Below are 72,089 nucleotides of genomic sequence, written 5' to 3'. Positions count from 1 at the left end.
CCAAGAAGAAAGAAGTAGGTTTTCTCTCTCTTCACAGGAAGAAGAATCAGCACAGAGACAGACTGAAGATGTCCAACAACCATCACAGACAGACCACGAAGCTGACTCCGGAGAAGACTCCTGCAAAAGGGGACAAAACTTCACAGATGAAGAAACTGACACACTCATTAACCAGGTAATTCATTACTCTGCCCATTTATTTGGTCCACAGGCAAGAAATTCTCAATCAAGATTCCAGAACACGACGTGGGATGAAATTGCACACACAATGCAAGGGGATTTTCAAGTGCACCAAAGAGAGCTGCAAGAAAAGGTTGCGTTACTGCAGAAGATCCATCAATCGGAAGATACAGAGTGCACAGAAGCTGTACAATTATTGGGAAAAGAAGATGGAAGCGTACTTCTTGCTCGTCCAAGAAGAAAGGAACCAGTGCAGAAGGTATGGCATAGTGTGTGTATGTGTAAATATGTATGTATATTACACCCAGCAATACAAACTATTTTAAGTGTCTCTAAAAACCATCAATATGGCATCATGCAGTGCCGTAAGGTGCAGCATTGTGCTGTATTGTCCTAGTGGTTTCAGTCCTATGTCCAGTTGGTGTTGTATGATTTTTTTTGATCATGGAACCAAAAGTATGACATCATGCATTATGGTGTAATACTGTAAGCTGTCTCTCTGGCAGTTTGGGTCCTGTTATCAGCTATTATTTAATATGCAAATAGTTTCTAATTTTGGGTGTAATCTATTATCAGCATCGCTAATTCCGTTGGTATAGCGGCATACTGTGTGATGCTTTGGCGTACGGCACCTACGACTTGGCATTATGCAGTTTTGTGCTTTACTGATGTTGTTGGTCCCAGGTCCTGTTGCGTTTCCGTTGATCTCCTAATGGATAACACCCAGCAATACAAACTATTTTCAGTGTCCCTAAAACCATCAATATGGCATCATGCAGTGCCGTAAGGTGCAGCATTGTGCTGTATTATCCTAGTGGTTTCAGTCATATGTCCAGCTAGGTTCTGCTTAATATCCAAAGGGTTGTATGATTATTTTGATCATGGAACCAAAAGTATGACATCATGTATTATGGTGTTATACTTTAAGCTGCCTCCTTGGTGGTTTCATTCCTATGTCCAGCTCGGTTTTTCTTAATATCCAAAGGGTTGTATGATTTTTTTGATCATGGAACCAAAAGTATGATATCATGCATTATGGTGTTGTTCTTTAAGCTGCCTCCTTTGTGGTTTCAGTCCTATTTCCAGCTCGGTTTTTCAGAATATCCAAAGGGTTGTATGATTATTTTGAACATGGAACCCAAAGTATGACATCATGTATTATGGTGTTGTTCTTTAAAGCTGCCTCCTCTGTGGTTTCAGTCCTATGTCCAGCTAGGTTTTGCTTAATATCCAAAGGGTTGTATGATTTTTTTGATCCTGGTACCAAAAGTATGACATCGTGCATTATGGTGTTATTCTTTAAGCTGCCTCCTTTGTGGTTTCAGTCCTATGTCCAGCTCAGTTTTTCTCAATATCCAAGGGTTGTATGATTATTTTGATCATAAAACCAAAAGTATGCCATCATGCATTATGGTGTAATACTGTAAGCTGTCTCTCTGGCAGTTTGGGTCCTTTTATCAGCTTTTATTTAATATGCAAATAGTTTCTAATTTTGGGTGTAATCGATTATCAGCATCGCTAATTCCGTTGGTATTGCGGCGTAATGTGTGATGCTTTGGCGTACGGCACCTACGACTTGGCATTATGCAGTTATGTGCTTTACTGATGATGTTGGTCCCAGATCCTGTTGCGTTTCCGTTGATCTCCTAATGGATAACACCCAGCAATACAATCTATTTTAAGTGTCCCTAAAAACCATCAATATGGCATCATGCAGTGCCGTAAGGTGGTGCAGCATTGTGCTGTATTGTCCTAGGGTTGTATGATTATTTTGATCATGGAACCAAAAGTATGACATCATGCATTATGGTGTTTTGCTTTAAGCTGCCTCCTTGGTGGTTTCAGTCCTATGTCCAGCTCGGATTTTCTTAATATCCAAAGGGTTGTATGATTTTTTTGATGATGGAACCAAAAGTATGACATCATGCATTATGGTGTTGGTCTTTAAAGCTGCCTCCTCGGTGGTTTCAGTCCTCGGTCCTGCTAGGTTTTGCTTAATATCCAGAGGGTTGTATGATTTTTTTTGATTATGGAACCAAAAGTATGACATCAAGCATTATGGTGTTATTCTTTAAGCTGCCTCCTCTGTGGTTTCAGTCCTATGTCCAGCTAGGTTTTGCTTAATATGGAAAGGGTTGTATGATTTTTTTTTTGATCATGGAACCAAAAGTATGACATCATGCATTATGGTGTAATTCTGTAAGCTGCCTCCTTGGTGGTTTCAGTCCTATGTCCAGGTAGGTTTTTCAGAATATCCAAAGGGTTGTATGATTTTTTTGATCATGGAACCAAAAGTATGACATCATGCATTATGGTGTTCTTCTTTATTGCTGCCTCCTCGGTGGTTTCAGTCCTATGTCTAGCTAGGTTTTGCTTAATATCCAAAGGGTTGTATGATTATTTTGATCATGGAACCAAAAGTATGACATCATGTATTATGGTGTTATGCTTTAAGCTGCCTCCTTGGTGGTTTCAGTCCTATGTCCAGCTTGGTTTTTCAGAATATCCAAAGGGTTGTATGATTTTTTTGATCATGGAACCAAAAGTATGACATCATGTATTATGGTGTTATTCTTTAAGCTGCCTCCTTGGTGGTTTCAGTCCTTTGTCTAGCTCGGTTTTTCAGAATATCCAAAGGGTTGTATGATTGTTTTGATCATGGAACCAAAAGTATGACATCATGCATTATGGTGTTCTTATTTATTGCTGCCTCCTCGGTTGTTTCAGTCCTATGTCTAGTTAGGTTTTGCTTAATATGCAAAGGGTTGTATGATTTTTTTTGATCATGGAACCAAAAGTATGACATCATGCATTATGGTGTTATTCTTTAAGCTGCCTCCTCGGTGGTTTTAGTCCTATGTCTAGCTAGGTTTTGCTTAATATCCAAAGGGTTGTATGATTATTTTGATCATGGAACCAAAAGTATGACATCATGTATTATGGTGTTATGCTTTAAGCTGCCTCCTTGGTGGTTTCAGTCCTATGTCCAGCTTGGTTTTTCAGAATATCCAAAGGGTTGTATGATTTTTTTGATCATGGAACCAAAAGTATGACATCATGTATTATGGTGTTATTCTTTAAGCTGCCTCCTTGGTGGTTTCAGTCCTATGTCCAGCTCAGTTTTTCTCAATATCCAAGGGTTGTATGATTATTTTGATCATAAAACCAAAAGTATGCCATCGTGCATTATGGTGTAATACTGTAAGCTGTCTCTCTGGCAGTTTGGGTCGTGTTATCAGCTATTATTTAATATGCAAATAGTTTCTAATTTTGGGTGTAATCTATTATCAGCATCGCTAATTCCGTTGGTATGGCGGCGTAATGTGTGATGCTTTGGCGTACGGCACCTACGACTTGGCATTATGCAGTTATGTGCTTTACTGATGATGTTGGTCCCAGATCATGTTGCGTTTCCGTTGATCTCCTAATGGATAACACCCAGCAATACAAACTATTTTAAGTGTCCCTAAAAAACATCAATATGGCATCATGCAGTGCCGTAAGGTGCAGCATTGTGCTGTATTGTCCTAGGGTTGTATGATTATTTTGATCATGGAACCAAAAGTATGACATCATGCATTATGGTGTTATTCTTTAAGCTGTCTCCTCGGTGGTTTCAGTCCTACGTCCAGCTAGGTTTTGCTTTATATCCAAAGGGTTGTATGATTTTTTTGATCATGGAACCAAAAGTATGACATCATGTATTATGGTGTTATGCTTTAAGCTGCCTCCTTGGTGGTTTCAGTCCTATGTCCAGCTCGTTTTTTCAGAATATCCAAAGGGTTGTATAATTTTTTTTTGATCATGGAACCAAAAGTATGATATCATGCATTATGGTGTTATTCTTTAAGCTGCCTCATCGGTGGTTTCAGTCCTATGTCCAGCTAAGTTTTGCTTTATATCCAAAGGGTTGTATGATTTTTTTTGATCAAGGAAACAAAAGTAGGTCATCATGTATTATGGTGTTATGCTTTAAGCTGCCTCCTTGGTGGTTTCAGTCCTTTGTCTAGCTCGGTTTTTCAGAATATCCAAAGGGTTGTATGATTGTTTTGATCATGGAACCAAAAGTATGACATCATGCATTATGGTGTTATTCTTTAAGCTGCCTCCTCGGTTGTTTCAGTCCTATGTCTAGTTAGGTTTTGCTTAATATGCAAAGGGTTGTATGATTTTTTTTGATCATGGAACCAAAAGTATGACATCATGCATTATGGTGTTATTCTTTAAGCTGCCTCCTCTGTGGTTTCAGTCCTATGTCCAGCTAGGTTTTGCTTTATATCCAAAGGGTTGTATGATTTTTTCGATCATGGAACCAAAAGTATGACATCATGCATTATGGTGTTATTCTTTAAGCTGCCTCCTTTGTGGTTTCAGTCCTATGTCCAGCTCCGTTTTTCTCAATATCCAAGGGTTGTATGATTATTTTGATCATAAAACCAAAAGTATGCCATCATGCATTATGGTGTAATACTGTAAGCTGTCTCTCTGGCAGTTTGGGTCCTGTTATGAGCTATTTTTTAATAGTTTCTAATTTTGGGTGTAATCTATTATCAGCATCGCTAATTCCGTTGGTATGGCGGCGTAATGTGTGATGCTTTGGCGTACGGCACCTACGACTTGGCATTATGCAGTTATGTCCTTTACTGATGATTTTGGTCCCAGATCATGTTGCGTTTCCGTTGATCTCCTAATGGATAACACCCAGCAATACAAACTATTTTAAGTGTCCCTAAAAAACATCAATATGGCATCATGCAGTGCCGTAAGGTGCAGCATTGTGCTGTATTGTCCTAGGGTTGTATGATTATTTTGATCATGGAACCAAAAGTATGACATCATGCATTATGGTGTTATGCTTTAAGCTGCCTCCTTGGTGGTTTCAGTCCTATGTCCAGCTCGGTTTTTCTTAATATCCAAAGGGTTGTATGATTTTTTTGATCATGGAACCAAAAGTATGACATCATGCATTATGGTGCTGTTCTTTAAAGCTGCCTCCTCTGTGGTTTCAGTCCTCTGTCCAGCTAGGTTTTGCTTAATATCCAAAGGGTTGTATAATTTTTGTGATCATGGTACCAAAAGTATGACATCATGCATTATGGTGTTATTCTTTAAGCTGCCTCCTCGGTGGTTTCAGTCCTATGTCCAGCTAGGTTTTGCTTTATATCCAAAGGGTTGTATGATTTTTTTGATCATAGAACCAAAAGTAGGACATCATGCATTATGGTGTTGTTCTTTAAAGCTGCCTCCTCTGTGGTTTCAGTCCTCTGTCCAGCTAGGTTTTGCTTAATATCCAAAGGGTTGTATGATTTTTTTGATGATGGAACCAAAAGTATGACATCATGCATTATGGTGTTGGTCTTTAAAGCTGCCTCCTCGGTGGTTTCAGTCCTCGGTCCAGCTAGGTTTTGCTTAATATGGAAAGGGTTGTATGATTTTTTTTGATCATGGAACCAAAAGTATGACATCATGTATTATGGTGTTATGCTTTAAGCTGTCTCTCTGGCAGTTTGGGTCCTGTTATGAGCTATTTTTTAATAGTTTCTAATTTTGGGTGTAATCTATTATCAGTATCGCTAATTCCGTTGGTATAGCGGCGTACTGTGTGATGCTTTGGCGTACGGCACCTACGACTTGGCATTATGCATTTGTGTGCTTTACTGATGATGTTGGTCCCAGATCATGTTGCGTTTCCGTTGATCTCCTAATGGATAACACCCAGCAATACAAACTATTTTAAGTGTCCCTATAAACCATCAATATGGCATCATGCAGTGCCGTAAGGTGCAGCATTGTGCTGTATTGTCCTAGGGTTGTATGATTATTTTGATCATGGAACCAAAAGTATGACATCAAGCATTATGGTGTTATTCTTTAAGCTGCCTCCTCGGTGGTTTCAGTCCTATGTCCAGCTCGGTTTTTCAGAATATCCAAAGGGTTGTATGATTTTTTTGATCATGGAACCAAAAGTATGACATCATGCATTATGGTGTTCTTCTTTATTGCTGCCTCCTCGGTGGTTTCAGTCCTATGTCTAGCTAGGTTTTGCTTAATATCCAAAGGGTTGTATGATTTTTTTTGATCATGGAACCAAAAGTATGACATCATGTATTATGGTGTTATGCTTTAAGCTGCCTCCTTGGTGGTTTCAGTCCTATGTCCAGCTCGGTTTTTCAGAATATCCAAAGGGTTGTATGATTTTTTTATTGACCATGGAACCAAAAGTATGACATCATGCATTATGGTGTTGTTCTTTAAAGCTGCCTCCTCGGTGGTTTCAGTCCTATGTCCAGCTTGGTTTTTCTTAATATCCAAGGGTTGTATGATTATTTTGATGATGGAACCAAAAGTATGACATTATGCATTATGGTGTTGTTCTTTAAAGCTGCTTCCTCGGTGGTTTCAGTCCTCTGTCCAGCTACGTTTTGCTTAATATCCAAAGGGTTGTATGATTTTTATTGATCATGGAACCAAAAGTATGACATCATGCATTATGGTGTTGTTCTTTAAAGCAGCCTCCTCGGTGGTTTCAGTCCTATGTCCAGCTAGGTTTTGCTTAATATGGAAAGGGTTGTATGATTTTTTTTGATCATGGAACCAAAAGTATGACATCATGCATTATGGTGTAATACTGTAAGCTGCCTCTCTGGCAGTTTGGGTCCTGTTATGAGCTATTTTTTAATAGTTTCTAATTTTGGGTGTAATCTATTATCAGTATCGCTTATTCCGTTGGTATAGCGGCGTACTGTGTGATGCTTTGGCGTACGGCACCTACGACTTGGCATTATGCAGTTTTGTGCTTTACTGATGATGTTGGTCCCAGGTCCTTTTGCGTTTCCGATGATCTCCTAATGGATAACACCCAGCAATACAAACTATTTTCAGTGTCCCTAAAACCATCAATATGGAATCATGCAGTGCCGTAAGGTGCAGCTTTGTGCTATGTTGTCCTAGTGGTTTCAGTCCTATGTCCAGCTACGTTTTGCTTAATATCCAAAGAGCTGTATGATTTTTTTGATGATGGAACCAAAAGTATGACATCATGCATTATGGTGTTTTTCTTTAAAGCTGCCTCTTCGGTGATTTCAGTCCTCTGTCCAGCTAGGTTTTGCTTAATATCCAAAGGGCTGTATGATTAAAAGTATGCCATCATGCATTATGGTGTAATACTGTAAGCTGTCTCTCTGGCAGTTTGGGTCATGTTATCAGCTATTATTTAATATGCAAATAGTTTCTAATTTTGGGTGTAATCTATTATCAGCATCCTTAATTCCGTTGGTATGGTGGCGTAATGTGTGATGCTTTGGCGTACGGCACCTACGACTTGGCATTATGCATTTGTGTGCTTTACTGATGATGTTGGTCCCAGATCATGTTGCGTTTCCGTTGATCTCCTAATGGATAACACCCAGCAATACAAACTATTTTAAGTGTCCCTATAAACCATCAATATGGCATCATGCAGTGCCGTAAGGTGCAGCATTGTGCTGTATTGTCCTAGGGTTGTATGATTATTTTGATCATGGAACCAAAAGTATGACATCATGCATTATGGTGTTATGCTTTAAGCTGCCTCCTTGGTGGTTTCAGTCCTATGTTCATCTCGGTTTTTCAGAATATCCAAAGGGTTGTATGATTTTTTTGATCATGGAACGAAAAGTATGACATCATGCATTATGGTGTTCTTCTTTATTGCTGCCTCCTCGGTGGTTTCAGTCCTATGTCTAGCTAGGCTTTGCTTAATATCCAAAGGGTTGTATGATTTTTTTTTTATCATGGAACCGAAAGTATGACATCATGTATTATGGTGTTATGCTTTAAGCTGCCTCCTCGGTGGTTTCAGTCCTATGTCCAGCTTGGTTTTTCTTAATTTCCAAGGGTTGTATGATTATTTTGATGATGGAACCAAAAGTATGACATCATGCATTATGGTGTTGTTCTTTAAAGCTGCCTCCTCGGTGGTTTCTGTCCTCTGTCCAGCTAGGTTTTGCTTAATATCCAAAGGGTTGTATGATTTTTTTGTTCATGGAACCAAAAGTATGACATCATGTATAATGGTGTTATGCTTTAAGCTGCCTCCTTGGTGGTTTCAGTCCTATGTCCAGCTCGGTTTTTCAGAATATCCTAAGGGTTGTATGATTTTTTTTTTTGATCATGGAACCAAAAGTATGACATCATGCATTATGGTGTTCTTCTTTAAAGCTGCCTCCTTGGTGGTTTCAGTACTTTGCCAGCTAGGTTTTGCTTAATAATATCCAAAGGGTTGTATGATTATTTTGATCATGGAACCAAAAGTATGACATCATGTATTAAAGTGTTATGCTTTAAGCTGCCTCCTTGGTGGTTTCAGTCCTATGTCCAGCTAGGTTTTGCTTAATATCCAAAGGGTTGTATGATTTTTTTGATCATAAAACCAAAAGAATGACATCATGTATTATGGTGTTATGCTTTAAGCTGCCTCCTTGGTGGTTTCAGTCCTATGTCCAGCTCGTTTTTTCAGAATATCCAAAGGGTTGTATCATTTTTTTTTTATCATGGAACCAAAAGTATGACATCATGCATTATGGTGTTCTTCTTTAAAGCTGCCTCCTCGGTGGTTTCAGTCCTATGTCTAGCTAGGTTTTGGTTAATATCCAAAGGGTTGTATGATTTTTTTTGATCATGGAACCAAAAGTATGACATCATGCATTATGGTGTTATTCTTTAAGCTGCCTCCTCGGTGGTTTCAGTCCTACGTCCAGCTAGGTTTTGCTTTATATCCAAAGGGTTGTATGATTTTTTTGATCATGGAACCAAAAGTATGACATCATGTATTATGGTGTTATGCTTTAAGCTGCCTCCTTGGTGGTTTCAGTCCTATGTCCAGCTCGTTTTTTCAGAATATCCAAAGGGTTGTATAATTTTTTTTTGATCATGGAACCAAAAGTATGATATCATGCATTATGGTGTTATTCTTTAAGCTGCCTCATCGGTGGTTTCAGTCCTATGTCCAGCTAAGTTTTGCTTTATATCCAAAGGGTTGTATGATTTTTTTTGATCAAGGAAACAAAAGTAGGTCATCATGTATTATGGTGTTATGCTTTAAGCTGCCTCCTTGGTGGTTTCAGTCCTTTGTCTAGCTCGGTTTTTCAGAATATTCAAAGGGTTGTATGATTGTTTTGATCATGGAACCAAAAGTATGACATCATGCATTATGGTGTTCTTATTTATTGCTGCCTCCTCGGTTGTTTCAGTCCTATGTCTAGTTAGGTTTTGCTTAATATGCAAAGGGTTGTATGATTTTTTTTGATCATGGAACCAAAAGTATGACATCATGCATTATGGTGTTATTCTTTAAGCTGCCTCCTCTGTGGTTTCAGTCCTATGTCCAGCTAGGTTTTGCTTTATATCCAAAGGGTTGTATGATTTTTTCGATCATGGAACCAAAAGTATGACATCATGCATTATGGTGTTATTCTTTAAGCTGCCTCCTTTGTGGTTTCAGTCCTATGTCCAGCTCCGTTTTTCTCAATATCCAAGGGTTGTATGATTATTTTGATCATAAAACCAAAAGTATGCCATCATGCATTATGGTGTAATACTGTAAGCTGTCTCTCTGGCAGTTTGGGTCCTGTTATGAGCTATTTTTTAATAGTTTCTAATTTTGGGTGTAATCTATTATCAGCATCGCTAATTCCGTTGGTATGGCGGCGTAATGTGTGATGCTTTGGCGTACGGCACCTACGACTTGGCATTATGCAGTTATGTCCTTTACTGATGATTTTGGTCCCAGATCATGTTGCGTTTCCGTTGATCTCCTAATGGATAACACCCAGCAATACAAACTATTTTAAGTGTCCCTAAAAAACATCAATATGGCATCATGCAGTGCCGTAAGGTGCAGCATTGTGCTGTATTGTCCTAGGGTTGTATGATTATTTTGATCATGGAACCAAAAGTATGACATCATGCATTATGGTGTTATGCTTTAAGCTGCCTCCTTGGTGGTTTCAGTCCTATGTCCAGCTCGGTTTTTCTTAATATCCAAAGGGTTGTATGATTTTTTTGATCATGGAACCAAAAGTATGACATCATGCATTATGGTGCTGTTCTTTAAAGCTGCCTCCTCTGTGGTTTCAGTCCTCTGTCCAGCTAGGTTTTGCTTAATATCCAAAGGGTTGTATAATTTTTGTGATCATGGTACCAAAAGTATGACATCATGCATTATGGTGTTATTCTTTAAGCTGCCTCCTCGGTGGTTTCAGTCCTATGTCCAGCTAGGTTTTGCTTTATATCCAAAGGGTTGTATGATTTTTTTGATCATAGAACCAAAAGTAGGACATCATGCATTATGGTGTTGTTCTTTAAAGCTGCCTCCTCTGTGGTTTCAGTCCTCTGTCCAGCTAGGTTTTGCTTAATATCCAAAGGGTTGTATGATTTTTTTGATGATGGAACCAAAAGTATGACATCATGCATTATGGTGTTGGTCTTTAAAGCTGCCTCCTCGGTGGTTTCAGTCCTCGGTCCAGCTAGGTTTTGCTTAATATGGAAAGGGTTGTATGATTTTTTTTGATCATGGAACCAAAAGTATGACATCATGTATTATGGTGTTATGCTTTAAGCTGTCTCTCTGGCAGTTTGGGTCCTGTTATGAGCTATTTTTTAATAGTTTCTAATTTTGGGTGTAATCTATTATCAGTATCGCTAATTCCGTTGGTATAGCGGCGTACTGTGTGATGCTTTGGCGTACGGCACCTACGACTTGGCATTATGCATTTGTGTGCTTTACTGATGATGTTGGTCCCAGATCATGTTGCGTTTCCGTTGATCTCCTAATGGATAACACCCAGCAATACAAACTATTTTAAGTGTCCCTATAAACCATCAATATGGCATCATGCAGTGCCGTAAGGTGCAGCATTGTGCTGTATTGTCCTAGGGTTGTATGATTATTTTGATCATGGAACCAAAAGTATGACATCAAGCATTATGGTGTTATTCTTTAAGCTGCCTCCTCGGTGGTTTCAGTCCTATGTCCAGCTCGGTTTTTCAGAATATCCAAAGGGTTGTATGATTTTTTTGATCATGGAACCAAAAGTATGACATCATGCATTATGGTGTTCTTCTTTATTGCTGCCTCCTCGGTGGTTTCAGTCCTATGTCTAGCTAGGTTTTGCTTAATATCCAAAGGGTTGTATGATTTTTTTTGATCATGGAACCAAAAGTATGACATCATGTATTATGGTGTTATGCTTTAAGCTGCCTCCTTGGTGGTTTCAGTCCTATGTCCAGCTCGGTTTTTCAGAATATCCAAAGGGTTGTATGATTTTTTTATTGACCATGGAACCAAAAGTATGACATCATGCATTATGGTGTTGTTCTTTAAAGCTGCCTCCTCGGTGGTTTCAGTCCTATGTCCAGCTTGGTTTTTCTTAATATCCAAGGGTTGTATGATTATTTTGATGATGGAACCAAAAGTATGACATTATGCATTATGGTGTTGTTCTTTAAAGCTGCTTCCTCGGTGGTTTCAGTCCTCTGTCCAGCTACGTTTTGCTTAATATCCAAAGGGTTGTATGATTTTTATTGATCATGGAACCAAAAGTATGACATCATGCATTATGGTGTTGTTCTTTAAAGCAGCCTCCTCGGTGGTTTCAGTCCTATGTCCAGCTAGGTTTTGCTTAATATGGAAAGGGTTGTATGATTTTTTTTGATCATGGAACCAAAAGTATGACATCATGCATTATGGTGTAATACTGTAAGCTGCCTCTCTGGCAGTTTGGGTCCTGTTATGAGCTATTTTTTAATAGTTTCTAATTTTGGGTGTAATCTATTATCAGTATCGCTTATTCCGTTGGTATAGCGGCGTACTGTGTGATGCTTTGGCGTACGGCACCTACGACTTGGCATTATGCAGTTTTGTGCTTTACTGATGATGTTGGTCCCAGGTCCTTTTGCGTTTCCGATGATCTCCTAATGGATAACACCCAGCAATACAAACTATTTTCAGTGTCCCTAAAACCATCAATATGGAATCATGCAGTGCCGTAAGGTGCAGCTTTGTGCTATGTTGTCCTAGTGGTTTCAGTCCTATGTCCAGCTACGTTTTGCTTAATATCCAAAGAGCTGTATGATTTTTTTGATGATGGAACCAAAAGTATGACATCATGCATTATGGTGTTTTTCTTTAAAGCTGCCTCTTCGGTGATTTCAGTCCTCTGTCCAGCTAGGTTTTGCTTAATATCCAAAGGGCTGTATGATTATATTGATCATAAAACCAAAAGTATGCCATCATGCATTATGGTGTAATACTGTAAGCTGTCTCTCTGGCAGTTTGGGTCCTGTTATCAGCTATTATTTAATATGCAAATAGTTTCTAATTTTGGGTGTAATCTATTATCAGCATCGCTAGTACCGTTGGTATAGTGGCATACTGTGTGATGCTTTAACGTACGGCACCTACGACTTGACATTATGCAGTTTTGTGCTTTACTGATGATGTTGGTCCCAGATCCTGTTGCGTTTCCATTGATCTCCTAATGGATAACACCCAGCAACACAAACTATTTTGAGTGTCCCTAAAAACCATCAATATGGCATCATGCAGTGCCGTAAGGTGCAGCATTGTGCTGTATTGTCCTAGTGGTTTCAGTCCTATGTCCAGCTCGGTTTTTCATAATATCCAAAGGGTTGTATGATTTTTTTGATCATGCAACCAAAAGTATGACATTATGCATTATGGTATTATTCTTTAAGCTGCCTCCTTGGCGGTTTCAGTCCTATGTCTAGCTAGGTTTTGCTTAAAATCCAAAGGGTTGTATGATAATTTTGATCATGGAACCAAAAGTATAACATGTATTATGTATTAGGTATTATGTGTTATGCATGCTTTAAGCATCCTCATTGGTGGTTTCAGTCCCATGTCCAGCTCGCTTTTTCAGAATATCCAAAGGGCTGTATGATTTTTTTGATCATGGAACCAAAAGTATGACATCATGTATTATGGTGTTATTCTTGAAGCTGCCTCCTTGGTGGTTTCAGTCCTATGTCCAGCTAGGTTTTGCTTAATATCCAAATGGTTGTATGATTATTTTGAACATGGAATCAAAAGTATGACATGTATTATGGTGTTATGCTTTAAGCTGCCTTCTTGGTGGTTTCAGCCCTATGTCCAGCTCGGTGTTTCAGAATATCCAAAGGGTTGTATGATTTATTTGATCATGGAACCAAAAGTATTTCATCATGCATTATGGTGTTATGCTTTAAGCTGCCTCCTTGGTGGTTTCAGTCCTATGTCCAGCTAGGATTTGCTTAATATCCAAGGGTTGTATGGTTATTTTGATCATAAAACCAAAAGTATGACATCATGCATTATGGTGTTATTCTTTAAGCTGCCTCCTCGGTGGTTTCAGTCCTATGTCCAGCTAGGTTTTGCTTAATATCCAAAGGGTTGTATGAATTTTTTGGTCATGGAACCAAAAGTATGACATCATGCATTATGGTGTTATTCTTTAAGCTGCCTCCTCTGTGTTTTCAGTCCTCTGTCCAGCTAAATTTTTCTTAATATCCAAGGGTTGTATGATTTCTTTGATCATAAAACCAAAAGTATGACATCGTGTATTATTGTATAATACTGTAAACTGTTTCTCTGGCAGTTTGGGTCCTGTTATCAGCTATTATTTAATATGCAAATAGTTTCTAATTTTGGCTGTAATCTATTATCAGCATCGCTAATTCCGTTGGTATAGCGGCGTACTGTGTGATGCTTTGGCGTACGGCACCTACGACTTGGCATTATGCAGTTTTGTACTTTACTGATGATGTTGGTCCCAGGTCCTGTTGCGTTTCCGTCGATCTCCTAATGGATAACACCCAGCAATACAAACTATTTTCAGTGTCCCTAAAAACCATCAATATGGCATCATGCAGTGCCGTAAGGTAGATTGTCCTAGCGGTTTCAGTCTTATGTCCAGCTACATTTTGCTTAATATCCAAAGGGTTGTATGATTATTTTGATCATGGAACCATAAGTATGACATCATGCATTATGGTGTTATGCTTTAAGCTGCCTCCTTGGCGGTTTCAGTCCTATGTTCAGCTAGGTTTTGCTTAATATCCAAAGGGTTGTATGATTTTTTTGGTCATGGAACCAAAAGTATGACATCATGCATTATGGTATTATTCTTTAAGCTGCCTCCTTGGTGGTTTCAGTCCTATGTCCAGCTAGGTTTTGCTTAATATCCAAAGGGTTGTATGATTATTTTGTTCATGGAACCAAAAGTATGACATCATGCATTATTGTGATATTCTTTAAGCTGCCTCCTCAGTGGTTTCAGTCCTATGTCCAGCTAGGTTTTGCTTAATATCCAAGGGTTGTATGGTTATTTTGATCATAAAACCAAAAGTATGACATCATGCATTATGGTGTTATTCTTTAAGCTGCCTCCTCGCTGGTTTCAGACCTATGTCCAGCTAAATTTTGCTTAATATCCAAAGGGTTGTATGATTTTTTTGGTCATGGAACCAAAAGTATGACATCATGCATTATGGTATTATTCTTTAAGCTGCCTCCTTGGTGGTTTCAGTCCTATGTCCAGCTAGGTTTTGCTTAATATCCAAAGAGTTGTATGATTTTTTTGATGATGGAACCAAAAGTTTGACATCAAGCATTATGGTGTTATTCTTTAAGCTACCTCCTCGGTGGTTTCAGTCCTATGTCCATCTTGGTTTTTCTTAATATCCAAGGGTTGTATGATTATTTTGATGATGGAACCAAAAGTATGACATCATGCATTATGGTGTTGCTCTTTAAAGCTGCCTCCTCGGTGGTTTCAGTCCTCTGTCCAGCTTGGTTTTGCTTAATATCCAAAGGGTTGTATGATTTTTTTGATCATGGAACCAAAAGTATGACATCATGTATAATGGTGTTATGCTTTAAGCTGCCTCCTTGGTGGTTTCAGTCCTATGTCCAGCTCGGTCTTTCAGAATATCCTAAGGGTTGTATCATTTTTTTTTTTATCATGGAACCAAAAGTATGACATCATGCATTATGGTGTTCTTCTTTAAAGCTGCCTCCTTGGTGGTTTCAGTACTTTGCCAGCTAGGTTTTGCTTAATAATATCCAAAGGGTTGTATGATTCAAAAGTATGACATCATGTATTAAAGTGTTATGCTTTAAGCTGCCTCCTTGGTGGTTTCAGTCCTATGTCTAGCTAGGTTTTGCTTAATATCCAAAGGGTTGTATGATTTTTTTGATCATAAAACCAAAAGTATGACATCATGTATTATGGTGTTATGCTTTAAGCTGCCTCCTTGGTGGTTTCAGTCCTATGTCCAGCTCATTTTTTCAGAATATCCAAAGGGTTGTATCATTTTTTTTTTGATCATAGAACCAAAAGTATGACATCATGCATTATGGTGTTCTTCTTTAAAGCTGCCTCCTCGGTGGTTTTAGTCCTATGTCCAGCTAGGTTTTGCTTAATATCCAAAGGGTTGGTATGATTTTTTTTGATCATGGAACCAAAAGTATGATATCATGAATTATGGTGTTATTCTTTAAGCTGCCTCATCGGTGGTTTCAGCCCTATGTCCTGCTCGGTTTTGCTTTATATCCAAAGGGTTGTATGATTTTTTTTGATCATGGAACCAAAAGTAGGTCATCATGTATTATGGTGTTATGCTTTAAGCTGCCTCCTTGGTGGTTTCAGTCCTATGTCCAGCTCGGTTTTTCAGAATATCCAAAGGGTTGTATGATTTTGTTTGATCATGGAACCAAAAGTATGACATCATGCATTTTGGTTTTCTTCTTTAAAGCTGCCTCCTCGGTGGTTTCAATCCTATTTCCAGCTAGGTTTTGCTTAATATCCAAAGGGTTGTATGATTTTTTTTGATCATGGAACCAAAAGTATGACATCATGCATTATGGTGTTATTCTTTAAGCTGCCTCCTTGGTGGTTTCAGTCCTATGTTCAGCTCGGTGTTTCTTAATATCCAAGGGTTGTGTGATTATTTTGACCATAAAACCAAAAGTATGACATTATGCATTATGGTGTAATACTGTAAGCTGTCTTTCTGGCAGTTTGGGTCCTGTTATCAGCTATTATTTAATATGCAAATAGTTTCTAATTTTGGGTGTAATCTATTATCAGCATCGCTAGTACCGTTGGTATAGTGGCATACTGTGTGATGCTTTAACGTACGGCACCTACGACTTGACATTATGCAGTTTTGTGCTTTACTGATGATGTTGGTCCCAGATCCTGTTGCGTTTCCATTGATCTCCTAATGGATAACACCCAGCAACACAAACTATTTTGAGTGTCCCTAAAAACCATCAATATGGCATCATGCAGTGCCGTAAGGTGCAGCATTGTGCTGTATTGTCCTAGTGGTTTCAGTCCTATGTCCAGCTCGGTTTTTCATAATATCCAAAGGGTTGTATGATTTTTTTGATCATGCAACCAAAAGTATGACATTATGCATTATGGTATTATTCTTTAAGCTGCCTCCTTGGCGGTTTCAGTCCTATGTCTAGCTAGGTTTTGCTTAAAATCCAAAGGGTTGTATGATAATTTTGATCGTGGAACCAAAAGTATAACATGTATTATGTATTAGGTATTATGTGTTATGCATGCTTTAAGCATCCTCATTGGTGGTTTCAGTCCCATGTCCAGCTCGCTTTTTCAGAATATCCAAAGGGCTGTATGATTTTTTTGATCATGGAACCAAAAGTATGACATCATGTATTATGGTGTTATTCTTGAAGCTGCCTCCTTGGTGGTTTCAGTCCTATGTCCAGCTAGGTTTTGCTTAATATCCAAATGGTTGTATGATTATTTTGAACATGGAATCAAAAGTATGACATGTATTATGGTGTTATGCTTTAAGCTGCCTTCTTGGTGGTTTCAGCCCTATGTCCAGCTCGGTGTTTCAGAATATCCAAAGGGTTGTATGATTTATTTGATCATGGAACCAAAAGTATTTCATCATGCATTATGGTGTTATGCTTTAAGCTGCCTCCTTGGTGGTTTCAGTCCTATGTCCAGCTAGGATTTGCTTAATATCCAAAGGGTTGTATAATTATTTTGATCATGGTACCAAAAGTATGACATCATGTATTATGTTGTTATGCTTTAAGCTGCCTCCTTCGTGGTTTCAGTGCTATGTCCAGCTAGGTTTTGCTTAATATCCAAGGGTTGTATGGTTATTTTGATCATAAAACCAAAAGTATGACATCATGCATTATGGTGTTATTCTTTAAGCTGCCTCCTCGGTGGTTTCAGTCCTATGTCCAGCTAGGTTTTGCTTAATATCCAAAGGGTTGTATGAATTTTTTGGTCATGGAACCAAAAGTATGACATCATGCATTATGGTGTTATTCTTTAAGCTGCCTCCTCTGTGTTTTCAGTCCTCTGTCCAGCTAAATTTTTCTTAATATCCAAGGGTTGTATGATTTCTTTGATCATAAAACCAAAAGTATGACATCGTGTATTATTGTATAATACTGTAAACTGTTTCTCTGGCAGTTTGGGTCCTGTTATCAGCTATTATTTAATATGCAAATAGTTTCTAATTTTGGCTGTAATCTATTATCAGCATCGCTAATTCCGTTGGTATAGCGGCGTACTGTGTGATGCTTTGGCGTACGGCACCTACGACTTGGCATTATGCAGTTTTGTACTTTACTGATGATGTTGGTCCCAGGTCCTGTTGCGTTTCCGTCGATCTCCTAAGGGATAACACCCAGCAATACAAACTATTTTCAGTGTCCCTAAAAACCATCAATATGGCATCATGCAGTGCCGTAAGGTAGATTGTCCTAGCGGTTTCAGTCTTATGTCCAGCTACATTTTGCTTAATATCCAAAGGGTTGTATGATTATTTTGATCATGGAACCATAAGTATGACATCATGCATTATGGTGTTATGCTTTAAGCTGCCTCCTTGGCGGTTTCAGTCCTATGTCCAGCTAGGTTTTGCTTAATATCCAAAGGGTTGTATGATTTTTTTGGTCATGGAACCAAAAGTATGACATCATGCATTATGGTATTATTCTTTAAGCTGCCTCCTTGGTGGTTTCAGTCCTATGTCCAGCTAGGTTTTGCTTAATATCCAAAGGGTTGTATGATTATTTTGTTCATGGAACCAAAAGTATGACATCATGCATTATTGTGATATTCTTTAAGCTGCCTCCTCAGTGGTTTCAGTCCTATGTCCAGCTAGGTTTTGCTTAATATCCAAGGGTTGTATGGTTATTTTGATCATAAAACCAAAAGTATGACATCATGCATTATGGTGTTATTCTTTAAGCTGCCTCCTCGCTGGTTTCAGACCTATGTCCAGCTAAATTTTGCTTAATATCCAAAGGGTTGTATGATTTTTTTGGTCATGGAACCAAAAGTATGACATCATGCATTATGGTATTATTCTTTAAGCTGCCTCCTTGGTGGTTTCAGTCCTATGTCCAGCTAGGTTTTGCTTAATATCCAAAGGGTTGTATGATTTTTTTGATCATGGAACCAAAAGTATGACATCATGCATTATGGTGTTGTTCTTTAAAGCTGACTCCTCTGTGGTTTCAGTCCTATGTCCAGCTAGGTTTTGCTTAATATCCAAAGGGTTGTATGATTTTTTTGGTCATGGAACCAAAAGTATGACATCATGCATTATGGTGTTATTCCTTATGCTGCCTCCTTGGCGGTTCATTCCTATGTCCAGCTAGGTTTTCCTTAAAATCCAAAGGGTGGTATGATTATTTTGTTCATGGAACCAAAAGTATGACATCATGCATTATTGTGATATTCTTTAAGCTGCCTCCTCAGTGGTTTCAGTCCTATGTCCAGCTCGGTCTTTCAGAATATCCTAAGGGTTGTATCATTTTTTTTTTTATCATGGAACCAAAAGTATGACATCATGCATTATGGTGTTCTTCTTTAAAGCTGCCTCCTTGGTGGTTTCAGTACTTTGCCAGCTAGGTTTTGCTTAATAATATCCAAAGGGTTGTATGATTCAAAAGTATGACATCATGTATTAAAGTGTTATGCTTTAAGCTGCCTCCTTGGTGGTTTCAGTCCTATGTCTAGCTAGGTTTTGCTTAATATCCAAAGGGTTGTATGATTTTTTTGATCATAGAACCAAAAGTATGACATCATGCATTATGGTGTTCTTCTTTAAAGCTGCCTCCTCGGTGGTTTTAGTCCTATGTCCAGCTAGGTTTTGCTTAATATCCAAAGGGTTGGTATGATTTTTTTTGATCATGGAACCAAAAGTATGATATCATGAATTATGGTGTTATTCTTTAAGCTGCCTCATCGGTGGTTTCAGCCCTATGTCCTGCTCGGTTTTGCTTTATATCCAAAGGGTTGTATGATTTTTTTTGATCATGGAACCAAAAGTAGGTCATCATGTATTATGGTGTTATGCTTTAAGCTGCCTCCTTGGTGGTTTCAGTCCTATGTCCAGCTCGGTTTTTCAGAATATCCAAAGGGTTGTATGATTTTGTTTGATCATGGAACCAAAAGTATGACATCATGCATTTTGGTTTTCTTCTTTAAAGCTGCCTCCTCGGTGGTTTCAATCCTATTTCCAGCTAGGTTTTGCTTAATATCCAAAGGGTTGTATGATTTTTTTTGATCATGGAACCAAAAGTATGACATCATGCATTATGGTGTTATTCTTTAAGCTGCCTCCTTGGTGGTTTCAGTCCTATGTTCAGCTCGGTGTTTCTTAATATCCAAGGGTTGTATGATTATTTTGACCATAAAACCAAAAGTATGACATTATGCATTATGGTGTAATACTGTAAGCTGTCTTTCTGGCAGTTTGGGTCCTGTTATCAGCTATTATTTAATATGCAAATAGTTTCTAATTTTGGGTGTAATCTATTATCAGCATCGCTAGTACCGTTGGTATAGTGGCATACTGTGTGATGCTTTAACGTACGGCACCTACGACTTGACATTATGCAGTTTTGTGCTTTACTGATGATGTTGGTCCCAGATCCTGTTGCGTTTCCATTGATCTCCTAATGGATAACACCCAGCAACACAAACTATTTTGAGTGTCCCTAAAAACCATCAATATGGCATCATGCAGTGCCGTAAGGTGCAGCATTGTGCTGTATTGTCCTAGTGGTTTCAGTCCTATGTCCAGCTCGGTTTTTCATAATATCCAAAGGGTTGTATGATTTTTTTGATCATGCAACCAAAAGTATGACATTATGCATTATGGTATTATTCTTTAAGCTGCCTCCTTGGCGGTTTCAGTCCTATGTCTAGCTAGGTTTTGCTTAAAATCCAAAGGGTTGTATGATAATTTTGATCGTGGAACCAAAAGTATAACATGTATTATGTATTAGGTATTATGTGTTATGCATGCTTTAAGCATCCTCATTGGTGGTTTCAGTCCCATGTCCAGCTCGCTTTTTCAGAATATCCAAAGGGCTGTATGATTTTTTTGATCATGGAACCAAAAGTATGACATCATGTATTATGGTGTTATTCTTGAAGCTGCCTCCTTGGTGGTTTCAGTCCTATGTCCAGCTAGGTTTTGCTTAATATCCAAATGGTTGTATGATTATTTTGAACATGGAATCAAAAGTATGACATGTATTATGGTGTTATGCTTTAAGCTGCCTTCTTGGTGGTTTCAGCCCTATGTCCAGCTCGGTGTTTCAGAATATCCAAAGGGTTGTATGATTTATTTGATCATGGAACCAAAAGTATTTCATCATGCATTATGGTGTTATGCTTTAAGCTGCCTCCTTGGTGGTTTCAGTCCTATGTCCAGCTAGGATTTGCTTAATATCCAAAGGGTTGTATAATTATTTTGATCATGGTACCAAAAGTATGACATCATGTATTATGTTGTTATGCTTTAAGCTGCCTCCTTCGTGGTTTCAGTGCTATGTCCAGCTAGGTTTTGCTTAATATCCAAGGGTTGTATGGTTATTTTGATCATAAAACCAAAAGTATGACATCATGCATTATGGTGTTATTCTTTAAGCTGCCTCCTCGGTGGTTTCAGTCCTATGTCCAGCTAGGTTTTGCTTAATATCCAAAGGGTTGTATGAATTTTTTGGTCATGGAACCAAAAGTATGACATCATGCATTATGGTGTTATTCTTTAAGCTGCCTCCTCTGTGTTTTCAGTCCTCTGTCCAGCTAAATTTTTCTTAATATCCAAGGGTTGTATGATTTCTTTGATCATAAAACCAAAAGTATGACATCGTGTATTATTGTATAATACTGTAAACTGTTTCTCTGGCAGTTTGGGTCCTGTTATCAGCTATTATTTAATATGCAAATAGTTTCTAATTTTGGCTGTAATCTATTATCAGCATCGCTAATTCCGTTGGTATAGCGGCGTACTGTGTGATGCTTTGGCGTACGGCACCTACGACTTGGCATTATGCAGTTTTGTACTTTACTGATGATGTTGGTCCCAGGTCCTGTTGCGTTTCCGTCGATCTCCTAATGGATAACACCCAGCAATACAAACTATTTTCAGTGTCCCTAAAAACCATCAATATGGCATCATGCAGTGCCGTAAGGTAGATTGTCCTAGCGGTTTCAGTCTTATGTCCAGCTACATTTTGCTTAATATCCAAAGGGTTGTATGATTATTTTGATCATGGAACCATAAGTATGACATCATGCATTATGGTGTTATGCTTTAAGCTGCCTCCTTGGCGGTTTCAGTCCTATGTCCAGCTAGGTTTTGCTTAATATCCAAAGGGTTGTATGATTTTTTTGGTCATGGAACCAAAAGTATGACATCATGCATTATGGTATTATTCTTTAAGCTGCCTCCTTGGTGGTTTCAGTCCTATGTCCAGCTAGGTTTTGCTTAATATCCAAAGGGTTGTATGATTATTTTGTTCATGGAACCAAAAGTATGACATCATGCATTATTGTGATATTCTTTAAGCTGCCTCCTCAGTGGTTTCAGTCCTATGTCCAGCTAGGTTTTGCTTAATATCCAAGGGTTGTATGGTTATTTTGATCATAAAACCAAAAGTATGACATCATGCATTATGGTGTTATTCTTTAAGCTGCCTCCTCGCTGGTTTCAGACCTATGTCCAGCTAAATTTTGCTTAATATCCAAAGGGTTGTATGATTTTTTTGGTCATGGAACCAAAAGTATGACATCATGCATTATGGTATTATTCTTTAAGCTGCCTCCTTGGTGGTTTCAGTCCTATGTCCAGCTAGGTTTTGCTTAATATCCAAAGGGTTGTATGATTTTTTTGATCATGGAACCAAAAGTATGACATCATGCATTATGGTGTTGTTCTTTAAAGCTGACTCCTCTGTGGTTTCAGTCCTATGTCCAGCTAGGTTTTGCTTAATATCCAAAGGGTTGTATGATTTTTTTGGTCATGGAACCAAAAGTATGACATCATGCATTATGGTGTTATTCCTTATGCTGCCTCCTTGGCGGTTCATTCCTATGTCCAGCTAGGTTTTCCTTAAAATCCAAAGGGTGGTATGATTATTTTGTTCATGGAACCAAAAGTATGACATCATGCATTATTGTGATATTCTTTAAGCTGCCTCCTCAGTGGTTTCAGTCCTATGTCCAGCTAGGTTTTGCTTAATATCCAAGGGTTGTATGGTTATTTTGATCATAAAACCAAAAGTATGACATCATGCATTATGGTGTTATTCTTTAAGCTGCCTCCTCGCTGGTTTCAGACCTATGTCCAGCTAAATTTTGCTTAATATCCAAAGGGTTGTATGATTTTTTTGGTCATGGAACCAAAAGTATGACATCATGCATTATGGTATTATTCTTTAAGCTGCCTCCTTGGTGGTTTCAGTCCTATGTCCAGCTAGGTTTTGCTTAATATCCAAAGGGTTGTATGATTTTTTTGATCATGGAACCAAAAGTATGACATCATGCATTATGGTGTTGTTCTTTAAAGCTGACTCCTCTGTGGTTTCAGTCCTATGTCCAGCTAGGTTTTGCTTAATATCCAAAGGGTTCTATGAATTTTTTGGTCATGGAACCAAAAGTATGACATCATGCATTATGGTGTTATTCCTTATGCTGCCTCCTTGGCGGTTCATTCCTATGTCCAGCTAGGTTTTCCTTAAAATCCAAAGGGTGGTATGATTATTTTGTTCATGGAACCAAAAGTATGACATCATGTATTATGGTGTTATGCTTTAAGCTGCCTCCTTGGTGGTTTCAGTCCTATGTCCAGCTAGGTTTTGCTTAAAATCCAAAGGGTTGTATGTTTATTTTGATCATGGAACCAAAAGTATGACATCATGTATTATGGTGTTATTCTTTATGCTGCCTCCTTGGCGGTTCAATCCTATGTCCAGCTAGGTTTTGCTTAAAATTCAAAGGGTTGTATGATTATTTTGTTCATGGAACCAAAAGTATGACATCATGTATTATGGTGTTATGCTTTATGCTGCCTCCTTGGTGGTTTCAGTCCTATGTCCTGCTCGGTTTTTCAGAATATCCAAAGGGTTGTATGATTATTTTGATCATGGAACCAAAAGTAGGACACCATGTATTATGGTGTTATTCTTTAAGCTGCCTCCTTGGTGGTTTCAGTCCTATGTCCAGCTATGTTTTGCTTAATATCCAAAGGGTTCTATGATTATTTTGATCATGGAATCAAAAGTATGACATGTATTATGGTTTTATGCTTTAAGCTGCCTCCTTGGTGGTTTCAGCCCTATGTCCAGCTCGGTTTTTCAGAATATCCAAAGGGTTGTATGATTTTTTTGATCATGGAACCAAAAGTATGACATCATGCATTATTGTGTTATTCTTTAAGCTGCCTCCTCGGTGGTTTCAGTCCTATGTCCAGCTAGGTTTTGCTTAATATCCAAAGGGTTGTATGATTTTTTTGATCATGGAACCAAAAGTATGACATCCATGCATTATGGTGTTATTCTTTAAGCTGCCTCCTTGGTGGTTTCAGTGCTATGTCCAGCTAGGTTTTGCTTAAAATCCAAAGGGTTGTATGATTATTTTGATCATGGAATCAAAAGTATGACATGTATCATGGTGTTATGCTTTAAGCTACCTCCTTGGTGGTTTCAGTGCTATGTCCATCTCGGTTTTTCTTAATATCCAAGGGTTGTATGATTATTTTGATCATAAAACCAAAAGTATGACATCATGCATTATGGTGTAATACTGTAAGCTGCCTATCTGGCAGTTTGAGTCCTGTTATCAGCTATTATTTAATATGCAAATAGTTTCTAATTTTGGGCGTAATCTATTATCAGCATCTATTATCAGTAATCTTTTTTCAGAACAGGGGATCTTCCCCGACAGCATTGAACAGGGGATCTTCCCTGACAGCATTGCACAGGTGATCTTCCCCGGCAGAACGAGCCAGACTTAACAAGTAGTCGGGCTCGTTCTGCCGAGGATGGCCAGGAAGATGAGATCTCGGCTGATTCTCGCGGCCACGCAGACGGGGCATTGAATTACACATGCAAATTCTCGGTCAAGCAGACACAGAACGGGACAGTGTCACGGCTGTCGGGCATGACCCAACATTGGATACCCCCCTTAGTTTCACCGCTTAATTGTTTCTTTTTTTCCTTTCTAAAAGTATTTGGTGTGCTGTATTGTTTCTCTGTGAAGTATGGTGCTCTCCTGGTGTCCTTTAGACATGCCAATGGAGATTTTCAGTACTAGTAAAGTCTCTAAACCGTATAACTCTTCTCTCCTCTTCTTACTACAGCAGTTCCTATATTGAATATTTTACGTTTTCGGGTACCTGAAAGAAAATGTCTTTATCCACTGGCAAAGTTCCAAGAGGATGGCAATGTCTACCAACCCTGAAGATATTATGGATGGCTTTGTGGTGGATATTAAACAGGCATCGAGGAACATTGCTGCAGACAAATAAGACTCTGAAGCTGATGGAAGAGATGTTTATGGACTTCAATACACAGGTAAATATCCTTTCCACATTTTGCGTATTTAGATTAACTTTTTCTCTGTAATTGATCCTTTTTTTTCATGTGCTGTCATTTAAATCCCTAATATTTTGAAATTCTGGGTTACACATTCCCATTCCTAACGTTCCACCTCATTTTCATCTATTCTTTATTTAAAACCCTAATATTTTGAAATTCTGGGTTAAACCAGATTTCTGCCTCCCCACAACCATCAGTAGAGCATTATGTTGTGTCGTATGGTGCCGTGCGACATTGCATTATGCTGTATGGTTCCCATTCCTAACGTTCCACCTCATTTTCATCTATCCTTTATTAAAATCCATAATCATTTGAAATTCTGGGTTAAACCAGGTTTCCGCCACCCCATGACTATCAGTAGAGCATTATGTTTTGCTGCATGATCCCATTTCTAACGTCCCACCTCATTTTCATCTATCCTTAATTAAAATCCCTAATCATTTAAAAATTCTGGGTTACACCAGATTTCTGCCTCCCCACGACCATTAGTAGAGCATTATGTTCTGCTGTATGATCCCATTCCTAACGTTCCACCTCATTTTCATCTATCCTTTATTTAAAACCCTAATATTTTGAAATTCTGGGTTAAACCAGATTTCTCCCTCCCCACAACAATCAGTAGAGCATTGTTTTGCTGTATGATCCCATTCCTAACGTTCCACCTCATTTTCATCTATCCTTTATTTAAAGCCCTAATATTTTGAAATTCTGGGTTAAACCAGATTTCTGCCTCCCACAACCATCAGTAGAGCATTATGTTGTGTCGTATGGTGCCGTGCGACATTGCATTATGCTGTATGGTTCCCATTCCTAACGTTCCACCTCATTTTCATCTATCCTTTATTTAAAACCCTAATATTTTGAAATTCTGGGTTAAACCAGATTTCTGCCTCCCCACAACCATCAGTAGAGCATTATGTTGTGTCGTATGGTGCCGTGCGACATTGCATTATGCTGTATGGTTCCCATTCCTAACGTTCCACCTCATTTTCATCTATCCTTTATTAAAATCCCTAATCATTTGAAATTCTGGGTTAAACCAGGTTTCCGCCACCCCATGACTATCAGTAGAGCATTATGTTTTGCTGCATGATCCCATTTCTAACGTCCCACCTCATTTTCATCTATCCTTAATTAAAATCCCTAATCATTTAAAAATTCTGGGTTACACCAGATTTCTGCCTCCCCACGACCATTAGTAGAGCATTATGTTCTGCTGTATGATCCCATTCCTAACGTTCCACCACATTTTCATTTATCCTTTATTTAAAACCCTAATATTTTGAAATTCTGGGTTAAACCAGATTTCTCCCTCCCTACAACAATCAGTAGAGCATTGTTTTGCGGTATGATCCCATTCCTAACGTTCCACCTCATTTTCATCTATCCTTTATTTAAAACCCTAATATTTTGAAATTCTGGGTTAAACCAGATTTCTGCCTCCCCACAACCATCAGTAGAGCATTATGTTGTGTCGTATGGTGCCGTGCGACATTGCATTATGCTGTATGGTTCCCATTCCTAACGTTCCACGTCATTTTCATCTATCCTTTATTAAAATCCCTAATCATTTGAAATTCTGGGTTAAACCAGGTTTCCGCCACCCCATGACTATCAGTAGAGCATTATGTTTTGCTGCATGATCCCATTTCTAACGTCCCACCTCATTTTCATCTATCCTTAATTAAAATCCCTAATCATTTAAAAATTCTGGGTTACACCAGATTTCTGCCTCCCCACGACCATTAGTAGAGCATTATGTTCTGCTGTATGATCCCATTCCTAACGTTCCACCTCATTTTCATCTATCCTTTATTTAAAACCCTAATATTTAGAAATTCTGGGTTAAACCAGATTTCTCCCTCCCCACAACAATCAGTAGAGGATTGTTTTGCTGTATGGTCCCATTCCTAACGTTCCACCTCATTTTCATCTATCCTTTATTTAAAACCCTAATATTTTGAAATTCTGGGTTAAACCAGATTTCTGCCTCCCACAACCATCAGTAGAGCATTATGTTGTGTCGTATGGTGCCGTGCGACATTGCATTATGCTGTATGGTTCCCATTCCTAACGTTCCACCTCATTTTCATCTATCCTTTATTTAAAACCCTAATATTTTGAAATTCTGGGTTAAACCAGATTTCTGCCTCCCCACAACCATCAGTAGAGCATTATGTTGTGTCGTATGGTGCCGTGCGACATTGCATTATGCTGTATGGTTCCCATTCCTAACGTTCCACGTCATTTTCATCTATCCTTTATTAAAATCCCTAATCATTTGAAATTCTGGGTTAAACCAGATTTCCGCCACCCCATGACTATCAGTAGAGCAATATGTTCTGCTGCATGATCCCATTTCTAACGTCCCACCTCATTTTCATCTATCCTTAATTAAAATCCCTAATCATTTAAAAATTCTGGGTTACACCAGATTTCTGCCTCCCCACGACCATTAGTAGAGCATTATGTTCTGCTGTATGATCCCATTCCTAACGTTCCACCTCATTTTCATCGATCCTTTATTTAAAACCCTAATATTTTGAAATTCTGGGTTAAACCAGATTTCTCCCACCCCACAACAATCAGTAGAGCATTGTTTTGCTGTATGATCCCATTCCTAACGTTCCACCTCATTTTCATCTATCCTTTATTTAAAACCCTAATATTTTGAAATTCTGGGTTAAACCAGATTTCTGCCTCCCCACAACCATCAGTAGAGCATTATGTTGTGTCGTATGGTGCCGTGCGACATTGCATTATGCTGTATGGTTCCCATTCCTAACGTTCCACCTCATTTTCATCTATCCTTTATTTAAAACCCTAATATTTTGAAATTCTGGGTTAAACCAGATTTCTGCCTCCCCACAACCATCAGTAGAGCATTATGTTGTGTCGTATGGTGCCGTGCGACATTGCATTATGCTGTATGGTTCCCATTCCTAACGTTCCACGTCATTTTCATCTATCCTTTATTAAAATCCCTAATCATTTGAAGTTCTGGGTTAAACCAGGTTTCCGCCACCCCATGACTATCAGTAGAGCATTATGTTTTGCTGCATGATCCCATTTCTAACGTCCCACCTCATTTTCATCTATCCTTAATTAAAATCCCTAATCATTTAAAAATTCTGGGTTACACCAGATTTCTGCCTCCCCACGACCATTAGTAGAGCATTATGTTCTGCTGTATGATCCCATTCCTAACGTTCCACCTCATTTTCATCTATCCTTTATTTAAAACCCTAATATTTAGAAATTCTGGGTTAAACCAGATTTCTCCCTCCCCACAACAATCAGTAGAGGATTGTTTTGCTGTATGGTCCCATTCCTAACGTTCCACCTCATTTTCATCTATCCTTTATTTAAAACCCTAATATTTTGAAATTCTGGGTTAAACCAGATTTCTGCCTCCCCACAACCATCAGTAGAGCATTATGTTGTGTCGTATGGTGCCGTGCGACATTGCATTATGCTGTATGGTTCCCATTCCTAACGTTCCACCTCATTTTCATCTATCCTTTATTAAAATCCCTAATCATTTGAAATTCTGGGTTAAACCAGGTTTCCGCCACCCCATGACTATCAGTAGAGCATTATGTTTTGCTGCATGATCCCATTTCTAACGTCCCACCTCATTTTCATCTATCCTTAATTAAAATCCCTAATCATTTAAAAATTCTGGGTTACACCAGATTTCTGCCTCCCCACGACCATTAGTAGAGCATTATGTTCTGCTGTATGATCCCATTCCTAACGTTCCACCACATTTTCATTTATCCTTTATTTAAAACCCTAATATTTTGAAATTCTGGGTTAAACCAGATTTCTCCCTCCCTACAACAATCAGTAGAGCATTGTTTTGCGGTATGATCCCATTCCTAACGTTCCACCTCATTTTCATCTATCCTTTATTTAAAACCCTAATATTTTGAAATTCTGGGTTAAACCAGATTTCTGCCTCCCCACAACCATCAGTAGAGCATTATGTTGTGTCGTATGGTGCCGTGCGACATTGCATTATGCTGTATGGTTCCCATTCCTAACGTTCCACGTCATTTTCATCTATCCTTTATTAAAATCCCTAATCATTTGAAATTCTGGGTTAAACCAGGTTTCCGCCACCCCATGACTATCAGTAGAGCATTATGTTTTGCTGCATGATCCTATTTCTAACGTCCCACCTCATTTTCATCTATCCTTAATTAAAATCCCTAATCATTTAAAAATTCTGGGTTACACCAGATTTCTGCCTCCCCACGACCATTAGTAGAGCATTATGTTCTGCTGTATGATCCCATTCCTAACGTTCCACCTCATTTTCATCTATCCTTTATTTAAAACCCTAATATTTAGAAATTCTGGGTTAAACCAGATTTCTCCCTCCCCACAACAATCAGTAGAGGATTGTTTTGCTGTATGGTCCCATTCCTAACGTTCCACCTCATTTTCATCTATCCTTTATTTAAAACCCTAATATTTTGAAATTCTGGGTTAAACCAGATTTCTGCCTCCCCACAACCATCAGTAGAGCATTATGTTGTGTCGTATGGTGCCGTGCGACATTGCATTATGCTGTATGGTTCCCATTCCTAACGTTCCACGTCATTTTCATCTATCCTTTATTAAAATCCCTAATCATTTGAAATTCTGGGTTAAACCAGATTTCCGCCACCCCATGACTATCAGTAGAGCAATATGTTCTGCTGCATGATCCCATTTCTAACGTCCCACCTCATTTTCATCTATCCTTAATTAAAATCCCTAATCATTTAAAAATTCTGGGTTACACCAGATTTCTGCCTCCCCACGACCATTAGTAGAGCATTATGTTCTGCTGTATGATCCCATTCCTAACGTTCCACCTCATTTTCATCTATCCTTTATTTAAAACCCTAATATTTTGAAATTCTGGGTTAAACCAGATTTCTCCCACCCCACAACAATCAGTAGAGCATTGTTTTGCTGTATGATCCCATTCCTAACGTTCCACCTCATTTTCATCTATCCTTTATTTAAAACCCTAATATTTTGAAATTCTGGGTTAAACCAGATTTCTGCCTCCCCACAACCATCAGTAGAGCATTATGTTGTGTCGTATGGTGCCGTGCGACATTGCATTATGCTGTATGGTTCCCATTCCTAACGTTCCACCTCATTTTCATCTATCCTTTATTTAAAACCCTAATATTTTGAAATTCTGGGTTAAACCAGATTTCTGCCTCCCCACAACCATCAGTAGAGCATTATGTTGTGTCGTATGGTGCCGTGCGACATTGCATTATGCTGTATGGTTCCCATTCCTAACGTTCCACGTCATTTTCATCTATCCTTTATTAAAATCCCTAATCATTTGAAATTCTGGGTTAAACCAGGTTTCCGCCACCCCATGACTATCAGTAGAGCATTATGTTTTGCTGCATGATCCCATTTCTAACGTCCCACCTCATTTTCATCTATCCTTAATTAAAATCCCTAATCATTTAAAAATTCTGGGTTACACCAGATTTCTGCCTCCCCACGACCATTAGTAGAGCATTATGTTCTGCTGTATGATCCCATTCCTAACGTTCCACCTCATTTTCATCTATCCTTTATTTAAAACCCTAATATTTAGAAATTCTGGGTTAAACCAGATTTCTCCCTCCCCACAACAATCAGTAGAGGATTGTTTTGCTGTATGGTCCCATTCCTAACGTTCCACCTCATTTTCATCTATCCTTTATTTAAAACCCTAATATTTTGAAATTCTGGGTTAAACCAGATTTCTGCCTCCCACAACCATCAGTAGAGCATTATGTTGTGTCGTATGGTGCCGTGCGACATTGCATTATGCTGTATGGTTCCCATTCCTAACGTTCCACCTCATTTTCATCTATCCTTTATTTAAAACCCTAATATTTTGAAATTCTGGGTTAAACCAGATTTCTGCCTCCCCACAACCATCAGTAGAGCATTATGTTGTGTCGTATGGTGCCGTGCGACATTGCATTATGCTGTATGGTTCCCATTCCTAACGTTCCACGTCATTTTCATCTATCCTTTATTAAAATCCCTAATCATTTGAAATTCTGGGTTAAACCAGGTTTCCGCCACCCCATGACTATCAGTAGAGCATTATGTTTTGCTGCATGATCCCATTTCTAACGTCCCACCTCATTTTCATCTATCCTTAATTAAAATCCCTAATCATTTAAAAATTCTGGGTTACACCAGATTTCTGCCTCCCCACGACCATTAGTAGAGCATTATGTTCTGCTGTATGATCCCATTCCTAACGTTCCACCTCATTTTCATCTATCCTTTATTTAAAACCCTAATATTTAGAAATTCTGGGTTAAACCAGATTTCTCCCTCCCCACAACAATCAGTAGAGGATTGTTTTGCTGTATGGTCCCATTCCTAACGTTCCACCTCATTTTCATCTATCCTTTATTTAAAACCCTAATATTTTGAAATTCTGGGTTAAACCAGATTTCTGCCTCCCACAACCATCAGTAGAGCATTATGTTGTGTCGTATGGTGCCGTGCGACATTGCATTATGCTGTATGGTTCCCATTCCTAACGTTCCACCTCATTTTCATCTATCCTTTATTTAAAACCCTAATATTTTGAAATTCTGGGTTAAACCAGATTTCTGCCTCCCCACAACCATCAGTAGAGCATTATGTTGTGTCGTATGGTGCCGTGCGACATTGCATTATGCTGTATGGTTCCCATTCCTAACGTTCCACCTCATTTTCATCTATCCTTTATTAAAATCCCTAATCATTTGAAATTCTGGGTTAAACCAGGTTTCCGCCACCCCATGACTATCAGTAGAGCAATATGTTCTGCTGCATGATCCCATTTCTAACGTCCCACCTCATTTTCATCTATCCTTAATTAAAATCCCTAATCATTTAAAAATTCTGGGTTACACCAGATTTCTGCCTCCCCACGACCATTAGTAGAGCATTATGTTCTGCTGTATGATCCCATTCCTAACGTTCCACCTCATTTTCATCTATCCTTTATTTAAAACCCTAATATTTTGAAATTCTGGGTTAAACCAGATTTCTCCCTCCCCACAACAATCAGTAGAGCATTGTTTTGCTGTATGATCCCATTCCTAACGTTCCACCTCATTTTCATCTATCCTTTATTTAAAACCCTAATATTTTGAAATTCTGGGTTAAACCAGATTTCTGCCTCCCCACAACCATCAGTAGAGCATTATGTTGTGTCGTATGGTGCCGTGCGACATTGCATTATGCTGTATGGTTCCCATTCCTAACGTTCCACCTCATTTTCATCTATCCTTTATTTAAAACCCTAATATTTTGAAATTCTGGGTTAAACCAGATTTCTGCCTCCCCACAACCATCAGTAGAGCATTATGTTGTGTCGTATGGTGCCGTGCGACATTGCATTATGCTGTATGGTTCCCATTCCTAACATTCCATCTCATTTTCATCTATCCTTTATTAAAATCCATAATCATTTGAAATTCTGGGTTAAACCAGGTTTCCGCCACCCCATGACTATCAGTAGAGCATTATGTTTTGCTGCATGATCCCATTTCTAACGTCCCACCTCATTTTCATCTATCCTTAATTAAAATCCCTAATCATTTAAAAATTCTGGGTTACACCAGATTTCTGCCTCCCCACGACCATTAGTAGAGCATTATGTTCTGCTGTATGATCCCATTCCTAACGTTCCACCACATTTTCATTTATCCTTTATTTAAAACCCTAATATTTTGAAATTCTGGGTTAAACCAGATTTCTCCCTCCCTACAACAATCAGTAGAGCATAGTTTTGCGGTTTGATCCCATTCCTAACGTTCCACCTCATTTTCATCTATCCTTTATTTAAAACCCTAATATTTTGAAATTATGGGTTAAACCAGATTTCTGCCTCCCCACAACCATGAGTAGAGCATTATGTTGTGTCGTATGGTGCCGTGCGACATTGCATTATGCTTTATGGTTCCCATTCCTAACGTTCCACGTCATTTTCATCTATTCTTTATTAAAATCCCTAATCATTTATAATTCTGGGTTAAACCAGGTTTCCGCCACCCCATGACTATCAGTAGAGCATTATGTTTTGCTGCATGATCCCATTTCTAACGTCCCACCTCATTTTCATCTATCCTTAATTAAAATCCCTAATCATTTAAAAATTCTGGGTTACACCAGATTTCTGCCTCCCCACGACCATTAGTAGAGCATTATGTTCTGCTGTATGATCCCATTCCTAACGTTCCACCTCATTTTCATCTATCCTTTATTTAAAACCCTAATATTTTGAAATTCTGGGTTAAACCAGATTTCTCCCTCCCCACAACAATCAGTAGAGCATTGTTCTGCTGTATGATCCCATTCCTAACATTCCACCTCATTTTCATGTATCCTTTATTTAAAACCCTAATATTTTGAAATTCTGGGTTAAACCAGATTTCTCCCTCCCCACAACAATCAGTAGAGCATTGTTTTGCTGTATGGTCCCATTCCTAACGTTCCACCTCATTTTCATCTATCCTTTATTTAAAACCCTAATATTTTGAAATTCTGGGTTAAACCAGATTTCTGCCTCCCACAACCATCAGTAGAGCATTATGTTGTGTCGTATGGTGCCGTGCGACATTGCATTATGCTGTATGGTTCCCATTCCTAACGTTCCACCTCATTTTCATCTATCCTTTATTTAAAACCCTAATATTTTGAAATTCTGGGTTAAACCAGATTTCTGCCTCCCCGCAACCATCAGTAGAGCATTATGTTGTGTCGTATGGTGCCGTGCGACATTGCATTATGCTGTATGGTTCCCATTCCTAACATTCCACGTCATTTTCATCTATCCTTTATTAAAATCCCTAATCATTTGAAATTCTGGGTTAAACCAGGTTTCCGCCACCCCATGACTATCAGTAGAGCAATATGTTTTGCTGCATGATCCCATTTCTAACGTCCCACCTCATTTTCATCTATCCTTAATTAAAATCCCTAATCATTTAAAAATTCTGGGTTACACCAGATTTCTGCCTCCCCACGACCATTAGTAGAGCATTATGTTCTGCTGTATGATCCCATTCCTAACGTTCCACCTCATTTTCATCTATCCTTTATTTAAAACCCTAATATTTTGAAATTCTGGGTTAAACCAGATTTCTCCCTCCCCACAACAATCAGTAGAGCATTGTTTTGCTGTATGATCCCATTCCTAACGTTCCACCTCATTTTCATCTATCCTTTATTTAAAACCCTAATATTTTGAAATTCTGGGTTAAACCAGATTTCTGCCTCCCACAACCATCAGTAGAGCATTATGTTGTGTCGTATGGTACCGTGCGACATTGCATTATACTGTATGGTTCCCATTCCTAACGTTCCACCTCATTTTCATCTATCCTTTATTTAAAACCCTAATATTTTGAAATTCTGGGTTAAACCAGATTTCTGCCTCCCCACAACCATCAGTAGAGCATTATGTTGTGTCGTATGGTGCCGTGCGACATTGCATTATGCTGTATGGTTCCCATTCCTAACGTTCCACCTCATTTTCATCTATCCTTTATTAAAATCCTTAATCATTTGAAATTCTGGGTTAAACCAGGTTTCCGCCACCCCATGACTATCAGTAGAGCATTATGTTTTGCTGCATGATCCCATTTCTAACGTCCCACCTCATTTTCATCTATCCTTAATTAAAATCCCTAATCATTTAAAAATTCTGGGTTACACCAGATTTCTGCCTCCCCACGACCATTAGTAGAGCATTATGTTCTGCTGTATGATCCCATTCCTAACGTTCCACCTCATTTTCATCTATCCTTTATTTAAAACCCTAATATTTTGAAATTCTGGGTTAAACCAGATTTCTCCCTCCCCACAACAATCAGTAGAGCATTGTTTTGCTGTATGATCCCATTCCTAACGTTCCACCTCATTTTCATCTATCCTTTATTTAAAACCCTAATATTTTGAAATTCTGGGTTAAACCAGATTTCTGCCTCCCACAACCATCAGTAGAGCATTATGTTGTGTCGTATGGTACCGTGCGACATTGCATTATGCTGTATGGTTCCCATTCCTAACGTTCCACCTCATTTTCATCTATCCTTTATTTAAAACCCTAATATTTTGAAATTCTGGGTTAAACCAGATTTCTGCCTCCCCACAACCATCAGTAGAGCATTATGTTGTGTCGTATGGTGCCGTGCGACATTGCATTATGCTGTATGGTTCCCATTCCTAACGTTCCACCTCATTTTCATCTATCCTTTATTAAAATCCTTAATCATTTGAAATTCTGGGTTAAACCAGGTTTCCGCCACCCCATGACTATCAGTAGAGCATTATGTTTTGCTGCATGATCCCATTTCTAACGTCCCACCTCATTTTCATCTATCCTTAATTAAAATCCCTAATCATTTAAAAATTCTGGGTTACACCAGATTTCTGCCTCCCCACGACCATTAGTAGAGCATTATGTTCTGCTGTATGATCCCATTCCTAACGTTCCACCACATTTTCATTTATCCTTTATTTAAAACCCTAATATTTTGAAATTCTGGGTTAAACCAGATATCTCCCTCCCTACAACAATCAGTAGAGCATTGTTTTGCGGTATGATCCCATTCCTAACGTTCCACCTCATTTTCATCTATCCTTTATTTAAAACCCTAATATTTTGAAATTCTGGGTTAAACCAGATTTCTGCCTCCCCACAACCATGAGTAGAGCATTATGTTGTGTCGTATGGTGCCGTGCGACATTGCATTATGCTGTATGGTTCCCATTCCTAACGTTCCACATCATTTTCATCTATCCTTTATTAAAATCCCTAATCATTTGAAATTCTGGGTTAAACCAGGTTTCCGCCACCCCATGACTATCAGTAGAGCATTATGTTTTGCTGCATGATCCCATTTCTAACGTCCCACCTCATTTTCATCTATCCTTAATTAAAATCCCTAATCATTTAAAAATTCTGGGTTACACGAGATTTCTGCCTCCCCACGACCATTAGTAGAGCATTATGTTCTGCTGTATGATCCCATTCCTAACGTTCCACCTCATTTTCATCTATCCTTTATTTAAAAACCCTAATATTTAGAAATTCTGGGTTAAACCAGATTTCTCCCTCCCCACAACAATCAGTAGAGTATTGTTTTGCTGTATGGTCCCATTCCTAACGTTCCACCTCATTTTCATCTATCCTTTATTTAAAACCCTAATATTTTAAAATTCTGGGTTAAACCAGATTTCTGCCTCCCCACAACCATCAGTAGAGCATTATGTTGTGTCGTATGGTGCCGTGCGACATTGCATTATGCTGTATGGTTCCCATTCCTAACGTTCCACGTCATTTTCATCTATCCTTTATTAAAATCCCTAATCATTTGAAATTCTGGGTTAAACCAGGTTTCCGCCACCCCATGACTATCAGTAGAGCAATATGTTCTGCTGCATGATCCCATTTCTAACGTCCCACCTCATTTTCATCTATCCTTAATTAAAATCCCTAATCATTTAAAAATTCTGGGTTACACCAGATTTCTGCCTCCCCACGACCATTAGTAGAGCATTATGTTCTGCTGTATGATCCCATTCCTAACGTTCCACCTCATTTTCATCTATCCTTTATTTAAAACCCTAATATTTTGAAATTCTGGGTTAAACCAGATTTCTCCCTCCCCACAACAATCAGTAGAGCATTGTTTTGCTGTATGATCCCATTCCTAACGTTCCACCTCATTTTCATCTATCCTTTATTTAAAACCCTAATATTTTGAAATTCTGGGTTAAACCAGATTTCTGCCTCCCCACAACCATCAGTAGAGCATTATGTTGTGTCGTATGGTGCCGTGCGACATTGCATTATGCTGTATGGTTCCCATTCCTAACGTTCCACCTCATTTTCATCTATCCTTTATTTAAAACCCTAATATTTTGAAATTCTGGGTTAAACCAGATTTCTGCCTCCCCACAACCATCAGTAGAGCATTATGTTGTGTCGTATGGTGCCGTGCGACATTGCATTATGCTGTATGGTTCCCATTCCTAACGTTCCACGTCATTTTCATCTATCCTTTATTAAAATCCCTAATCATTTGAAATTCTGGGTTAAACCAGGTTTCCGCCACCCCATGACTATCAGTAGAGCATTATGTTTTGCTGCATGATCCCATTTCTAACATCCCACCTCATTTTCATCTATCCTTAATTAAAATCCCTAATCATCTTTTAAAAATTCTGGGTTACACCAGATTTCTGCCTCCCCACGACCATTAGTAGAGCATTATGTTCTGCTGTATGATCCCATTCCTAACGTTCCACCTCATTTTCATCTATCCTTTATTTAAAACCCTAATATTTAGAAATTCTGGGTTAAACCAGATTTCTCCCTCCCCACAACAATCAGTAGAGGATTGTTTTGCTGTATGGTCCCATTCCTAACGTTCCACCTCATTTTCATCTATCCTTTATTTAAAACCCTAATATTTTGAAATTCTGGGTTAAACCAGATTTCTGCCTCCCACAACCATCAGTAGAGCATTATGTTGTGTCGTATGGTGCCGTGCGACATTGCATTATGCTGTATGGTTCCCATTCCTAACGTTCCACCTCATTTTCATCTATCCTTTATTTAAAACCCTAATATTTTGAAATTCTGGGTTAAACCAGATTTCTGCCTCCCCACAACCATCAGTAGAGCATTATGTTGTGTCGTATGGTGCCGTGCGACATTGCATTATGCTGTATGGTTCCCATTCCTAACGTTCCACGTCATTTTCATCTATCCTTTATTAAAATCCCTAATCATTTGAAATTCTGGGTTAAACCAGGTTTCCGCCACCCCATGACTATCAGTAGAGCAATATGTTCTGCTGCATGATCCCATTTCTAACGTCCCACCTCATTTTCATCTATCCTTAATTAAAATCCCTAATCATTTAAAAATTCTGGGTTACACCAGATTTCTGCCTCCCCACGACCATTAGTAGAGCATTATGTTCTGCTGTATGATCCCATTCCTAACGTTCCACCTCATTTTCATCTATCCTTTATTTAAAACCCTAATATTTTGAAATTCTGGGTTAAACCAGATTTCTCCCTCCCCACAACAATCAGTAGAGCATTGTTTTGCTGTATGATCCCATTCCTAACGTTCCACCTCATTTTCATCTATCCTTTATTTAAAACCCTAATATTTTGAAATTCTGGGTTAAACCAGATTTCTGCCTCCCCACAACCATCAGTAGAGCATTATGTTGTGTCGTATGGTGCCGTGCGACATTGCATTATGCTGTATGGTTCCCATTCCTAACGTTCCACCTCATTTTCATCTATCCTTTATTTAAAACCCTAATATTTTGAAATTCTGGGTTAAACCAGATTTCTGCCTCCCCACAACCATCAGTAGAGCATTATGTTGTGTCGTATGGTGCCGTGCGACATTGCATTATGCTGTATGGTTCCCATTCCTAACGTTCCACGTCATTTTCATCTATCCTTTATTAAAATCCCTAATCATTTGAAATTCTGGGTTAAACCAGGTTTCCGCCACCCCATGACTATCAGTAGAGCATTATGTTTTGCTGCATGATCCCATTTCTAACATCCCACCTCATTTTCATCTATCCTTAATTAAAATCCCTAATCATTTAAAAATTCTGGGTTACACCAGATTTCTGCCTCCCCACGACCATTAGTAGAGCATTATGTTCTGCTGTATGATCCCATTCCTAACGTTCCACCTCATTTTCATCTATCCTTTATTTAAAACCCTAATATTTAGAAATTCTGGGTTAAACCAGATTTCTCCCTCCCCACAACAATCAGTAGAGGATTGTTTTGCTGTATGGTCCCATTCCTAACGTTCCACCTCATTTTCATCTATCCTTTATTTAAAACCCTAATATTTTGAAATTCTGGGTTAAACCAGATTTCTGCCTCCCACAACCATCAGTAGAGCATTATGTTGTGTCGTATGGTGCCGTGCGACATTGCATTATGCTGTATGGTTCCCATTCCTAACGTTCCACCTCATTTTCATCTATCCTTTATTTAAAACCCTAATATTTTGAAATTCTGGGTTAAACCAGATTTCTGCCTCCCCACAACCATCAGTAGAGCATTATGTTGTGTCGTATGGTGCCGTGCGACATTGCATTATGCTGTATGGTTCCCATTCCTAACGTTCCACGTCATTTTCATCTATCCTTTATTTAAAACCCTAATATTTTGAAATTCTGGGTTAAACCAGATTTCTCCCTCCCCACAACAATCAGTAGAGCATTGTTTTGCTGTATGATCCCATTCCTAACGTTCCACCTCATTTTCATCTATCCTTTATTTAAAACCCTAATATTTTGAAATTCTGAGTTAAACCAGATTTCTGCCTCCCCACAACCATCAGTAGAGCATTATGTTGTGTCGTATGGTGCCGTGCGACATTGCATTATGCTGTATGGTTCCCATTCCTAACGTTCCACGTCATTTTCATCTATCCTTTATTAAAATCCCTAATCATTTGAAATTCTGGGTTAAACCAGGTTTCCGCCACCCCATGACTATCAGTAGAGCAATATGTTCTGCTGCATGATCCCATTTCTAACGTTCCACCTCATTTTCATCTATCCTTTATTTAAAACCCTAATATTTTGAAATTCTGGGTTAAACCAGATTTCTGCCTCCCCACAACCATCAGTAGAGCATTATGTTGTGTCGTATGGTGCCGTGCGACATTGCATTATGCTGTATGGTTCCCATTCCTAACGTTCCACGTCATTTTCATCTATCCTTTATTAAAATCCTTAATCATTTGAAATTCTGGGTTAAACCAGGTTTCCGCCACCCCATGACTATCAGTAGAGCATTATGTTTTGCTGCATGATCCCATTTCTAACATCCCACCTCATTTTCATCTATCCTTAATTAAAATCCCTAATCATTTAAAAATTCTGGGTTACACCAGATTTCTGCCTCCCCACGACCATTAGTAGAGCATTATGTTCTGCTGTATGATCCCATTCCTAACGTTCCACCTCATTTTCATCTATCCTTTATTTAAAACCCTAATATTTAGAAATTCTGGGTTAAACCAGATTTCTCCCTCCCCACAACAATCAGTAGAGGATTGTTTTGCTGTATGGTCCCATTCCTAACGTTCCACCTCATTTTCATCTATCCTTTATTTAAAACCCTAATATTTTGAAATTCTGGGTTAAACCAGATTTCTGCCTCCCACAACCATCAGTAGAGCATTATGTTGTGTCGTATGGTGCCGTGCGACATTGCATTATGCTGTATGGTTCCCATTCCTAACGTTCCACCTCATTTTCATCTATCCTTTATTTAAAACCCTAATATTTTGAAATTCTGGGTTAAACCAGATTTCTGCCTCCCCACAACCATCAGTAGAGCATTATGTTGTGTCGTATGGTGCCGTGCGACATTGCATTATGCTGTATGGTTCCCATTCCTAACGTTCCACGTCATTTTCATCTATCCTTTATTAAAATCCCTAATCATTTGAAATTCTGGGTTAAACCAGGTTTCCGCCACCCCATGACTATCAGTAGAGCAATATGTTCTGCTGCATGATCCCATTTCTAACGTCCCACCTCATTTTCATCTATCCTTAATTAAAATCCCTAATCATTTAAAAATTCTGGGTTACACCAGATTTCTGCCTCCCCACGACCATTAGTAGAGCATTATGTTCTGCTGTATGATCCCATTCCTAACGTTCCACCTCATTTTCATCTATCCTTTATTTAAAACCCTAATATTTTGAAATTCTGGGTTAAACCAGATTTCTCCCTCCCCACAACAATCAGTAGAGCATTGTTTTGCTGTATGATCCCATTCCTAACGTTCCACCTCATTTTCATCTATCCTTTATTTAAAACCCTAATATTTTGAAATTCTGGGTTAAACCAGATTTCTGCCTCCCCACAACCATCAGTAGAGCATTATGTTGTGTCGTATGGTGCCGTGCGACATTGCATTATGCTGTATGGTTCCCATTCCTAACGTTCCACCTCATTTTCATCTATCCTTTATTTAAAACCCTAATATTTTGAAATTCTGGGTTAAACCAGATTTCTGCCTCCCCACAACCATCAGCAGAGCATTATGTTGTGTCGTATGGTGCCGTGCGACATTGCATTATGCTGTATGGTTCCCATTCCTAACGTTCCACGTCATTTTCATCTATCCTTTATTAAAATCCCTAATCATTTGAAATTCTGGGTTAAACCAGGTTTCCGCCACCCCATGACTATCAGTAGAGCATTATGTTTTGCTGCATGATCCCATTTCTAACGTCCCACCTCATTTTCATCTATCCTTAATTAAAATCCCTAATCATTTAAAAATTCTCGGTTACACCAGATTTCTGCCTCCCCACGACCATTAGTAGAGCATTATGTTCTGCTGTATGATCCCATTCCTAACGTTCCACCTCATTTTCATCTATCCTTTATTTAAAACCCTAGTATTTTGAAATTCTGGGTTAAACCAGATTTCTCCCTCCCCACAACAATCAGTAGAGCATTGTTTTGCTGTATGATCCCATTCCTAACGTTCCACCTCATTTTCATCTATCCTTTATTTAAAACCCTAATATTTTGAAATTCTGGGTTAAACCAGATTTCTGCCTCCCCACAACCATCAGTAGAGCATTATGTTGTGTCGTATGGTGCCGTGCGACATTGCATTATGCTGTATGGTTCCCATTCCTAACATTCCACCTCATTTTCATCTATCCTTTATTAAAATCCATAATCATTTGAAATTCTGGGTTAAACCAGGTTTCCGCCACCCCATGACTATCAGTAGAGCATTATGTTTTGCTGCATGATCCCATTTCTAACGTCCCACCTCATTTTCATCTATCCTTAATTAAAATCCCTAATCATTTAAAAATTCTGGGTTACACCAGATTTCTGCCTCCCCACGACCATTAGTAGAGCATTATGTTCTGCTGTATGATCCCATTCCTAACGTTCCACCACATTTTCATTTATCCTTTATTTAAAACCCTAATATTTTGAAATTCTGGGTTAAACCAGATTTCTCCCTCCCTACAACAATCAGTAGAGCATAGTTTTGCGGTTTGATCCCATTCCTAACGTTCCACCTCATTTTCATCTATCCTTTATTTAAAACCCTAATATTTTGAAATTATGGGTTAAACCAGATTTCTGCCTCCCCACAACCATGAGTAGAGCATTATGTTGTGTCGTATGGTGCCGTGCGACATTGCATTATGCTTTATGGTTCCCATTCCTAACGTTCCACGTCATTTTCATCTATCCTTTATTAAAATCCCTAATCATTTGAAATTCTGGGTTAAACCAGGTTTCTGCCACCCCATGACTATCAGTAGAGCATTATGTTTTGCTGCATGATCCCATTTCTAACGTCCCACCTCATTTTCATCTATCCTTAATTAAAATCCCTAATCATTTAAAAATTCTGGGTTACACCAGATTTCTGCCTCCTCACGACCATTAGTAGAGCATTATGTTCTGCTGTATGATCCCATTCCTAACGTTCCACCTCATTTTCATCTATCCTTTATTTAAAACCCTAATATTTTGAAATTCTGGGTTAAACCAGATTTCTCCCTCCCCACAACAATCAGTAGAGCATTGTTTTGCTGTATGGTCCCATTCCTAACGTTCCACCTCATTTTCATCTATCCTTTATTTAAAACCCTAATATTTTGAAATTCTGGGTTAAACCAGATTTCTCCCTCCCCACAACAATCAGTAGAGCATTGTTTTGCTGTATGGTCCCATTCCTAACGTTCCACCTCATTTTCATCTATCCTTTATTTAAAACCCTAATATTTTGAAATTCTGGGTTAAACCAGATTTCTGCCTCCCACAACCATCAGTAGAGCATTATGTTGTGTCGTATGGTGCCGTGCGACATTGCATTATGCTGTATGGTTCCCATTCCTAACGTTCCACCTCATTTTCATCTATCCTTTATTTAAAACCCTAATATTTTGAAATTCTGGGTTAAACCAGATTTCTGCCTCCCCACAACCATCAGTAGAGCATTATGTTGTGTCGTATGGTGCCGTGCGACATTGCATTATGCTGTATGGTTCCCATTCCTAACGTTCCACGTCATTTTCATCTATCCTTTATTAAAATCCCTAATCATTTGAAATTCTGGGTAAAACCAGGTTTCCGCCACCCCATGACTATCAGTAGAGCATTATGTTTTGCTGCATGATCCCATTTCTAACGTCCCACCTCATTTTCATCTATCCTTAATTAAAATCCCTAATCATTTAAAAATTCTGGGTTACACCAGATTTCTGCCTCCCCACGACCATTAGTAGAGCATTATGTTCTGCTGTATGATCCCATTCCTAACGTTCCACCTCATTTTCATCTATCCTTTATTTAAAAACCTAATATTTTGAAATTCTGGGTTAAACCAGATTTCTCCCTCCCCACAACAATCAGTAGAGCATTGTTTTGCTGTATGATCCCATTCCTAACGTTCCACCTCATTTTCATCTATCCTTTATTTAAAACCCTAATATTTTGAAATTCTGGGTTAAACCAGATTTCTGCCTCCGCACAACCGTCAGTAGAGCATTATGTTGTGTCGTATGGTGCCGTGCGACATTGCATTTTTCTGTATTGTTCCCATTCCTAACGTTCCACGTCATTTTCATCTATCCTTTATTAAAATCCCTAATCATTTGAAATTCTGGGTTAAACCAGGTTTCCGCCACCCCATGACTATCAGTAGAGCAATATGTTTTGCTGCATGATCCCATTTCTAACGTCCCACCTCATTTTCATCTATCCTTAATTAAAATCCCTAATCATTTAAAAATTCTGGGTTACACCAGATTTCTGCCTCCCCACGACCATTAGTAGAGCATTATGTTCTGCTGTATGATCCCATTCCTAACGGTCCACCTCATTTTCATCTATCCTTTATTTAAAACCCTAATATTTTGAAATTCTGGGTTAAACCAGATTTCTCCCTCCCCACAACAATCAGTAGAGCATTGTTTTGCTGTATGATCCCATTCCTAACGTTCCACCTCATTTTCATCTATCCTTTATTTAAAACCCTAATCTTTTGAAATTCTGGGTTAAACCAGATTTCTGCCTCCCCACAACCATCAGTAGAGCATTATGTTGTGTCGTATGGTGCCGTGCGACATTGCATTATGCTGTATGGTTCCCATTCCTAACGTTCCACCTCATTTTCATTTATCCTTTATTTAAAACCCTAATATTTTGAAATTCTGGGTTAAACCAGATTTCTGCCTCCCCACAACCATCAGTAGAGCATTATGTTGTGTCGTATGGTGCCGTGCGACATTGCATTATGCCGTATGGTTCCCATTCCTAACGTTCCACGTCATTTTCATCTATCCTTTATTAAAATCCCTAATCATTTGAAATTCTGGGTTAAACCAGGTTTCCGCCACCCCATGACTATCAGTAGAGCATTATGTTTTGCTGCATGATCCCATTTCTAACGTCCCACCTCATTTTCATCTATCCTTAATTAAAATCCCTAATCATTTAAAAATTCTGGGTTACACCAGATTTCTGCCTCCCCACGACCATTAGTAGAGCATTATGTTCTGCTGTATGATCCCATTCCTAACGTTCCACCTCATTTTCATCTATCCTTTATTTAAAACCCTAATATTTTGAAATTCTGGGTTAAACCAGATTTCTCCCTCCCCACAACAATCAGTAGAGCATTGTTCTGCTGTATGATCCCATTCCTAACGTTCCACCTCATTTTCATCTATCCTTTATTTAAAACCCTAATATTTTGAAATTCTGGGTTAAACCAGATTTCTCCCTCCCCACAACAATCAGTAGAGCATTGTTTTGCTGTATGGTCCCATTCCTAACGTTCCACCTCATTTTCATCTATCCTTTATTTAAAACCCTAACATTTTGAAATTCTGGGTTAAACCAGATTTCTGCCTCCCACAACCATCAGTAGAGCATTATGTTGTGTCGTATGGTGCCGTGCGACATTGCATTATGCTGTATGGTTCCCATTCCTAACGTTCCACCTCATTTTCATCTATCCTTTATTTAAAACCCTAATATTTTGAAATTCTGGGTTAAACCAGATTTCTGCCTCCCCACAACCATCAGTAGAGCATTATGTTGTGTCGTATGGTGCCGTGCGACATTGCATTATGCTGTATGGTTCCCATTCCTAACGTTCCACGTCATTTTCATCTATCCTTTATTAAAATCCCTAATCATTTGAAATTCTGGGTTAAACCAGGTTTCCGCCACCCCATGACTATCAGTAGAGCATTATGTTTTGCTGCATGATCCCATTTCTAACGTCCCACCTCATTTTCATCTATCCTTAATTAAAATCCCTAATCATTTAAAAATTCTGGGTTACACCAGATTTCTGCCTCCCCACGACCATTAGTAGAGCATTATGTTCTGCTGTATGATCCCATTCCTAACGTTCCACCTCATTTTCATCTATCCTTTATTTAAAACCCTAATATTTTGAAATTCTGGGTTAAACCAGATTTCTCCCTCCCCACAACAATCAGTAGAGCATTGTTTTGCTGTATGATCCCATTCCTAACGTTCCACCTCATTTTCATCTATCCTTTATTTAAAACCCTAATATTTTGAAATTCTGGGTTAAACCAGATTTCTGCCTCCCCACAACCATCAGTAGAGCATTATGTTGTGTCGTATGGTGCCGTGCGACATTGCATTTTTCTGTATGGTTCCCATTCCTAACGTTCCACGTCATTTTCATCTATCCTTTATTAAAATCCCTAATCATTTAAAATTCTGGGTTAAACCAGGTTTCCGCCACCCCATGACTATCAGTAGAGCAATATGTTTTGCTGCATGATCCCATTTCTAACGTCCCACCTCATTTTCATCTATCCTTAATTAAAATCCCTAATCATTTAAAAATTCTGGGTTACACCAGATTTCTGCCTCCCCACGACCATTAGTAGAGCATTATGTTCTGCTGTATGATCCCATTCCTAACGGTCCACCTCATTTTCATCTATCCTTTATTTAAAACCCTAATATTTTGAAATTCTGGGTTAAACCAGATTTCTCCCTCCCCACAACAATCAGTAGAGCATTGTTTTGCTGTATGATCCCATTCCTAACGTTCCACCTCATTTTCATCTATCCTTTATTTAAAACCCTAATATTTTGAAATTCTGGGTTAAACCAGATTTCTGCCTCCCCACAACCATCAGTAGAGCATTATGTTGTGTCGTATGGTGCCGTGCGACATTGCATTATGCTGTATGGTTCCCATTCCTAACGTTCCACCTCATTTTCATTTATCCTTTATTTAAAACCCTAATATTTTGAAATTCTGGGTTAAACCAGATTTCTGCCTCCCCACAACCATCAGTAGAGCATTATGTTGTGTCGTATGGTGCCGTGCGACATTGCATTATGCCGTATGGTTCCCATTCCTAACGTTCCACGTCATTTTCATCTATCCTTTATTAAAATCCCTAATCATTTGAAATTCTGGGTTAAACCAGGTTTCCGCCACCCCATGACTATCAGTAGAGCATTATGTTTTGCTGCATGATCCCATTTCTAACGTCCCACCTCATTTTCATCTATCCTTAATTAAAATCCCTAATCATTTAAAAATTCTCGGTTACACCAGATTTCTGCCTCCCCACGACCATTAGTAGAGCATTATGTTCTGCTGTATGATCCCATTCCTAACGTTCCACCTCATTTTCATCTATCCTTTATTTAAAACCCTAATATTTTGAAATTCTGGGTTAAACCAGATTTCTCCCTCCCCACAACAATCAGTAGAGCATTGTTTTGCTGTATGATCCCATTCCTAACGTTCCACCTCATTTTCATCTATCCTTTATTTAAAACCCTAATATTTTGAAATTCTGGGTTAAACCAGATTTCTGCCTCCCCACAACCATCAGTAGAGCATTATGTTGTGTCGTATGGTGCCGTGCGACATTACATTATGCTGTATGGTTCCCATTCCTAACATTCCACCTCATTTTCATCTATCCTTTATTAAAATCCATAATCATTTGAAATTCTGGGTTAAACCAGGTTTCCGCCACCCCATGACTATCAGTAGAGCATTATGTTTTGCTGCATGATCCCATTTCTAACGTCCCACCTCATTTTCATCTATCCTTAATTAAAATCCCTAATCATTTAAAAATTCTGGGTTAAACCAGATTTCTCCCTCCCTACAACAATCAGTAGAGCATTGTTTTGCGGTTTGATCCCATTCCTAACGTTCCACCTCATTTTCATCTATCCTTTATTTAAAACCCTAATATTTTGAAATTATGGGTTAAACCAGATTTCTGCCTCCCCACAACCATGAGTAGAGCATTATGTTGTGTCGTATGGTGCCGTGCGACATTGCATTATGCTTTATGGTTCCCATTCCTAACGTTCCACGTCATTTTCATCTATCCTTTATTAAAATCCCTAATCATTTGAAATTCTGGGTTAAACCAGGTTTCCGCCACCCCATGACTATCAGTAGAGCATTATGTTTTGCTGCATGATCCCATTTCTAACGTCCCACCTCATTTTCATCTATCCTTAATTAAAATCCCTAATCATTTAAAAATTCTGGGTTACACCAGATTTCTGCCTCCCCACGACCATTAGTAGAGCATTATGTTCTGCTGTATGATCCCATTCCTAACGTTCCACCTCATTTTCATCTATCCTTTATTTAAAACCCTAATATTTTGAAATTCTGGGTTAAACCAGATTTCTCCCTCCCCACAACAATCAGTAGAGCATTGTTTTGCTGTATGATCCCATTCCTAACGTTCCACCTCATTTTCATCTATCCTTTATTTAAAACCCTAATATTTTGAAATTCTGGGTTAAACCAGATTTCTGCCTCCCCACAACCATCAGTAGAGCATTATGTTGTGTCGTATGGTGCCGTGCGACATTGCATTATGCTGTATGGTTCCCATTCCTAATATTCCACCTCATTTTCATCTATCCTTTATTAAAATCCCTAATCATTTGAAATTCTGGGTTAAACCAGATTTCCGCCTCCCCACAACCATCTGTAGAGCACTATGTTTTGCTGTATTATCCTGTTCCTAAGTTCCACCTCATTTTCATCTACCCTGTATTTAATTCCCTAATATTTTTTAATTCTGGGTACAACCAGATTTCTGCCTCCCCACAACCATCAGTAGAGCATTATGTTGTGTCGTCTGGTGCCATGCGACATTGCATTATGCTGTATGGTTCCCATTCCTAACGTTCCACCTCATTTTCATCTGTCCTTTATTAAAATCCCTAATCATTTGAAATTCTGGGTCAAACCAGATTTCTGCCTCCCCACGACCATCAGTAGAGCATTATGTTTTGCTGTATGATCCCATTCCAACTTTCCACCTCCTTTTCATCTATATTTATTTAAAACCCTACTATTTTGAAATTCTGGGTTAAACCAGGTTTCCGCCACCCCAAGACTATCAGTAGAGCATTATGTTTTGCTGCATGATCCCATTTCTAACGTCCCACCTCATTTTCATCTATCCTTAATTAAAATCCCTAATCATTTAAAAATTCTGGGTTAAACCAGATTTCTGCCTCCCCACAACCATCAGTAGAGCATTATGTTGTGTCGTATGGTGCCGTGCGACATTGCATTATGCTGTATGGTTCCCACTACTAACGTTCAACCTCATTTTCATCTATCCTTTATTTAAATCCCTAATATTTTGAAATTCTGGGTTAAACCAGATTTCTCCCTGCCCACAACAATCAGTAGAGCATTATGTTTTGCTGTATGATCCCATTCCTAAATTTCCACCTCATTTTCATCTATCCTTAATTAAAATCCCTACTCATTTGAAATTCTGGGTTAAACCAGATTTCCGCCTCCCCACGACCATCAGTAGATCATTGTTTTGCTGTATGATCCCATTCCTAATGTTCCACCTCATTTTCATCTACCCTTTATTTAATTCCCAAATATTTTGAAATTCTGGGTTAAACCAGATTTCTGCCTCCCCACAACCATCAGTAGAGCATTATGTTGTGTCGTATGGTGCCGTGCGACATTGCATTATGCTGTATGGTTCCCTTTCCTAACTTTCCACCTCCTTTTCATTTATATTTATTTAAAACCCTACTATTTTGAAATTCTGGGTTAAACCAGATTTCCGCCTCCCCACAACCATCTGTAGAGCACTATGTTTTGCTGTATTATCCTGTTCCTAAGTTCCACCTCATTTTCATCTACCCTGTATTTAATTCCCTAATATTTTGAAATTCTGGGTACAGACAGATTTCTGCCTCCCCACAACCATCAGTAGAGTATTATGTTGTGTCGTCTGGTGCCGTGCGACATTGCATTATGCTCTATGGTTCCCATTCCTAACGTTCCACCTCATTTTCATCTGTCCTTTATTAAAATCCCTAATCATTTGAAATTCTGGGTTAAACCAGATTTCTGCCTCCCCACGACCATCAGTAGAGTATTATGTTTTGCTGTATGATCCCATTCCTAACTTTCCACCTCCTTTTCATCTATATTTATTTAAAACCCTACTATTTTGAAATTCTGGGTTTAACCAGGTTTCCGCCTCCCCATGACTATCAGTAGAGCATTATGTTTTGCTGCATGATCCCATTTCTAACGTCCCACCTCTTTTTCATCTATCCTTTATTTAAAACTCTAATATTTTGAAATTCTGGGTTAAACCAGATTTCTCCCTCCCCACAACCATCAGTAGAGCATTATGTTTTGCTGTGTGATCCTATTCCTAAGGTTCCACCTCATTTTCATCTATCCTTTATTTAAATCCCTAATATTTTGAAAATCTGGGTTAAACCAGATTTCTCCCTCCCCACAACAATGAGTAGAGCATTATGTTGTGTCGCATGGTGCCGTGCGACATGGCATTATGCTGTATGGTTCCCATTCCTAACGTTCCACCTCATATTCATCTATCCTTTATTTAAAACCCAAATTTTTTGAAATTCTGGGTTAAACCAGATTTCTCCCTCCCCTCAACAATCAGTAGAGCATTATGTTTTGCTGCATGATCCCATTTCTAACGTCCCACCTCATTTTCATCTATCCTTAATTAAAATCCCTAATCATTTAAAAATTCTGGGTTAAACCAGATTTCTGCCTCCCCACAACCATCAGTAGAGCATTATGTTGTGTCGTATGGTGCCGTGCGAAATTGCATTATGCTGTATGGTTCCCACTACTAACGTTCAACCTCATTTTCATCTATCCTTTATTTAAATCCCTAATATTTTGAAATTCTGGGTTAAACCAGATTTCTCCCTGCCCAAAACAATCAGTAGAGCATTATGTTTTGCTGTATGATCCCATTCCTAAATTTCCACCTCATTTTCATCTATCCTTAATTAAAATTCCTACTCATTTGAAATTCTGGGTTAAACCAGATTTCCGCCTCCCCACGACCATCAGTAGAGCATTGTTTTGCTGTATGATCCCATTCCTAATGTTCCACCTCATTTTCATCTACCCTTTATTTAATTCCCAAATATTTTGAAATTCTGGGTTAAACCAGATTTCTGCCTCCCCACAACCATCAGTAGAGCATTATGTTGTGTCGTATGGTGCCGTGCGACATTGCATTATGCTGTATGGTTCCCTTTCCTAACGTTCCACCTCATTTTCATCTATCCTTTATTAAAATCCCTAATCATTTGAATCTCTGGGTTAAACCAGGTTTCCGCCTCCCCACTACCATCAGTAGAGCATTATGTTTTGCTGTATGATCCCATTCCTAACTTTCCACCTCCTTTTCATCTATATTTATTTAAAACCCTACTATTTTAAAATTCTGGGTTAAACCAGATTTCCGCCTCCCCACAACCATCTGTAGAGCACTATGTTTTGCTGTATTATCCTGTTCCTAAGTTCCACCTCATTTTCATCTACCCTGTATTTAATTCCCTAATATTTTGAAATTCTGGGTACAGCCAGATTTCTGCCTCCCCACAACCATCAGTAGAGTATTATGTTGTGTCGTCTGGTGCCGTGCGACATTGCATTATGCTGTATGGTTCCTATTCCTAACGTTCCTCCTCATTTTCATCTGTCCTTTATTAAAATCCCTAATCATTTGAAATTCTGGGTTAAACCAGATTTCTGCCTCCCCACGACCATCAGTAGAGTATTATGTTTTGCTATATGATCCCATTCCTAACTTTCCACCTCCTTTTCATCTATATTTATTTAAAACCCTACTATTTTGAAATTCTGGGTTAAACCAGGTTTCCGCCTCCCCATGACTATCAGTAGAGCATTATGTTTTGCTGCATGATCCCATTTCTAACGTCCCACCTCTTTTTCATCTATCCTTTATTTAAAACTCTAATATTTTGAAATTCTGGGTTAAACCAGATTTCTCCCTCCCCACAACCATCAGTAGAGCATTATGTTTTGCTGTGTGATCCCATTCCTAAGGTTCCACCTCATTTTCATCTATCCTTTATTTAAATCCCTAATATTTTGAAAATCTGGGTTAAACCAGATTTCTCCCTCCCCACAACAATGAGTAGAGCATTATGTTGTGTCGCATGGTGCCGTGCGACATGGCATTATGCTGTATGGTTCCCATTCCTAACGTTCCACCTCATATTCATCTATCCTTTATTTAAAACCCAAATTTTTTGAAATTCTGGGTTAAACCAGATTTCTCCCTACCAACAACAATCAGTATAGCATTATGTTTTGCTGTATGATCCCATTCCTAAATTTCCACCTCATTTTCATCTATCCTTAATTAAAATCCCTAATCATTTGAAATTCTGTGTTAAACCAGATTTCCGCCTCCCCACGACCATCAGTAGAGCATTATGTTTTGCTGTATGATCCCATTCCTAACGTTCCACCTCATTTTCATCTACCCTTTATTTAATTCCCTAATATTTTGAAATTCTGGGTTAAACCAGATTTCTGCCTCCCCACAACCATCAGTAGAGCATTATGTTGTGTCGTTTGGTGCCGTGCGACATTGCATTATGCTGTATGGTTCCCATTCCTAACGTTCCACCTCATTTTCATCTATCCTTTTATTAAAATCCTTAATCATTTGAAATTCTGGGTTAAACCAGATTTCTGCCTCCCCATGACCATCAGTAAAGCATTATGTTTTGCTGCATGATCCCATTCCTAACGTGCCACTTCATTTTCATCTATCCTTTATTTAAAACTCCAATATTTTGAAATTCTGGGTTAAACCAGATTTCTCCCTCCCCACAACCATCAGTAGAGCATTATGTTTTGCTGTATGATCCCATTCCTAACTTTCCACCTCATTTTCATCTATCCTTTATATAAATCCCTAATATTTTGAAATTCTGGGTTAAACCAGATTTCTGCCTCCCCACAACCATCAGTAGAGCACTATGTTTTGCTGTATGATCCTATTCCTAAGTTCCACCTCATATTCATCTACCCTTTATTTAATTCCCTAATATTTTGAAATTCTGGGTTAAACCAGATTTCTGCCTCCCCACAACCATCAGTAGAGCATTATGTTGTGTCGTTTTTGTGCCGTGCGACATTGCATTATGCTGTATGGTTCCCATTCCTAACGTTCCACCTCATTTTCATCTATCCTTTTATTAAAATCCTTAATCATTTGAAATTCTGGGTTAAACCAGATTTCCGCCTCCCCACAACCATCAGTAGAGCACTATGTTTTGCTGTATGATCCTTTTCCTAAGTTTCACCTCATATTCATCTACCCTTTATTTAATTCCCTAATATTTAGAAATTCTGGGTTAATCCAGATTTCTGCCTCCCCACAACCATCAGTAGAACATTATGTTGTGTCGTTTGGTGCCGTGCGACATTGCATTATGCTGTATGGTTCCCATTCCTAACGTTCCACCTCATTTTCATCTATCCTTTTATTAAAATCCCTAATCATTTGAAATTCTGGGTTAAACCAGATTTCTGCCTCCCCACGACCATCAGTAGAGCATTATGTTTTGCTGCATGATCCCATTCCTAACGTTCCACCTCATTTTCATCTATCCTTTATTTAAAACTCTAATATTTTCAAATTCTGGGTTAAACCAGATTTCTCCCTCCCCACAACCATCAGTAGAGCATTATGTTTTGCTGTATGATCCCATTCCTGAAGTTCCAACTCATTTTCATCTATCCGTTATTTAAATCCCTAATATTTTGAAATACTGGGTTAAACCAGATTTCTCCCTCCCCACAACAATCAGTAGAGCATTATGTTTTGCTGCATGATCCCATTCCTAACGTGCCACCTCTTTTTCATCTATCCTTTATTTAAAACTCTAATATTTTGAAATTCTGGGTTAAACCAGATTTCTCCCTCCCCACAACCATCAGTAGAGCATTATGTTTTGCTGTGTGATCCCATTCCTAAGGTTCCACCTCATTTTCATCTATCCTTTATTTAAATCCCTAATATTTTGAAAATCTGGGTTAAACCAGATTTCTCCCTCCCCACAACAATGTGTAGAGCATTATGTTGTGTCGCATGGTGCCGTGCGACATGGCATTATGCTGTATGGTTCCCATTCCTAACGTTCCACCTCATATTCATCTATCCTTTATTTAAAACCCAAATTTTTTGAAATTCTGGGTTAAACCAGATTTCTCCCTCCCCACAACAATCAGTAGAGCATTATGTTTTGCTGTATGATCCCATTCCTAAATTTCCACCTCATTTTCATCTATCCTTAATTAAAATCCCTAATCATTTGAAATTCTGTGTTAAACCAGATTTCCGCCTCCCCACGACCATCAGTAGAGCATTATGTTTTGCTGTATGATCCCATTCCTAACGTTCCACCTCATTTTCATCTACCCTTTATTTAATTCCCTAATATTTTGAAATTCTGGGTTAAACCAGATTTCTGCCTCCCCATGACCATCAGTAAAGCATTATGTTTTGCTGCATGATCCCATTCCTAACGTGCCACTTCATTTTCATCTATCCTTTATTTAAAACTCCAATATTTTGAAATTCTGGGTTAAACCAGATTTCTGCCTCCCCACAACCATCAGTAGAGCACTATGTTTTGCTGTATTATCCTATTCCTAAGTTCCACCTCATATTCATCTACCCTTTATTTAATTCCCTAATATTTTGAAATTCTGGGTTAAACCAGATTTATGCCTCCCCACAACCATCAGTAGAGCATTATGTTGTGTCGTTTGGTGCCGTGCGACATTGCATTATGCTGTATGGTTCCCATTCCTAACGTTCCACCTCATTTTCATCTATCCTTTTATTAAAATCCTTAATCATTTGAAATTCTGGGTTAAACCAGATTTCTGCCTTCCCATGACCAACAGTAGAGCATTAGGTTTTGCTGTATGATCCCATTCCTAACGTTCCACCTCATTTTCATCTATCCTTTATTTAAACCCTAATATTTTGAAATTCTGGGTTAAACCAGATTCCTCCCTCCCCACGACCATCAGTAGAGCATTATCTTTTGCTGTATGATCCAATTCCATCTCATTTTCATCTATCGTTTATTAAAATCCCTAATCATTTGAAATTCTGGGTTAAACCAGGTTTCCTCCTCCCCACAACCATCAGTAGAGCATTGTGTTGTACCGTATGTTCCGTGCGACATTGCATTATGCTGTATGGTTCCATTCCTAATGTTCCACCTCATATTCATCTATCATTTATTTAAATCCCTAATATTTTGAAATTCTGCGTTAAACCAGATTTCTCCCTTCCCACAACAATCAGTAGAGCATTATGTTTTGCTGTATGATCCCATTCCTAACGTTCCACCTCATTTTCATCTATCCTTTATTAAAATCCCTAATCATTTGAAATTCTGGGTTAAACCAGATTTCCGCCTCCCTACAACTATCAGTAGAGTATTATGTTTTGCTGTATGATCCTGTTCCTAAGTTCCACCTCATTTTCATCTACCCTTTATTTAATTCCCTAATATTTTGAAATTCTGGGTTAAATCAGATTTCTGCCTCCCCACAACCATCAGTAGAGCATTATGTTGTGTCGTATGGTGCCGTGCGACATTGCATTATGCTGTATGGTTCCCATTCCTAAAGTTCCACCTCCTTTTCATCTACCCTTTAATTGAAATCCCTAATCATTTGAAATTCTGGGTTAAACCAGATTTCTGCCTCCCCACGGCCGTCAGTAGAGCATTATGTTTTGCTATATGATCCCACGTTCCACCTCCTTTTCATCTATATTTTATTTAAAACCCTACTATTTTGAAATTCTCGGTTAAACCAGGTTTCCGCCTCCCCACAAACAACAGTAGAGCATTATGTTTTGCTGTATGATCCCATTCCTAACGTTCCACCTCCTTTTCATCTATATTTTATTTAAATCCCTAATTATTTGAAATTCTGGGTTAAACCAGGTTTCCGCCTCCCCACAACCATCAGTAGAGCATTGTGTTGTACCGTATGTTCCGTGCGACATTGCATTATGCTGTATGGTTCCATTTCTAATGTTCCACCTCATATTCATCTATCATTTATTTAAATCCCTAATATTTTGAAATTCTGCGTTAAACCAGATTTCTCCCTTCCCACAACAATCAGTAGAGCATTATGTTTTGCTGTATGATCCCATTCCTAACGTTCCACCTCATTTTCATCTATCCTTTATTAAAATCCCTAATCATTTGAAATTCTGGGTTAAACCAGGTTTCCGCCTCCCCACAACCATCAGTAGAGCATTATGTTGTACCGTATGATTCCGTGCGACATTGCATTATGCTGTATGTTTCCATTTCTAATGTTCCACGTCATTTTCATCTATCATTTAATTAAATCCCTAATAATTTGAAATTCTGGGTTAAACCAGATTTCCGCCTCCCCACAACCATCAGTAGAGCACTATGTTTTGCTGTATGATTCTGTTCCTAAGTTCCACCTCATATTCATCTACCCTTTATTTAATTCCCTAATATTTTTAAATTCTGGGTTAAACCAGATTTTTGTTCCCCACAACCATCAGTAGAGCATTATTTTGTTTCGTTTGGTGCCGTGCGACATTGCATTATGCTGTATGGTTCCCATTCCTAACGTTCCACCTCATTTTCATCTATCCTTAATTAAAATCCCTAATCATTTGAAATTCTGGGTTAAACCAGATTTCTGCCTGCCCACGACCATCAGTAGAGCATTGTTTTGCTGTATGATCCCATTTTTAATGTTACACCTCCTTTTCATCTATCTTTAATTAAATCCCTAATCATTTAAAATTCTGGGTTAAACCAGATTTCCGCCTCTCCACAACCATCAGTAGAGCATTATGTTGTACCGTATGGTTCCGTGCGACATTGCATTATGCTGTATGGTTCCATTCCTAATGTTCCACCTCATATTCATCTATCATTTATTTAAATCCCTACTATTTTGAAATTCTGGGTTAAACCAGATTTCTCCCTTACCACAACAATCAGTAGAGCATTATGTTTTGCTGTATGATCCCATTCCTAACGTTCCACCTCATTTTCATCTATCCTTTATTTAAATCCCTAATATTTTGAAATTCTGGGTTAAACCAGATTTCTCCCTCCCCACAACAATCAGTAGAGCATTATGTTTTGCTGTATGATCCCATTCCTAACGTTCCACCTCATTTTCATCTATCCTTAATTAAAATCCCTAATCATTTGAAATTCTGGGTTAAACCAGATTTCCGCCTCCCCACAACCATCAGTAGAGCACTATGTTTTGCTGTATGATTCTGTTCCTAAGTTCCACCTCATATTCATCTACCCTTTATTTAATTCCCTAATATTTTGAAATTCTGGGTTAAACCAGATTTTTGCCTCCCCACAACCATCAGTAGAGCATTATTTTGTGTCGTTTGGTGCCGTGCGACATTGCATTATGCTGTATGGTTCCCATTCCTAACGTTCCACCTCATTTTCATCTATCCTTAATTAAAATCCCTAATCATTTGAAATTCTGGGTTAAACCAGATTTCTGCCTCCCCACGACCATCAGTAGAGCATTGTTTTGCTGTATGATCCCATTTTTAATGTTACACCTCCTTTTCGTCTATCTTTAATTAAATCCCTAATCATTTGAAATTCTGGGTTAAACCAGATTTCCGCCTCCCCACAACCATCAGTAGAGCATTATGTTGTACCGTATGGTTCCGTGCGACATTGCATTATGCTGTATGGTTCCATTCCTAATGTTCCACCTCATATTCATCTATCATTTATTTAAATCCCTACTATTTTGAAATTCTGGGTTAAACCAGATTTCTCCCTTCCCACAACAATCAGTAGAGCATTATGTTTTGCTGTATGATCCCATTCCTAACGTTCCACCTCCTTTTCATCTATATTTTATTTAAATCCCTAATCATTAGAAATTCTGGGTTAAACCAGGTTTCCGCCTCCCCACAACAATCAGTAGAGCATTATGTTGTGTCGTATGGTACAGTGCGACATTGCATTATGCTGTATGGTTCCCATTCCTAAAGTTCCTTCTCATTTTTATCTACCCTTTAATTAAAATCCCTAATCATTTGAAATTCTGGGTTAAACCAGATTTCTGCCTCCCCACGGCCGTCAGTAGAGCATTATGTTTTGCTGTATGATCCCATTCCTAATGTTCCACCTCCTTTTCATCTATATTTTATTTAAAGCCCTACTATTTTGAAATTCTCGGTTAAACCAGGTTTCCGCCTCCCCATGACTATCAGTAGAGCATTTTGTTTTGCTGCATGATCCCATTCCTAAAGTTTCACCTCATTTTCATCTATCCTTTATTTAAAACCCTAATATTTGGAAATTCTGGGTTAAACCAGATTTCTCCCTCCCCACAACCACCAGTAGAGCATTGTTTTGCTGTATGATCCCATTCTTAATGTTACACCTCCTTTTCATCTATATTTAATTAAATCCCTAATCATTTGAAATTCTGGGTTAAACCAGGTTTCCGCCTCCCCACTACCATCAGTAGAGCATTATGTTCTGCCGTATGGTGCCGTGCGACATTGCATTATGCTGTATGGTTCCATTCCTAATGTTCCACCTCATTTTCATCTATCCTTTACTTAAACCCTAATATTTTGAAATTCTGGGTTAAACCAGATTTCGGCTTTCCCACGACCATCAGTAGAGCATTATGTTTTGCTGTATGATTCCATTCCTAACGTTCCACCTCATTTTCATCTTTCCTTTATTTAAACCCTAATATTTTGAAATTCTGGGTTAAACCAGATTTCTCCCTCCCCACGACCATCAGTAGAGCATTATGTTTTGCTGTATGATCCCATTCCTAACGTTCCACCTCATTTTCATCTAGCCTTTATTTAAACCCTAATATTTTGAAATTCTGGGTTAAACTAGATTTCTCCCTCCCCACAAACAACAGTAGAGCATTATGTTTTGCTGTATGATCCCATTCCTAACGTTCCACCTCCTTTTCATGTATATTTTATTTAAATCCCTAATCATTAGAAATTCTGGGTTAAACCAGGTTTCCGCCTCCCCACAACCATCAGTAGAGCATTATGTTTTGCTGTATGATCCCATTCCTAACGTTCCACCTCCTTTTCATCTATATTTTATTTAAATCCCTAATCATTAGAAATTCTGGGTTAAACCAGGTTTCCGCCTCCCCACAACCATCAGTAGAGCATTATGTTTTGCTGTATGATCCCATTCCTAACGTTCCACCTCCTTTTCATCTATATTTTATTTAAATCCCTAATCATTAGAAATTCTGGGTTAAACCAGGTTTCCGCCTCCCCACAACCATCAGTAGAGCATTATGTTTTGCTGTATGATCCAGTTCCTAACGTTCCACCTCATTTTCATCTATCCTTTAATTAAAATCCCTAATCATTTGAAATTCTGGGTTAAACCAGATTTCTGCCTCACCACGACCATCAGTAGAGCATTATATTTTGCTGTATGATCCCATTCCTAATGTTCCACCTCTTTTTCATCTACCCTTTATTTAATTCTCTAATATTTTAAAATTCTGGGTTAAACCAGATTTCTGCCTCCCCACAACCATCAGTAGAGCATTGTGTTGTGTCGTATGGTGCCGTGCGACATTGCATTATGCTGTATGGTTCCTATTCCTAACGTTCCACCTCATTTTCATCTATCCTTAATTTATAACCCTAATATTTGGAAATTCTGGGTTAAACCAGATTTCTGCTTCCCCACAACCCTCAGTAGAGCATTATGTTTTGCTGTATGATCCCATTCCACCTCATTTTCATCTATCCTTTATTAAAATCCCTAATCATTTGAAATTCTGGGTTAAACCAGATTTCTGCCTCCCAACGAACGTTAGTAGAGCACTATGTTTTGCTGTATGATCCCATTCCTAACTTTCCACCTCATTTTCATCTATCCTTTATTTAAACCCTAATATTTTGAAATTCTGGGTTAAACCAGATTTCTGCCTCCCCACAACCGTCAGTAGAGCATTGTGTTGTGTCGTTTGGTGCCGTGCGACATTGCATTATGCTGTATGGTTCCAATTCCTAACGTTCCACCTCATTTTCATCTATCCTTTATTTAAAACCCTAATATTTTGAAATTCTGGGTTAAACCAGATTTCTCCCTCCCCACAACCATCTGTAGAGCATTATGTTGTACCGTATGGTTCCGTGCGACAATGCATTATGCTGTATGGTTCCATTCCTAATGTTCCACCTCATTTTCATCTATCATTTATTTAAATCCCTTATATTTTGAAATTCTGGGTTAAACCAGATTTCTCCCTTCCCACAACAATCAGCAGAGCATTATGTTTTGCAGTATAACACCATTGCTAACATTCCACCTCATTTTCATCTATCCTTTATTAAAATCCCCAATCATTTGAAATTCTGGGTTAAACCAGATTTGAGCCTCCCTACAACTATCAGTAGAGCATTATGTTTTACTGTATGATCCTGTTCCTAAGTTCCACCTTATTTTCATCTACCCTTTATTTAATTCCCTAATATTTTGAAATTCTGGGTTAAACCAGATGTCTGCCTTCCCACAACAATCAGTAGAGCATTATGTTGTGTCGTATGGTACAGTGCGACATTGCATTATGCTGTATGGTTCCCATTCCTAAAGTTCCTTCTCATTTTCATCTACCCTTTAATTAAAATCCCTAATCATTTGAAATTCTGGGTTAAACCAGATTTCTGCCTCCCCACGGCCGTCAGTAGAGCATTATGTTTTGCTGTATGATCCCATTCCTAATGTTCCACCTCCTTTTCATCTATATTTTATTTAAAGCCCTACTATTTTGAAATTCTCGGTTAAACCAGGTTTCCGCCTCCCCATAACTATCAGTAGAGCATTATGTTTTGCTGCATGATCCCATTCCTAAAGTTCCACCTCATTTTCATCTATCCTTTATATAAAACCCTAATATTTGGAAATTCTGGGTTAAACCAGATTCCTCCCTCCCCACAACCACCAGTAGAGCATTGTTTTGCTGTATGGTCCCATTCTTAATGTTACACCTCCTTTTCATCTATCTTTAATTAAATCCCTAATCATTTGAAATTCTGGGTTAAACCAGGTTTCCGCCTCCCCACAACCATCAGTAGAGCATTATGTTGTGCCGCATGGTGCCGTGCGACATTGCATTATGCTGTATGGTTCCATTCCTAATGTTCCACCTCATTTTCATCTATCCTTTACTTAAACCCTAATATTTTGAAATTCTGGGTTAAACCAGATTTCGGCTTTCCCACGAACATCAGTAGAGCATTATGTTTTGCTGTATGATTCCATTCCTAACGTTCCACCTCATTTTCATCTTTCCTTTATTTAAACCCTAATATTTTGAAATTCTGGGTTAAACCAGATTTCTCCCTCCCCACGACCATCAGTAGAGCATTATGTTTTGCTGTATCATCCAATTCCATCTCATTTTCATCTATCGTTTATTAAAATCCCTAATCATTTGAAATTTTGGGTTAAACCAGATTTCTGCCTCCCCACGACCGTCATTAGAGCGTTATGTTTTGCTGTATGATCCCATTCCTAACGTTCCACCTCATTTTCATCTAGCCTTTATTTAAACCCTAATATTTTGAAATTCTGGGTTAAACCAGATTTCTCCCTCCCCACAAACAACAGTAGAGCATTATGTTTTGCTGTATGATCCCATTCCTAACGTTCCACCTCCTTTTCATCTATATTTTATTTAAATCCCTAATCATTAGAAATTCTGGGTTAAACCAGGTTTCCGCCTCCCCACAACCATCAGTAGAGCATTATGTTTTGCTGTATGATCCAGTTCCTAACGTTCCACCTCATTTTCATCTATCCTTTAATTAAAATCCCTAATCATTTGAAATTCTGGGTTAAACCAGATTTCTGCCTCACCACGACCATCAGTAGAGCATTATATTTTGCTGTATGATCCCATTCCTAATGTTCCACCTCATTTTCATCTACCCTTTATTTAATTCTCTAATATTTTGAAATTCTGGGTTAAACCAGATTTCTGCCTCCCCACAACCATCAGTAGAGCATTGTGTTGTGTCGTATGGTGCCGTGCGACATTGCATTATGCTGTATGGTTCCTATTCCTAACGTTCCACCTCATTTTCATCTATCCTTAATTTATAACCCTAATATTTGGAAATTCTGGGTTAAACCAGATTTCTGCTTCCCCACAACCCTCAGTAGAGCATTATGTTTTGCTGTATGATCCCATTCCACCTCATTTTCATCTATCCTTTATTAAAATCCCTAATCATTTGAAATTCTGGGTTAAACCAGATTTCTGCCTCCCAACGAATGTTAGTAGAGCACTATGTTTTGCTGTATGATCCCATTCCTAACTTTCCACCTCATTTTCATCTATCCTTTATTTAAACCCTAATATTTTGAAATTCTGGGTTAAACCAGATTTCTGCCTCCCCACAACCGTCAGTAGAGCATTGTGTTGTGTCGTTTGGTGCCGTGCGACATTGCATTATGCTGTATGGTTCCAATTCCTAACGTTCCACCTCATTTTCATCTATCCTTTATTTAAAACCCTAATATTTTGAAATTCTGGGTTAAACCAGATTTCTCCCTCCCCACAACCATCTGTAAAGCATTATGTTGTACCGTATGGTTCCGTGCGACAATGCATTATGCTGTATGGTTCCATTCCTAATGTTCCACCTCATTTTCATCTATCATTTATTTAAATCCCTTATATTTTGAAATTCTGGGTTAAACCAGATTTCTGCCTCCCCACGGCCGTCAGTAGAGCATTATGTTTTGCTGTATGATCCCAATCCTAACGTTCCACCTCCTTTTCATCTATATTTTATTTAAAACCCTACTATTTTGAAATTCTGGGTTTAACCAGGTTTCCGCCTCCCCATGACTATCAGTAGAGCATTATGTTTTGCTGCATGATCCCATTCCTAAAGTTCCACCTCATTTTCATCTATCCTTTATTAAAATCCCTAATCATTTGAAATTCGGGGTTAAACCAGATTTGGGCCTCCCTATAACTATCAGTAGAGCATTATGTTTTACTGTATGATCCTGTTCCTAAGTTCCACCTCATTTTCATCTACCCTTTATTTAATTCCCTAATATTTTGAAATTCTGGGTTAAACCAGATGTCTGCCTCCCCACAACAATCAGTAGAGCATTATGTTGTGTCGTTTGGTACCGTGCGACATTGCATTATGCTGTATGGTTCCCATTCCTAAAGTTCCTTCTCATTTTCATCTACCCTTTAATTAAAATCCCTAATCATTTGAAATTCTGGGTTAAACCAGATTTCTACCTCCCCACGGCCGTCAGTAGAGCATTATGTTTTGCTGTATGATCCCATTCCTAACGTTCCACCTCCTTTTCATCTATATTTTATTTAAAACCCTACTATTTTGAAATTCTGGGTTAAACCAGGTTTCCGCCTCCCCATGACTATCAGTAGAGCATTATGTTTTGCTGCATGATCCCATTCCTAAAGTTCCACCTCATTTTCATCTATACTTTATTTAAAACCCTAATATTTGGAAATTCTGGGTTAAACCAGATTTCTCCCTCCCCACAACCATCAGAAGAGCATTGTTTTGCTGTATGATCCCATTCTTAATGTTACACCTCCTTTTCATCTATCTTTAATTAAATCCCTAATCATTTGAAATTCTGGGTTAAACCAGGTTTCTGCCTCCCCACGACCATCAGTAGAGCATTGTTTTGCTGTATGATCCCATTCTTAATGTTACACCTCCTTTTCATCTACCTTTAATTAAATCCCTAATCATTTGAATTTCTGGGTTAAACCAGGTTTCCGCCTCCCCACAACAATCAGTAGAGCATTATGTTGTGCCGTATGGTGCCGTGCAACATTGCATTATGCTTTATGGTTCCATTCCTAATGTTCCACCTCATTTTCATCTATCCTTTATTTAAATCCCTAATATTTAGAAATTCTGGGTTAAACCAGATTTCGGCCTCCCCACGACCATCAGTAGAGCATTATGTTTTGCTGTATGATCCCATTCCTAACGTTCCACCTCATTTTCATCTATCCTTTATTTAAATCCCTAATATTTTGAAATTGTGGGTTAAACCAGATTTCTTTCTCCCCACAACCTTCAGTAGAGCATTCTGTTTTGCTGCATGATCCATTTCCACCTCATTTTCATCTATCGTTTATTAAAATCCCTAATCATTTGAAATTTTGGGTTAAACCAGATTTCTGCCTCCCCACGACCATCATTAAAGCATTATGTTTTGCTGTATGATCCCATTCCTAACGTTCCACCTCCTTATCATCTATATTTTATCTAAATCCCTAATCATTTGAAATTTTGGGTTAAACCAGGTTTCCGCCTCCCCACAACCATCAGTAAAGCATTATGTTTTGCTGTATGATCCAGTTCCTAAGTTCCACCTCCTTTTCATCTATATTTTATTTAAAACCCTACTATTTTGAAATTCTGGGTTAAACCAGATTTCTGCCTCCCCAAAACCATCAGTAGAGCATTGTGTTGTGTCGAATGGTGCCGTGCGACATTGCATTATGCTGTATGGTTCCCATTCCTAACGTTCCACCTCATTTTCATCTATCCTTTAATTAAAATCCCTAATCATTTGAAATTCTGGGTTAAACCATATTTCCGCCTCCCTACAACTATCAGTAGAGCATTATGTTTTGCTGTATGATCCTGTTCCTAAATTCCACCTCATTTTCATCTACCCTTTATTTAATTCCCTAATATTTTGAAATTCTGAGTTAAACCAGATTTCTGCCTCCCCACGGCCGTCAGTACAGCATTATGTTTTGCTGTATGATCCCCATTCCTAACGTTCCACCTCCTTTTCATCTATATTTTATTTAAAACCCTACTATTTTGAAATTCTGGGTTAAACCAGGTTTCCGCCTCCCCATGACTATCAGTAGAGCATTATTTTTTGCTGCATGATCCCATTCCTAAAGTTCCACCTCATTTTCTTCTATTCTTTATTTAAAACCCTAATATTTGGAAATTCGGGGTTAAACCAGATTTCTCCCTGCCCACAACCACCAGTAGAGCATTGTTTTGCTGTATGATCCCATTCTTAATGTTACACCTCCTTTTCATCTATCTTTAATTAAATCCCTAATCATTTGAAGTTCTGGGTTAAACCAGGTTTCCACCTCCCCATGACTATCAGTAGAGCATTATGTTTTGCTGCATGATCCCATTTCTAACGTCCCACCTCTTTTTCATCTATCCTTTATTTAAAACTCTAATATTTTGAAATTCTGGGTTAAACCAGATTTCTCCCTCCCCACAACCATCAGTAGAGCATTATGTTTTGCTGTGTTGTCCCATTCCTAAGGTTCCACCTCATTTTCATCTATCCTTTATTTAAATCCCTAATATTTTGATAATCTGGGTTAAACCAGATTTCTCCCTCCCCACAACAATGAGTAGAGCATTATGTTGTGTCGCATGGTGCCGTGCGACATTGCATTATGCTGTATGGTTCCCATTCCTAACGTTCCACCTCATATTCATCTATCCTTTATTTAAAATCCCTAATCATTTGAAATTCTTGGTTAAACCTGATTTCCGCCTCCCTACAACTATCAGTAGAGCATTATGTTTTGCTGTATGATCCTGTTCCTAAATTCCACCTCATTTTCATCTACCCTTTATTTAATTCCCTAATATTTTGAAATTCTGGGTTAAACCAGATTTCTGCCTCCCCACGGCCGTCAGTAGAGCATTATGTTTTGCTGTATGATCCCCATTCCTAACGTTCCACCTCCTTTTCATCTATATTTTATTTAAAACCCTACTATTTTGAATTTCTGGGTTAAACCAGGTTTCCGCCTCCCCATGACTATCAGTAGAGCATTATTTTTTGCTGCATGATCCCATTCCTAACGTTCCACGTCATTTTCATCTATCCTTTATTAAAATCCCTAATCATTTGAAATTCTGGGTTAAACCAGGTTTCCGCCACCCCATGACTATCAGTAGAGCATTATGTTTTGCTGCATGATCCCATTTCTAACGTCCCACCTCATTTTCATCTATCCTTAATTAAAATCCCTAATCATTTAAAAATTCTGGGTTACACCAGATTTCTGCCTCCCCACGACCATTACTAGAGCATTATGTTCTGCTGTATGATCCCATTCCTAACGTTCCACCTCATTTTCATCTATCCTTTATTTAAAACCCTAATATTTTGAAATTCTGGGTTAAACCAGATTTCTCCCTCCCCACAACAATCATTAGAGCATTATGTTTTGCTGTATGATCCCATTCCTAAATGTCCACCTCTTTTTCATCTATCCTTAATTAAAATCCCTAATCATTTGAAATTCTGTGTTAAACCAGATTTCCGCCTCCCCACGACCATCAGTAGAGCATTATGTTTTGCTGTATGATCCCATTCCTAACGTTCCACCTCATTTTCATCTACCCTTTATTTAATTCCCTAATATTTTGAAATTCTGGGTTAAACCAGATTTCTGCCTCCCCACAACCATCAGTAGAGCATTATGTTGTGTCGTTTGGTGCCGTGCGACATTGCATTATGCTGTATGGTTCCAATTCCTAACGTTCCACCTCATTTTCATCTATCCTTTTATTAAAATCCTTAATCATTTGAAATTCTGGGTTAAACAAGATTTCTGCCTCCCCATGACTATCAGTAGAGCATTATGTTTTGCTGCATGATCCCATTCCTAACGTTCCACCTCATTTTCATCTATCCTTTATTTAAAACCCTAATATTTTTAAATTCTGGGTTAAACCAGATTTCTCCCTCCCCACAACCATCAGTAGAGCATTGTTTTGCTGTATGATCCCATTCTTTTTGTTACACCTCCTTTTCATCTACCTTTAATTAAATCCCTAATCATTTGAAATTCTGGGTTAAACCAGGTTTCCGCCTCCCCACGACCATCAATAGAGCATTATGTTGTGCCGTATGGTGTCGTGCGACATTGCATTATGCTGTATGGTTCCATTCCTAATGTTCCACCTCATTTTCATCTATCCTTTATTTAAATCCCTAATATTTAGAAATTCTGGGTTAAACCAGATTTCTGCCTCCCCACGACCATCAGTAGAGCATTGTTTTGCAGTATGATCCCATTCTTAACGTTACACCTCCTTTTCATCTACCTTTAATTAAATCCCTAATCATTTGAAATTCTGGGTTAAACCAGGTTTCCGCCTCCCCACAACCATCAGTTGAGCATTATGTTGTGCCGTATGGTGCTGTGCGAAATTGCATTATGTTGTATGGTTCCCATTCCTAACTTTCCACCTTATTTTCATTGATCCTTTATTTAAAACCCCAATATTTTGAAATTCTGGGTTAAACCAGATTTCTGCTTCCCCACAACCCTCAGTAGAGCATTATGTTTTGCTGTATGATCCCATTCCACCTCATTTTCATCTATCCTTTATTAAAATCCCTAATCATTTGGAATTCTGGGTTAAACCAGGTTTCGCCTCCCCACAACCATCAGTAGAGCATTATGTTGTACCGTATGATTCCGTGCGACATTGCATTATGCTTTATGGTTCCATTCCTAATGTTCCACCTCATTTTCATCTATCATTTATTTAAATCCCTAATATTTTGAAATTCTGGGTTAAACCAGATTTCTCCCTTCCCACAACAATCAGTAGAGCATTATGTTTTGCTGTATGATCCCATTCCTAACGTTCCACCTCATTTTCATCTATCCTTTATTAAAATCCCTAATCATTTGAAATTCTGGGTTAAACCAGATTTCTGCCTCCCCACAACAATCAGTAGAGCATTATGTTGTGTCGTATGGTGCCGTGCGACATTGCATTATGCTGTATGGTTCCCATTCCTAAAGTTCCACCTCATTTTCATCTACCCTTTAATTAAAATCCCTAATCATTTGAAATTCTGGGTTAAACCAGATTTCTGCCTCCCCACTGCCATCAGTAGAGCATTATGTTTTGCTGTATGATCCCATTCCTAACGTTCCACCTCCTTTTCATCTATATTTTATTTAAAACCCTACTATTTTGAAATTCTGGGTTAAACCAGGTTTCCGCCTCCCCATGACTATCAGTAGAGCATTATGTTTTGCTGCATGATCCCATTCCTAAAGTTCCACCTCATTTTCATCTATCCTTTATTTAAAACCCTAATATTTGGAAATTCTGGATTAAACCAGATATCTCCCTTCCCACAACCACCAGTAGAGCATTGTTTTGCTGTATGATCCCATTCTTAACGTTCCACCTCCTTTTCATCTATCTTTTTTGAAATCCCTAATCATTTGAAATTCTGGGTTAAACCAGGTTTCCGCCTCCCCACTACCATCAATAGAGCATTATGTTGTGCCGTATGGTGCTGTGCGACATTGCATTATGCTGTATGGTTCCATTCCTAATGTTCCACCTCATTTTCATCTATCCTTTATTTAAATCCCTAATATTTAGAAATTCTGGGTTAAACCAGATTTCGGCCTCCCCACGACCATCAGTAGAGCATTATGTTTTGCTGTATGATCCCATTCCTAGCATTCCACCTCATTTTGATTTATCCTTTATTTAAACCCTAATATTTTGAAATTCTGGGTTAAACCAGATTTCCCCCTCCCCACAACCATCAGTAGAGCATTATGTTTTGCTGTATGATCCAATTCCACCTCATTTTCATCTATCGTTTATTAAAATCCCTAATCCTTTGAAATTTTGGGTTAAACCAGATTTCTGCCTCCCCACGACCGTCATTAGAGCATTATGTTTTGCTGTATGATCCCATTCCTAACGTTCCACCTCCTTTTCATTTATATTTTATTTAAATCCCTAATCATTTGAAATTCTGGGTTAAACCAGGTTTCCGCCTCCCCACAACCATCAGAAGAGCATTATATTTTGCTGTATGATCCAGTTCCTAAGTTCCACCTCATCTTCATCTACCCTTTATTTAAATCCCTAATATTTTGAAATTCTGGGTTAAACCAGATTTCTGCCTCCCCAAAACCATCAGTAGATCATTGTGTTGTGTCTTATGGTGCCGTGCGACATTGCATTATACTGTATGGTTCCCATTCCTAACGTTCCACCTCATTTACATCTATCCTTTAATTAAAATCCCTAATCATTTGAAATTCTCGGTTAAACCAGATTTCTCCCTCCCCACAACCATCAGTAGAGCATTGTTTTGCTGTATGATCCCATTCTTCACGTTACACCTCCTTTTCATCTACCTTTAATTAAATCCCTAATCATTTGAAATTCTGGGTTAAACCAGGTTTCCGCCTCCCCACAACCATCAGTAGAGCATTATGTTGTGCCATATGGTGCTGTGCAACATTGCATTATGTTGTATGGTTCCCATTCCTAACTTTCCACCTCATTTTCATCAATCCTTTATTTAAAACCCCAATATTTTGAAATTCTGGGTTAAACCAGATTTCTGCTTCCCCACAACCCTCAGTAGAGCATTATGTTTTGCTGTATGATCCCATTCCACCTCATTTTCATCTATCCTAATTATTTGAAATTCTGGGTTAAACCAGATTTCTGCCTCCCCACGACCGTCAGTAGAGCATTATGTTTTGCTGTATGATCCCATTCCTAACGTTCCACCTCATTTTTATCTATCCTTTATTTAAAGCCTAATATTTTGAAATTCTGGGTAAAACCAGATTTCTGCCTCCCCACAGCCATCAGTAGAGCATTGTGTTGTGTCGTATGGTGCCGTGCGACATTGCATTATGCTGTATGGTTCCCATTCCTAACATTCCACCTCATTTTCATCTATCCTTTATTTAAAACCCTAATATTTTGAAATTCTAGGTTAAACCAGATTTCTCCCTCCCCCAACCATCAGTAGAGCATTGTTTTGCTGTATGATCCCATTTTTATTGTTACCCCTCTCTTTCATCTATCTTTAATTAAATCCCTAATCATTTGAAATTCTGGGTTAAACCAGGTTTCTGCCTCCCCACAACCATCAGTAGAGCATTATGTTGTACCGTATGGTTCCGTGCGACATTGCATTATGCTGTATGGTTCCATTCCTAATGTTCCACCTCATTTTCATCTATAATTTATTTAAAATTCTAATATTTTGAAATCCTGGGTTAAACCAGATTTCTCCCTTCCCACAACAATCAGTAGAGCATTATGTTTTGCTGTATGATCCCATTCCTAATGTTCCACCTCCTTTTCATCCATATTTTATTTAAGACCCTACTATTTTGAAATTCTGGGTTAAACCAGATTTCGGCCTCCCCACGACCATCAGTAGAGCATTATGTTTTGCTGTATGATCCCATTCCTAACGTTCCACCTCATTTTCATCTATCCTTTATTTAAACCCTAATATTTTGAAATTCTGGGTTAAACCAGATTTCTCCCTCCCCACAACCATCAGTAGAGTATTATGTTTTGCTGTATGATCCAATTCCACCTCATTTTCATCTATCGTTTATTAAAATCCCTAATCCTTTGAAATTTTGGGTTAAACCAGATTTCTGCCTCCCCACGACCGTCATTAGAGCATTATGTTTTGCTGTATGATCCCATTCCTAACGTTCCACCTCCTTTTCATTTATATTTTATTTAAATCCCTAATCATTTGAAATTCTGGGTTAAACCAGGTTTCCGCCTCCCCACAACCATCAGTAGAGCATTATGTTTTGCTGTATGATCCAGTTCCTAAGTTCCACCTCATCTTCATCTACCCTTTATTTAAATCCCTAATATTTTGAAATTCTGGGTTAAACCAGATTTCTGCCTCCCCAAAACCATCAGTAGAGCATTGTGTTGTGTCTTATGGTGCCGTGCGACATTGCATTATACTGTATGGTTCCCATTCCTAACGTTCCACCTCATTTTAGTCTATCCTTTAATTAAAATCCCTAATCATTTGAAATTCTGGGTTAAACCAGATTTCTGCCTCCCCACAACTATCAGTAGAGCATTATGTTTTGCTGTATGATCCCATTCCTAATGTTCCACCTCCTTTTTATCTATCCTTTATTTAAAACCCTATTATTTTGAAATTCTGGGTTAAACCAGGTTTCCGCCTCCCCATGACTATCAGTAGAGCATTATGTTTTGCTGCATGATCCCATTCCTAACGCTCCACCTCATTTTCATCTATCCTTTATTTAAAACCCTAATATTTTTAAATTCTGGGTTAAACCAGATTTCTCCCTCCCCACAACCATCAGTAGAGCATTGTTTTGCTGTATGATCCCATTCTTCACGTTACACCTCCTTTTCATCTACCTTTAATTAAATCCCTAATCATTTGAAATTCTGGGTTAAACCAGGTTTCCGCCTCCCCACAACCATCAGTAGAGCATTATGTTGTGCCGTATGGTGCTGTGCGACATTGCATTATGTTGTATGGTTCCCATTCCTAACTTTCCACCTAATTTTCATCGATCCTTTATTTAAAACCCCAATATTTTGAAATTCTGGGTTAAACCAGATTTCTGCTTCCCCACAACCCTCAGTAGAGCATTATGTTTTGCTGTATGATCCCATTCCACCTCATTTTCATCTATCCTAATCATTTGAAATTCTGGGTTAAACCAGGTTTCCGCCTCCCCACAACCATCAGTAGAGCATTATGTTGTGCCGTATGGTGCTGTGCGACATTGCATTATGCTGTATGGTTCCCATTCCTAACTTTCCACCTCATTTTCATCTATCCTTTATTTCAAGCCTAATATTTTGAAATTCTGGGTAAAACCAGATTTCTGCCTCCCCACAGCCATCAGTAGAGCATTGTTTTGTGTCGTATGGTGCCGTGCGACATTGCATTATGCTGTATGGTTCCCATTCCTAACATTCCACCTCATTTTCATCTATCCTTTATTTAAAACCCTAATATTTTGAAATTCTGGGTTAAACCAGATTTCTGCCTCCCCACAACTATCAGTAGAGCATTATGTTTTGCTGTATGATCCCATTCCTAATGTTCCACCTCCTTTTTATCTATCCTTTATTTAAAACCCTATTATTTTGAAATTCTGGGTTAAACCAGGTTTCCGCCTCCCCATGACTATCAGTAGAGCATTATGTTTTGCTGCATGATCCCATTCCTAACGCTCCACCTCATTTTCATCTATCCTTTATTTAAAACCCTAATATTTTTAAATTCTGGGTTAAACCAGATTTCTCCCTCCCCACAACCATCAGTAGAGCATTGTTTTGCTGTATGATCCCATTCTTCACGTTACACCTCCTTTTCATCTACCTTTAATTAAATCCCTAATCATTTGAAATTCTGGGTTAAACCAGGTTTCCGCCTCCCCACAACCATCAGTAGAGCATTATGTTGTGCCGTATGGTGCTGTGCGACATTGCATTATGTTGTATGGTTCCCATTCCTAACTTTCCACCTAATTTTCATCGATCCTTTATTTAAAACCCCAATATTTTGAAATTCTGGGTTAAACCAGATTTCTGCTTCCCCACAACCCTCAGTAG

This window comes from Crinia signifera, chromosome 9, assembly GCF_055691185.1.
Source record: "Crinia signifera chromosome 9, ASM5569118v1, whole genome shotgun sequence".
Classification (NCBI taxonomy): Eukaryota; Metazoa; Chordata; class Amphibia; order Anura; family Myobatrachidae; genus Crinia; species Crinia signifera.
The sequence above is the reverse complement of the archived record's forward strand: the minus strand, read 5'-3'. Positions refer to the sequence as shown.